The sequence below is a fragment of the Nicotiana tabacum genome, chromosome 11 (assembly GCF_000715075.1).
Source record: "Nicotiana tabacum cultivar K326 chromosome 11, ASM71507v2, whole genome shotgun sequence".
In the NCBI taxonomy this organism is placed as follows: Eukaryota; Viridiplantae; Streptophyta; class Magnoliopsida; order Solanales; family Solanaceae; genus Nicotiana; species Nicotiana tabacum.
Window position 1 is genome coordinate 156,789,718 of NC_134090.1, and position 71,568 is coordinate 156,861,285.

General features: G+C 36.8%; 5 protein-coding genes and 1 non-coding gene across 17 annotated transcripts; all 6 read right to left on the reverse strand.

Annotated features, from left to right (window-relative positions):
* Window positions 1-20,670: 20,670 nt before the first annotated feature.
* Window positions 20,671-20,742, reverse strand: TRNAC-GCA (transfer RNA cysteine (anticodon GCA)). The gene has a single exon. It is a non-coding gene; the product is annotated as a tRNA-Cys (tRNA).
* A 4,134-nt stretch (window positions 20,743-24,876) lies between these two features.
* LOC142166407 (uncharacterized) lies at window positions 24,877-36,711 on the reverse strand. 3 transcript variants are annotated; one of them, XR_012696821.1, is made up of 5 exons: window positions 35,996-36,711; window positions 33,336-33,467; window positions 33,041-33,253; window positions 25,387-25,586; window positions 24,877-25,301 (listed from the first exon to the last, which is right to left on the reverse strand). XR_012696821.1 is itself a non-coding variant. In XM_075225612.1 (5 exons), exons 4-5 carry the CDS (start codon window positions 32,634-32,636, stop codon window positions 31,566-31,568), a joined length of 996 nt encoding a protein of 331 aa, XP_075081713.1. In that variant the 5' UTR covers window positions 32,637-33,253; window positions 33,336-33,467; window positions 33,556-35,260; window positions 35,996-36,704; the 3' UTR covers window positions 31,289-31,565. The 3 variants fall into 3 exon arrangements, 2 of the variants coding, with proteins under 2 accessions (XP_075081713.1, XP_075081712.1); XM_075225612.1 differs by lacking the exons at window positions 24,877-25,301; window positions 25,387-25,586 and adding exons at window positions 31,289-32,390; window positions 33,556-35,260 and having other exon boundaries at window positions 32,466-33,253; window positions 35,996-36,704; XM_075225611.1 differs by lacking the exons at window positions 24,877-25,301; window positions 25,387-25,586 and adding an exon at window positions 31,289-32,390 and having other exon boundaries at window positions 32,466-33,253; window positions 35,996-36,704.
* A 3,150-nt stretch (window positions 36,712-39,861) lies between these two features.
* LOC107822647 (elongator complex protein 1) lies at window positions 39,862-50,947 on the reverse strand. Of its 10 annotated transcripts, none has more exons than XR_012696824.1 (6): window positions 50,628-50,947; window positions 48,755-49,076; window positions 41,720-44,777; window positions 41,340-41,534; window positions 40,932-41,250; window positions 39,862-40,186 (listed from the first exon to the last, which is right to left on the reverse strand). XR_012696824.1 is itself a non-coding variant. In XM_075225613.1 (6 exons), the coding sequence occupies exons 1-5, from the start codon at window positions 50,784-50,786 to the stop codon at window positions 40,941-40,943; spliced, it is 3,948 nt and encodes a 1,315-aa protein (XP_075081714.1). In that variant the 5' UTR covers window positions 50,787-50,947; the 3' UTR covers window positions 39,862-40,182; window positions 40,932-40,940. The 10 variants fall into 10 exon arrangements, 7 of the variants coding, with proteins under 7 accessions (XP_075081714.1, XP_016504681.1, XP_075081715.1 ...); XR_012696823.1 differs by having other exon boundaries at window positions 39,862-40,182; window positions 48,755-49,079; window positions 50,628-50,939; XR_012696822.1 differs by having other exon boundaries at window positions 48,755-49,079; window positions 50,628-50,939.
* A 1,127-nt stretch (window positions 50,948-52,074) lies between these two features.
* On the reverse strand, window positions 52,075-56,511 carry LOC107822649 (ACT domain-containing protein ACR9). The gene is made up of 6 exons (XM_016649203.2): window positions 55,987-56,511; window positions 54,842-55,060; window positions 54,649-54,754; window positions 53,235-53,583; window positions 52,684-52,968; window positions 52,075-52,564 (listed from the first exon to the last, which is right to left on the reverse strand). The coding sequence occupies exons 1-6, from the start codon at window positions 56,138-56,140 to the stop codon at window positions 52,418-52,420; spliced, it is 1,260 nt and encodes a 419-aa protein (XP_016504689.1). The 5' UTR covers window positions 56,141-56,511; the 3' UTR covers window positions 52,075-52,417.
* A 9,860-nt stretch (window positions 56,512-66,371) lies between these two features.
* On the reverse strand, window positions 66,372-66,866 carry LOC107818857 (histone H4-like). Its single transcript, XM_016644908.2, has one exon. It carries the CDS (start codon window positions 66,787-66,789, stop codon window positions 66,478-66,480), a length of 312 nt encoding a protein of 103 aa, XP_016500394.1. The 5' UTR covers window positions 66,790-66,866; the 3' UTR covers window positions 66,372-66,477.
* A 1,769-nt stretch (window positions 66,867-68,635) lies between these two features.
* LOC107818856 (histone H4-like) lies at window positions 68,636-68,947 on the reverse strand. The gene has a single exon (XM_016644907.2). It carries the CDS (start codon window positions 68,945-68,947, stop codon window positions 68,636-68,638), a length of 312 nt encoding a protein of 103 aa, XP_016500393.1.
* Window positions 68,948-71,568: the final 2,621 nt, after the last annotated feature.

A 71,568-nucleotide genomic window follows, 5' to 3' on the forward strand; every position in this document is an offset into this window, starting at 1 on the left:
GATGATTCAAAACTGTATTATATTTGGCTAGATTTAACAGCCATTTGCCCCTACCTATTCAAGCATGCTAAAAAAAATGAATCTAAGTTTAACAATTGTATAAGTAGTATCACATTCCATGGACTGTATTTACATCCTGTATGCTACTAGACGAATCAAATATTGCAGTTTCAGATTAACATAAACTTTACTTAAGTACAGACTTACTAATGTATTCTCTATTAGCTATAAACTGAAATTTACACAACTTTACAACATTTATGAAAAGGCAGTCAGTAAATAACAGGCGATTGTAACTCCTTCAAATCTTTCTATTCATGCTTTTCAATGTTACAATCAGCTACACCAATGTGAGACTTGAGATGTGTACCTGGAAATACTGAAAAATGCAAAGGAGAAGAGGAAGAAGATGGGGGAATCAGCAGCAGCAAGAAACAGAATTAACAGTAGCAGCAGGACAGGATAGCAGCAAACAAAGCAACACAGCAAGAACAGGCTCGAGTGCAGAAATGCAACTATGGCCGATATAAAGAAGTAGCCAAATGACAGCAACACCCAGTGGAGTAGAATCAGAACTCCAGGCAGACCAAACCAGTAGTAAACCAATGAAAACACTCGACTAGTAGACACAACTGGAACTTCAAAGAATCAGAATTGATTGAACAAGTTGAACAACTGAAACCCAAATAATAATAGGAAGAAACAGTTTCTGATTGTTGATTTTATACTTTCTATCTCTTAACCTCTCTCTATCTGTGTTTTCCTAAAATCAGTTCTATCCTTTTTCAATCCTCTCAGTCTAGGTATCCCTCTATGTCTGTATGTCCCTATTATCAGATCTCCCTTTTCTTTTTCTTCCTCCTTTTCCTCACAGTGTGTGTATTCCCCTCCTCTAATTTTTTTTCTCTTCTTTTTTTTATCAGATGTCCCCTCCTTTATAAGCCTTAATACTACCCCTTTTAACAGCCTGTTTTAGAATATCACAGTACCCTCCCATGTGCCTTCACATTTTCAGATTCCAATTAGTTATTTAAGTATTAACCCCCATCAACATTCCCTGGCAGACTTAACTTTTAAAAGGTTTAATACTTTTAAACTAAAGCAAGGTATGGGCAGTAGAATATATCTGACAGCATATGCTGTCAAAACATTTTTAACTCAAAAACCCTTTTATGCAGGAAACAGGCTGTGCACAAGTGCACATGCTATCAACTCAGATTTCAATTACAGATCAAGCCTTAGGTTTCTGAAATCATATTAACAACTATAAGTAACTGAACTTGGTTCCTAATTGATTCAGGAAAATGTTCAACAGAAGCAAATCGATTTATTTTGTTCAGGCAGTTGAAACTAATTGACGACACATGTCGACTCGACTATATTAGCATTAACATACACAATCGTAGCCAAAAATCAGACATTTAAACAGTATCGATACATTATTCGAATTATACTGACTAAGCAGAAATGTACTCGAGGAGTCAACTAGTCAGTCCAAATTTGAAAATCAGCTACTTGCCCAACACTTACATACACACTATCAGAATAGGAGGGGGATTCAGACAAACACAGAGGTTCAGGTAAAGTGGACAAACAAATGTTGATAAAATTAAAACAAACATGAACCGACTTTTAAAACAAATCCCACGGACTAAAACAAGTAAAGGAAAGAAAGCAAACTCACCTTAAAACTCGAAAAATCAAAAGTTTGAACTCGGATTTGGACAGACTTTTCTTAAAGCTGAACGGACTTTAATCGAAGTGTTTCTCAGATGAGAAACACTTTGATTAAGGTCCATTAGACCTTAATCCTTCGGTTTGAACAAAACAACGGACCAGTGACGAGGAACCCTAAGGTTCGAAAACCAGATCCGGGATTCATGCTTCCCTGGTCAGATTCGGACCAAACCAAGTATGGTTTGGTCACAAGGGGGGTCTAGGGAGTGTCTGGTATGAATTTAAGGCAGATCGGTGTAGATTAGGTTCCGACTTGAATCTTCAAATGAAGATTCGAGAAGGTGGGATAAGATTCGAGGTGTGTGGTTGGTAGATTTGGGTTCAGGATGGCACGGGGGTTCTATGGTGTTAAGGGCGAGGTCACCGGCGTCCGTGCCGCTGGCTTTCATGGTGAAGGGTACAGGGGCGGCTAGGGTTTGAAGGGGACGGGTTTGGTGAAGACGAAGGCAGGGGTGTTGGATAGGGTGGCAGGGTATGGTAAAGGGTTTATATAGTTAGTGGGTGGGCGGATCTCAACCGTTAGATCAATCTAGATATACGGTCTGGATCTGAGGGCTTAAGTGGAACGGTGTCGTTTTGAGGGTAAAGGGTTTGGGTTGGTCCGGGTGAAAACGGGTCGGGGCCATTAGTGGGTTATGGGAAATGTGATCTTGGTCGTTGATCAATCTGAGATCAACGGCCCAGATCAACCTGTATCAATACGACGTCGTTTGGACTCTCTGGGCATCAGCTGGACTGGACCGGGCAGGCCTGGTTTGGGTATTGTTTGTTTGGGCCAATTTTAATAAATTGGCCCAATCCGGAAGAAGAAGGGACCTTTTCTTATTTTTTTTATTTTATTTTTATTTCTTTTCCTTATTTATTTTAAAAACAAAACTAAGCAAAAATCAAATTAAAATTAAATACACACTCAATACAATTATTTGCACACACACTAAAAATATTTCAAAACAGGTAAAATCAAACAAAACAAAATCACGGACAAAGATGCCTGTTTTATGCCTTTCTATTTAACAACCATGTTACGGTTCAGATTATACATGACACGTACCTTTTTTTGTATTTTGTTTTAATAAAGTAAAAATGGGCCAAAGTCATAAATAATTAACGAAGTGCCATAAAAAATCCGAAAATTGTACAACAGGATCAATTGTCGTTATTTTTTATTTCTTTTGGAGCGATTGTCCCATGAAACAAAAATCACGTCCTCACAGTAACAACCAGCGTTCTGCAGCGCTGTAGCAGTGCAAAACCACACCATACCCTTTCGTTCATCGTTGGCTTGAAGCAGCCATCCATGGCTCGTCGTCGAACGAAATAACAGACCTCCCCTTCCCCACGAGTTTATCTTCTCCATTGGAGCTAAAAAAACGAAGAAGGAGCTGGGGGAAAGCAGCGAAGCTACGCAAGGAACGACCCCACCCCCCAGACATCGTCTTCTTCATGCAACCCCTCTCACGTCTTCTTCTTCGAACCCCTCCTCCCTCAGCTCACCAGAAAACGAACTGAAACCACCACCATAGCAGCCCCTCCCCCCGTCGACGCACATAACCATACACACATGCAGAAACGAGAAATGGAGAGAACGAGAGCAGGAGGGAGGCAGCGAGTTTCAGTCCAAAAATCGAGTGAACGTTAGCTCCGAGCTTGAGTGCCGAGTTTCTCGGTATCGTTTTGAGGTTCCGTTGAGGTCATTGTTCGAGTTGAGGTTTGCGGTTAAGGTTCCGACCCATGCATCGTGAATTTTGAAACAGTCAGTGTTATCTATTTAAAGGTCCATTTCCCTTTCTCTTGAGCTTTAGATCTTTATTTTATATCTGGTTTGCACTAGATCATGACTGTGTTCGAATTAAATGTGAGTTTTGATTACTATATGTGTGGTATATTGATTTGTCCTTGTTTTAAAGCACTGCATCGTTAGATTTTCAGAAAAACCACGAAACGTTTCTCCCAGTTTGTTTGCCTTTTTGTTTCATAAGCCTCATCTTTATTTGGAAGCTCAGTTAGTTTGAAAATTAGAAACTGAGAATTTATGTATTACTACTCGCTTTACAAATTGTTTTGGTTTAAAAACATTGAGACCGTTGAAGTGGGTAATCGCTGTGTGATTGATGAAATGGCGGAAATGGCAGATGAATATGTGTGTTCGGTTGAAATGGGTGACGAAACTATTAAGAGGAGGAAGAAAAGGTTGTTGGAAGAAACAAGGAAAAGTGTATCCGAATTGCATTTGATAAGACTTTTGAGGAGTTTTTTTTTTCAATACCAACAAAAATGAATAATTGGAGTTTCCTGTTAACTAAGTTGGTGAGCAATCGTTATCATTTCTATGAATGACGATAAATCAATGTTTTTATTCCTTGTTGATAAATTAACTCGTTGTGTACATGTGATGATCAATTACGAAAATTGAAGGGTGGATGCTTTGTTGAATTAAGTGATAGAAGCTGGTGGATAAGAAATTTTCGGGTGTGCATTTATGTTACCCAAATACAAATCTCGATGAAGTCGAAATGTGTTGACAATCACAGACGCATTGATTGCGACGGGGTTTGAAACGCGTTTTCGCACCATCGTAATTCTTATAAAATAAATAACGATAGAAAAGAGGTTCACAAATTGAGACGGGCCTCACCGCACAAAAATAAATAAATGTGAGCCCCTTAGTAAATAATTATCGAGAATAATTAGAATTTGGGATGGCCGTTTAGCGAACTTCATGGCTTTTCCCCAAAGTAACACTACGTTAGTATCTTTAGGCACGATTTAATTAAATAACCTTCTTAAAAATCGGGTGCGCATTGATGCGACTCAAATCCAAATCTCGACGAAGTCGAAATGTGTTGATAACTACGAGTGCATTGATTGCGACATGGTTCGAAACACGTTTTCATGACGTCGCAATTCTTAACAAAATAACTATAATAAAAGCGGTATAAAATTAATAAAAGGCACATAAGCTAGCATGTATTAAAATCAGATAAAATCAAATACAACAGTTAAGCGACCGTGCTAGAACCATGGAACCCGGGAATGCCTAACACCTTCTCCCGGGTTAACAGAATTCCTTACTCGGATTTCTGATTCGCGGACTGTTAACGGAGTCATAAATTTCCTCGGTTCGGGATTCAATCGGTGACTTGGGACACCATTAATCTCTCAAGTGGCGACTCTGAATAATTAATAATTAAATCCCGTTCCGATTGTCCTTTAATTGGAAAAACTCCTTTACGCCCTTTTGCGGGGTGTAGGTAGTGTAAAAGGAGGTGTGACAATGAAAAATCGAAAATTTCCAAAAATTATCTTTTTCTTTTTCACACTTATGTGGCAGAACTACGCCCGGTCTGATTCATGCGGGGACATGATACGTAGGCAATCCACATAAGATTTGACCACCACTAAAAAGATAAAAAGAGGGATAAAGAAAGTTCAGAGGCACAAACAAAGTAAGCCGGAATGACGCATGCAGTCGAAGCTAAGACATGTTAGAAATGGTTAAACTACTTAGGAACATTGCATCCCCGACATGAAATTGCAATATGTGTTAAACTCTAACGCTAACAAGTTTGTTGTTTATCCAGAGAAAGATTTCAAAACAGTTAGCTCGTTAGAACGTTCTGGCAGATTACCATTACCACACAAGATCTAAAGGGCCCATTCCAAAAAGCATGTCTCGTTCGGACAAAAGTGTTGAGGAGGAAAAGACGGAGATGCAAATGATGAAGGAGGAAGTAGACAGGTTGAGACAAGAGATAGGTGGGATGCACCTAGCCTGGGCTAGGGGACAAACATCATCAATCCTTCCCCCTACTCCTACCCTTTCACCGGCTCGGACTCTGGAACACCCTCCCACTGGTCCATCAACGAGGTTCCCCATTGCCCAATACTATTAGGGGGAAACTTCCTATAATCCCCAAGCTCCCCCACCCAAACAAAACCCTCCCCCACCAAATGTTCCTATTTTCGTGGCACCTCCACCCACCACATTGCAAAAATCATCCGATGAACCAGTGTTTCGGGTTCACGACAACCAATACTACCCTCCTGAACTCACCTTCAAAGCACCCGAGCCATACACTTACACCCCTCACCTTCATCTACCGGCAGAAACTAAGAGGTCGGCTAAGAATACGGAGCAGGACGAAGTGCTTCGTAAAGTGAAAAGCCTGGAGCAGTCCTTTAGGAATATCCATGGTTTAGGCAACCAAGTCAGTGTGGCCTACAAAGATCTGTGCCCATTTCCCAATGTTCAATTACCGGCAGGTTTTAAGATGTCAAAGTTCGATCTATATGAGGGAAATGGTGATCACATGGCACATCTGCGAGGTTTCTGTAGTAAGATGAGAGGGGAAGGTGGGAAGGATGAGCTGCTGATAGCTTATTTTGGTCAAAGTTTAAGCGGGTCCGCACTGGAATGGTACACGAGGTAGGATCCTAGCAGGTGGTATACCTGGGACGATCTAGCACAAGCATTTGCAGGTCACTTCCAGTATAACCTTGAGATCGTCCCTGACCGTCTCACATTGCTGAAACTTGAGAAGAAGCCGGGGGAAAGCTTCCGAGAATTTGGTTTCCGCTGGAGAGAACAGGCAGCAAGGGTTGATCCTCCGATGAGAGAGGGGGAAATGGTGGACTACTTTCTACAAACTCTAGAGCCAACTTACTTTGGTCACCTGGTGACGTCAGTTGGCAAATCTTTCAACGAAGTAGTAAAAATGGGCGGTATGATTGAGGAGGGACTTAAGTCCGACAAAATTCTGAGCTATTCGGCGATTAAAGCAACCACTCAGGCCATCCAGAGCGGCACGGGAGGTGCTCTCGGAAAGAAGAAAAAGGAAGATGTCGCAACAGTCGAGGCATGTACTTGGTCCAGATCCAAAGGTCCCCCCCACTACCAACCTAAACCCCATCACTCAAATTACCCACACATTCCATATGGCCTTCCACAGCCCTACTACCCACCACAAGAGCCACATTTCTCTGTCCATCACGCCCAAACTTACACCCAGCCTCCGGCTCGCCCGCAATGGCGTCCCCTGGCTCCCCAAAATACATACCAACCTCCACAAAACACATACCCACATCCACAAAACACACATCCACCTCTGAGGGCCTATAGAAATCCTCCAGGGTCAGGTTTCCGTGGGAATCAAGCTTTCAAGAATGAGAGGAAGCAGAAGTATACTCCGCTGGGAGAATCATATACTACTTTATTCCACAAATTGAGGCAGTTAGGCCTGTTGAATCCTATTGAGCCCAAATTGCCAAATCTCCTTCCTGGAAATCTTGACCTTTCAGCGAGCTGTGAATATTGTTCGGGGGCTCCGGGACACGATACTGAGAAATGTTGGAAGTTGAAGAATGCCGTGCAAGAGCTTATTGATACGAATAGGATCGAGGTTCAGGCTCCAGAAGCACCAAACATTAATCAGAATCCGCTACCAGCATACCATGAGACCCACATGATCGAACTAGTGCACAAGGGAGGGGAGCTTAAGAAGCCCTCACAAACGGTAATGACGATCCGTGCCAGTGAAAATAGTTCGAAAGAAAAACCGACAAGTGGAAAAGCAGTGGTGTAGTGTGTAGATGACAAGCCAGTTATGGTGATGGGGGAAGGGTCCAGCAAGGCGAATGTACAGTTTATGGGGCTGAAAGCAAAAATCAACAATAGAATGGCTACTCCTCTTCCTATCCGAAAGGGAGTTTTAGTAGTGGGCTATGATTTTCTTTCTTGTTGTCTGGATTATTCCAGGGTTGTAATCCAGATTTCTTTTTGTGCTCGCCAAAGTGTGAAACCTTGCTATCCCGTATTTTAATAAAGTGAAAGTTTTTTTTCTTTTTTTTCTCTTCATTCCTTATTTTGTTTTAATTTTTCTTCTTCTCTTTCTCTTCTGAACAATTCTCTTTATACCGGTTCTAATGACATGGCATGCACGGCGGATCTTCAACCTAGTCTAAAAAAATCAATCTAATTTTGAACTTATAGTACAAGATTGTGATGATGAGTCGGAATACGATGAGGATGAAGCCTTCGAAGAAATTAACAGAGAGTTGAGCCAATTTGAAAAAAAAAAAACAAGCCCAACTCAAATTACACGGAAGCCGTCAATCTAGGGGATGCGGATGATATCAGGGAAGCTAAGATAAGCGTCCACATTGAACCAAACATCAGGGAAGAACTAATCAAAGCACTTATTGAATTCAAAGACGTTTTGCATGGTCATACGACAACATGTCGGGTTTAAGCACCAATCTAGTGGTTCACAAATTGCCCACTGACCCGGTATTTCCTCCCGTCAAGCAAAATTGAGGAAGTTCAAAACCGACATGAGTGTGAAGATTAAGGAAGAAGTAACCAAACAGATGAATGCTAAGGTTATTCGGGTCGCTCCATATCCTGATTGGTTGGCTAATGTGGTGCCAGTGCCAAAAAAGATGGAAAAATCAGGGTGTGTGTTGATTATCGCAATCTGAACAGAGCAAGCCCAATGACGCTTTATGTTTAACCGATATCGAAGGGAAATGCGTCGACATGGCTATCAATTCTAACGCAGTTAAGAGATATTATGTATGGTTTCTTGTAATTGTAATTGTTGTTTGTTTGTACTTGGCATTTATCGGAGAATGAAATGACGGAGGCAATTCTTTCTTCTATCCAAACACGTTAACCTTTGCTTCCCCTTTTGAGCCTTATTTATTCTTTCATACCCCTCTTTTGGAATCAGTAATGAAAATGAAAGAAAAAGAGAAGAGAAAAAATAATGATAATAAAGACAATAGAAAAATCACAAGAAAAAAAAAAACAAAGGAATTGGGAACTACGTTTGACCTGATTCCTCAAAGAAGGATACGTAGGCGCCTCACGGCTCGGTCATAGTGTAACAAAAAATAAAAATCCCCAAGCAAGAAAAACTGGGGCACAAGTTGTGTTTGTAATTTTGGAAAAAAAAGTTTGATTCCAAGAGTTGTACTGTTTTACCCATCAAAATTATTTTGAACTTTTGATACCCCTTTTCCTTTTGGCCACACAAAAAACCCATATTGATGTCCAAAAAAGACCTCCCGATCAGTATCCGAGAAGTGCCAAGTCATGAATAACACTCTGATCCCCAGCAGAGAAGAGGATCATAAACTGGAAATGAATTGATAACCGAAAAGAATCCCCAGCAGAGAGAGTCATATCGGCAGCACTCTAATTCCCAGCTGAAAAATAAAATAAAATGAGAGAGTCTTATCGGTGAAAACCTTCACAGGCACCATAAGGCGACGAAAGATGAGAGAAATAAAACGAGAGAGTCTTATCGGTGAAAACCTTCACAGGCACCATAAGACGACGGGAGTTGAAAGAAACGAGAGTCTTATTAGTGAAAATCCCTCAAAGGGCACTATGAGGCGACACGACAAGATTGGCGGAAAGGATCCGCATTTGGCAAAGAGTTGAGTGCCTGTTTATCCCCAGCAACCTGAGGCCGTCCGAAGGGTTGATTGATACAAATAGACTGGGTTGATTAATCCGGAATGCGCGACATGATTGTTAGGATCGGTTATATCATTCAGATAAGTTCTTTTCTTTCCTTTTCCCCAGCATTTGTTCAGAAAGACTTCTTTTTTTTTCTATTTTTTGAAATCATCACTTTTTTATTTCTTGGTTTAAAAACTTTACCTCCCCAGCAGTTTGTTTTTGAAAAGGATTTTCAGAGCTTACTACCAGTTGCCAAAATGGTGCAAAGCAAAATGCGAATAGGACAGGCCAAAGATAAGGCGATAAAGCGAAAAGAACTTGGTCGCAAGACCAAATGATGAATGGGTCTAGATCCCAAGAGGACCAAATTTCCAGGGGAAGTTGGATAAAAACGGAAAAACAACAGTTAAAAGGTTATGGGGATCCCCAGCAGATTTGCGAGATACAGGAACAACTCCTACAGATTCTCGACCAAGTTCCGCAATGGTCGGACAACAAAGAGCGGGGAAGGAAGAGAAAAGAAAAATCATCCATAGCAGAAGTATCATCCTCAGCAAATAATATCATCCCCAGCAAGTTTTGTAGCAAAGCAGGGAAAGGAAAAAGGGAAAAACCATCCCCAGCAGAAGTGGCACGACCACTCACCACGTTTTAAACTAACAAATTTCTCTTTGATTTGAAACAGGGAAATGAGATATTATTGACAGCGGGAAGACATGGCCACAAAGAAGATTATCAAACTGGGGCAGAAAATTTTCTTGAAATCAGATACCCACTTGGGGAAGATGGAAGATAACACAAGTTTTGAAGGAAGTGGAATCCCCCGCAGTTTACGGGAGAAAGAGTACAAGTTTTAAAGAAAGCAATTTTGGAAGAAGCAAGATAACCCAAGTTTTAAGGGTAGTGGTTTTTGAGTCAGTATCATCCCCACCATTGTTAAAGAGAGGAAAGTAACTAGTCTTAAAGAAGGAAGATAATTCACCAGCAGTGTTATTCCAGCAGGTTTCAGAGAAGTGAAAACACCAGTCGGAGGGAAGTAATTCCAGTGGAAGGAAAGCAACAGCTTTAAAGGAAGTAGTCTTTGAAAAAGGAAAATAACATAGTTGTGAATAAAATACCGGAGTTGTCCCCAACAGTTTTTGGAGGATAAGACACCAGTTTTGAGGGAAGCAGTTGAAAAAAGATGATTCAAGTTAAAGGAGTCAGGAGCCCGCCTATAGAATGGAGGTTGTTATATTTCAAGTTTTGAAGTTGAGAGCCCGCCCATATAACAGAGGAATACATTTCAGTCTTTACATTTCAAGTCTTGAAGTTGGGAGCCCGCCCATATAACAGAGGAATACATTTCAGTTGTTATATTTCAAGTTTTGAAGTTGGGAGCCCGTCCATATAACAGAGGAATACATTTCAGTCTTTACATTTCAAGTTTTGAAGTTGGGAGCCCGCCCATATAACAGAGGAATACATTTCAGTCTTTATATTTCAAGTCCAGAAGTTGGGAGCCCGCCCATATAACAGAGGAATACATTTCAGTCTTTACATTTCAAGTTTTGAAGTTGGGAGCCCGCCCATATAACAGAGGAATACATTGCAGTCTTTAAATTTCAAGTCCGAAAGTTGGGATCCCGCCCATATAACAGAGGAATGGCGATTTATTTTTCGAAGTTTTTGAAGAAGTTGGGAGCCCGCCCATATAACAGAGGAATACATTTCAGTCTTTACATTTCAAGTTTTGAAGTTGGGAGCCCGCCCATATAACAGAGGAATACATTTTAGTCTTTACATTTCAAGTCCGGAAGTTGGGAGCCCGCCCATACAACAGAGGAATACATTTCAGTCTTTAAATTTCAAGTTTTGAAGTTGGGAGCCCGCCCATATAACAGAGGAATACATTGAAGTTTGAAGTCAGTAAAGCAGAGGGTTACAACAAAAATCCCCAGCAGAAATCAGAAGGAAGACCACAAGTCGAGCCAGAAGTAAAGAAACATCAGAGGAAACACAAGGCAACAAGACAGCGAGGCAACAAGGCAACAACAGTCCCATGACCAAGTTTAAGGATAAATCTTTGTAAAGCATAGATTATAGCTTAGTCTAGCTTCTTCATTTTTTTCATGGTGTAATAAGGAGGTCAGTAGGTAGTATCAGCAGCAGCAGCAGTAACAGCAAAACCGCAGCTTCATGGTAGTCCCAGCTACCAAAAAATTCTGAACTACACGCGACCTGATTTCCTTATAACCAGGGATATGTAGGTTGTCCAAAACCAGGACTCGGTTGCGCCTTTCCTTTTTTGTTTTCTTCCTCTTTTGAATAACGATATGATTAAAAATTAGTCGCATTGTTCACTTTATCTTTTCCCGAAAGCTCTTCGTGTTTTCGAGCAAAGAGGGCCAGATGTGAACACCTAATTTTTGACAACATTTAATTTTTTATCACTCTTTTATGTAAATATTTTAGGGGGTTTTAACCTACTATTATTTTAGCTTTATTACACTTTTTATTATAGGATAAAAATACCAAAAAAAAAATTAAAAGGTGAATTATCACTATTAATATTTTTTTTATTTTTTGTTTTTTTTTATATAAAAAAAATCCGAAAATATTTATTTTTTTTAAAAAAAATGAAATAATTTCGGGAATGATTCAAAAAATAAGAAAAAGGGAAGTATTGAATAAAAAAATATAAAAGTAAAAATAGGTGGAATTCTCTTTTTTTTAAAAAGTAAAAGAATGTAGAAAATTAAAAAAAATATAAAGTTTTGTGGAAATTTTAAAAAATTAAAAAGTAAAAGAAGGTTGAAATTAAAAAATAAATATAAAGGTATCTGAAAATTTAAAAAATTTAAAGTAGTTGAAAGTAGCATTTTTAAAAGAAAAAGAAAAAGAAAGTGGTTTGTTTTTTTAAAGAAAAGTTAAATAAAGTGAGATTCTCTTTTAGAAAAATAAAAAGTGGGATTATAAATAAGATAAAAGTAATTAAAGTTAGAATTTTAAAAATAAAAGTAAATAAAGGTGGGATTTATTTTTTAAAAAAAATAAAAGCAATTTGTAAGTGGGATTTCTTTTAATTAAAAAATAAACAAATAATAAAAAAACAAATCTGAAAATTTCGAAAATTTTGCTATAAATATAAGAGAAAATTTAGGAAGAAGGGGGTTCAAAAAAGAGGAAAAAATAGATAGAGAGAAGAAACAAAAGAGGGGGCGGAGAGAGCGGTATACACTCGATATATACTCTGGATACCTTGGATATACAGGGACAGAATTCATTTTTGAGAGAGTAAAAAAGATAGAACCAAATTTTCTGAAATATTGAGAGCGGAAGAACACCAGAGAGAGTTCAAATCTAGAAAGAGAAAACAAAGAGAGATTTTCGGACTATTTTTCTTCTCCATTTTTACTAGTTTTCTCCGTGTTGCTGGGATTTCTGGATTGAGGTGTTGAAGCTACCGTGTTGGGCTTTCTGCTGCTGTATTTTGCTGTGTTACTACTATTGCTGACTGCTCCTTCATCTTCTTGTATTTTCATTATCCAGGTACATGTTCTACAGCTCTCAAATTTAAAGGAAGGGAAGTAAAGAGTTGTTGGAATGAATTTATGAAAATAACTATTTCTTTGTGTTTAATTTGATGTATAAGCAGTAGTTCACTTGATATTTCATAGTATGTATTGGAATGATTTTGAAATGCATAAACTGGACTGATTGAATCTATTTCTACAAACATGGAACGTCAATTGTAATTAATCTTAGTTGGTGATTACTAGTTATGAAATATACTGTATTTAGTTCTTTTATTCAGTAGTCGTGAAACAGTTTCAAAAAGTTTATGTCACAAAACAGGTTCAAATAGTTTATGGAAATCAGCATGTTGGTTAAATAGGTCTAATTCTGAAATCACGAGTTCACTTGAGTAAATAACATCATTTTAAATAGCAATGTAAATAATGTTAGTAACTAATGTTACTTCTCGAATGTTAGCGATTAATGTTAGCTTGATGTCAGTTTTAAGCATTGATGCATTTTTCAACAAAACCGTAAAAGAAAAAAAATGGCTTTGTATTCCACATAGATTAACTCCAATAATCCAATTCATATAATAAAGCTAAAGTTGAACTAGATCGAAATAGTAGCTGGTTTGTTAATATTTACAACGGCAGGCGGCGGATCTTAAGTTAGGTAGCGGGTTCAAACCAGAAGGTGTTTCCTTTTTGTTTGGACCCGGATTTGAATTTGAAGCCCGAACTATTAATGCTAATTGATTATGATTTTTCTTTATTCTTAGAGACCAATAAATAGGAAATCATAGTCGCTTTAGGATATCCTTGAATAAAAAATGAGATGAGCCTCGCTGAATAAAAAATACAAAATTGCGGGGCCCTCAATAAATATTTTTTTTAAAATACTTAAACTTAGGGACGGGCCGTTTAGCCAATTTCACGGCCTTCCCCAAAAGATAACAACGCGCAAATCACTTCCGGCGCGCTTTAAATAATTTACTCTCTTAAAATCGGGTGCACATTTATGTGACCCAAATCCAAATCTCAACGAAGTCGAAATGTGTCGCTAATCACGGGTACATTGATTGTGACGTGGTTCCAGATGCATTTCCACGACGTTGCAAATTCCTTTTAAAAAATAATGAATGAGACGAGCCTCGACAAACAAAAATACACAAGCTGCGGGGCCCTCTATACGTGTTGGTAAAATTACTTAGACTTCGGGATGGACCGTTTAGCAAAATTCCACGGCCTTACCCAAAATAATGATATGCTAGTCGCTTTAGGCGCGTATTTAATAATGTTATATTCTTAAACTCGGGTGCACATTTATATGACCCAAATTCAAATCTCAACAGAGTTGAAATGTGTCAATAACCACGGGTGCATTGATGTGACGTGGTTCGAGATGTATTTTCACGATGTTGCAATTCTCGGTAAAAATAATAATAATAAAAGCGGTACACAGTTAAAATTTGCACATAGATTCAACATGTATTAAAAATCAGATAAATAAGCCGAATATGACAGTTGAGCGACCGTGCTAGAACCACGGAACTCGGGAATGCCTAACACCTTCTCCCGGGTTAACAGAATTCCTTATCCGAATTTCTGGTGCGCAGACTGTTAAACAGAGTCATTCTTTTCCTCGATTCGGGATTCAACCGGTGACTTGGGACACCACAAATCTCCCAAGTGGTGACTCTAAATCTTTAAATAAAATCCCGTTTCGATTGTCCTTTAATTGGAAAAACTCCATTTACGTCCCTATCTTTTCCGGGGTGTAGGTGAAAAAGGAGGTGTGACAATCGCTATATTAGAATTTTTCTTTGAATTGTTAAAATTTTACTAACGATTTTAGATGCTAGGCAAAAATCCTAACTCGTGTCAAATGATGAGTCACGGCCTGCACAGCAAAATGGAATATTCTAAAATTCCCAGCCCAGGATTACAAATTAATCTGATGGAAATATACACGGGTTAGGCAGTCTTCATCTCTAATCGCACCTCCGAGTCCCGTATGTTTTTCTGTTTCAGGAAAAGGACCAAAATTGGGAGAAATAAACAACTGCTCGAGGCTTCATACTTCACCGCTCAAACACTTGGGGGACTACATATACACAGATACGTGCAAAAAAAAACAGATACGAAAATCGAATAAGATTGAGCAAGATTTAAGAGAAAAATCAAGCTACAAAGTGGCAAGTGTTGAGCAAAAGTTATGGAGTTTCCAGCATTCATCATAGTGTTCTTTCCCATTAGAACAAAGGGAGATTTATATCATCATAGTGTTTTTTCCCATGAGAATAACAGAGTCACCTCTCAAACTCATGAAAACAACGGAGTCACCTCTCAAACCCTTCTTAATACATGAAGATAGGGTCATGACTATGTACTGAAACGGGTTATGAGGAAAAACCTTGTTTATTTTATATTTATTTTGTAAAAATCTGTTACAAGAAAAACAATTACGAGAAAGTTATAGATGTATTTTAATACATGTAATATTCAAAAGCTTGTCCAAGTCCATGAATAAAAACTTGTCAAAGTTGTTTCAAACAAAACATGTGTAATCCTATTTATTTCATCGTATTGTAACGCCATTATGAAGTTGAGACGTCTTCTTCATTAAGTGTCGATATATATAAAAGGGCCCTCTTTTATAAACCGCATGTTAATAAGTCATGAGAAGAATCATAAAGCATTTTCAAAGGATAAAAATGCTAAACTATTCTATAAGTCCTAAATAGATAAGGAAAAGGCAAGAATAGAACACATTGAAGTACTAACAAACTTCTTGATATAATTAAAAAGACTAAGTAGAAACTTAGTCAACAAAAAGTTTATACAAGTGCCCCATTATGATAACTGGGGACTTTCACCAAAAAAATCCCTTAAAAAATAACTAAGGGATAAAACCATCATCCAACAAAGAAAGTAAAAACAAAGTCTGGAAATTTAACTGGTCACTGAAGGGGTTGGCACATCAGAAGTTGCAATATTAATTTCACTTTCAGAAACAGCCACAGGCACGGTGGCAACTTCTGAAGAAGCAGCAACATGAGCGGTTTCAGCTGGGCTTGAAGTGTTAGGTTCAACGAGGGGAGCAAGAGTCGTGGAATTTCAACTTCCATAGACTCAGTCGTAGAAATTTCACCCTCGGGAGCTGGAATTGCAACATCTTCAACTTCAACTGCCACAACAACGGCTTCGTCATTTACAGGTTCTTTAGCCACGGGAGCTTCAATTGCCGGAGAAGGAAAGTCAAGTGGTTGTTGGGTTCTTTCAATGGTTTCTAAAACTTTGGCCAACTCTGAGTTTAAGTCAAAGTTTTCTTGACTGGCCTCCATTAAAGCATCACGACGAGAGTTTAAGAAAGCCCAACTCACCTCTAAATCAAACTTCTCCTCAAGAAGTTCATACTCCCTTTCCCACATAGCAAGATCATTCTTTAACACTTGATGTTCAGCTAAATGAGAATCAAGGGAAGCTTCAAGGGAGGCATGGGAACTCTCTAAGGCACGTACTTTGTCAGAGGAGATCCTTAAATCAGCTTGAACTTGAGTCAAGTTCTGCACTAATTCTCCTGCATATTCTTCTTTTTTGTCCAAAAGTGCCTTAAGTTCTCTGATTTCTTCACTTGACTTTGATAACTGTTCTGAAAAGCAACATTCAAGGCGCTCCTTATTTTTTTCAAATTGACTTGAAGAAGCTTTGGCAACTGCTAACTCAGAAGTCAGACCTCGCTTTTGCTGCTCCAGGTGATTTCTACTCTCTTGCAATTCTTCTATAGTTCCCTGAGCATTCTCAAACTACTCTTTCCAATTAGTTGCTTCTAGCTGGGCTCCCTTGGCTATTTTCTCAGCCTCATGGATAGTCTTTTCAAACTCACGAGTTTTCTTTTCCAGAACGGAAATTCTTCCCATCAATTATGTACCAATGAGGTTAGCCTACAGTGACAACTCATAGAAATAAGAATTTAGAGATAGAAAAAACTTGTTAGTAAGTAAAGAAAAAATACCTTCAAAGTAGAATGAACTATGTCATTCATCAGAGTTAAGCAACTGTTACTGCTCATCTTCTTCTTCTCAATATCTCCAATCAAAGGCCCAAGCCAAGCATCTGCTCCACCAGACTTCCTTAAAAGACTGTTATTAGCAGGAACTTCAAGTGTAATGCTCCTCATAGCCAAGCTTCTGCTACTGGAACCCTCCTCTGCATGTTGAACAGAGGAAGGGGGAGCTATAGAAGGAGGAGTGGTAGAAGAAGTGAAAATAACAGGAGTCAAAGGACTCGAAATAGATAAGGAAGCAGGAACAAATAGAATGGGCAAGGAAGCACTTGAAACCAACGGAGGAATAAAAGGAATGGGAACAGAGGAAGAAAAATGAATTTCATCTAAAACTGGACCTAGTTCTCCACTTTCAAAACCACCAACGAAGAGACATTGAATAGACTCACTGGTGTCCCTCGGAGTGGTTTCATCATCAGAAGGAATGTGGACAGGTTCGGTAAGAGAGGCACGGACATGGGTAACTTCAGCTTCATCCTCGGAAACGATGCGTCTCCTAACTTTTGGTCTAGCTATCAAAGAGGTGTCTTCATCTTCATCATCCTCAGAATCCTCTTCTACAAATTTCCTCTTTGATAGCGTAGCTTGAGTTCTCTCCAAAGAGAGTGAAGTACCAGAAGAGGCTCGAAGGGCAATAGCTACTTCAGCTGTCATTCCTCGAATAGCAAATCCTGACAAAAAGAAGGATAAAAAAAGTTAGAAACAAGAAAGAACTTAACATACGAAAAAGCATAAAGAGATGCATACCGTGAGTTTTCACTTTCCAACCATGTAAATTGGAAATGGATTTCCAAGTTCTCGCCTCCAGAGGCACGGCTTTCAAGATTGAATCTACCCAATCACGGAAATTAGGAACGGGTTCCACATCTCTCATAGTTGCTACAGAAAAGCAAAAAGAGACGAAATTAGAAAAGAAATTGAAATTCTTAAAGATAGGTACGGTAAGTAAAAAATAAACTTACGTGCAAAGTACCACTTCTCAGGGAAGGGGATATTTGTTTCATCTACCAAATCAACTGTGCGTACAGCAACATAACGAGTGTACCACCCACGATCCTTGTCATCTTAAGGGCTTACCAAGACCCTTTTACTTCTTGCAGTTAAAGTAAAAACCCCATGGCAGAATAATTTAGGGTGGTAAAGATGAATAAGGTGGGGAAAGGTAAAGCTAACATTGGCTTTTACGGATAAATACCTCAAACAAGCCACTGCTCTCCATACAAGGGGGCTAATTTGTCCGAAACAAATTTTGAAAAAGCGACAGAAATCAAGTATAACTGGGTCAATAGCAGGAATAAATCCCAAAGTGAAGGGGTAAGTATAAACAAAAGAAAATCCAATCCTAAAAAAAGATATTCTCTGGTTTGGATTAGGGATCACTATACGAAGATCACTTCTCCGGTTGCAATCTTTTCGAACAATAGAAACCAAAGGTTCAGTGATTAGAGAAGGAAAAGTGTCAGCTTTTTCTAAATTAACAACTTGTTCACGAAGAGATTTTCTATCATTCTCAAAGGATAAGTCATTGGGTACTATTTCCTCAACTAAAGGCTCTTGAAGAGGTTCAGAAAGTTCTTTACCTTTAGAAGAGGATTTCTTAGTGATAGAACCTCTAGAAATAGTGCCAAAAGTAGAAGAAGGAGTGATGGAATCAGAGGAACCACCACGAACGGATCCTAGGCTACGAAGACTGCCACCTCTACCCCTTCTATGTCTTACAGGGACGTTGGGGAAGCTATCAAGAATTGGGATTCTCTTAGGGTTAGGATTCGGAGACGTCATTGCAGAGAAAGGATGAACTAAAGGAAAAAAGGTTAAATATGTATATAATAGCAACCGTCAAACAAAGAAGTGTAATGATGGAAAGCCTATAATAAAGGCAATTACCACTTCGTGAATATAGGGGATGAAGAAGCCTTGAAAAAAGGCTGCAGAATTACAAAGCCAATCAGAAGGTGACACGTGTGCATAGCATTAAATAGAAAAGACAACTGAAGCGTCAGTATTATCATAGCATTGATTACGGCCAAAAATTCCTTTTTTGTAAAGATCCATTTCCCAAATATTTAATTGATAAATAAATGGAACGTGGGGGGACTATCTGCATTGGGAAAAAACTGAGTCTGAATATTGAAGATGACATGTCATGACACGTGGACTGGTCAAAAGGTCAAAATGCAATAAATAGTCAAGAGGCACGGGCGACAACAGATATGGGGAGAAGAAAGCAACATAGGTGTGGACCGTTACTCAAATGGCACGAGTCTCGTACCTATTCGAGTCATTTAAAGACCGAAGATCGGAAGAAGTTGAAGATACGAATCTGATGACGTAAAAGAGTCTAAATACAACATTAAATATCAAATACGTTAGAGAATTTGAATTAAATAGAAATGATTATGTAACGTTTCTTTTAATGTCATTTATTGCTCATAATTGCCTCATTAAGACAAAGGCATTACACCTTCTCCTAGAATCAACTATAAAAGGAGAATGACTGAACATATGTAGGGACATGAAATATTATTGAGATTACACTGAAATACAAAACTACTTATTACTTTATTATTCTCAGAAGTCTTCTATTATTTTCGTCTCCAAATTATCAGTAACCCGAATTTCTCTTTATTTCTAGCTTTGACTAAAGACTCAGATTTTTGGTTAAACAAGTATATCATCCCGCTGCAACTTCTAGCCGTTAATCTTTTAGAATTCATTCAAACTTAAAAAAAAATGAAAATCATAAAATTAGAAGATTTATATCGACATATCAATTAGTCGGGACTAACGCTTGATCCAGACTCCAGAGTTGTACGTCTACATTAGGTTAAGTGTTAAATAAAAGTTTCTTTAATTTGTTAAAAAATGTGTGTATTGATTTTCAGAAATTACCGAAAATCTTGAAGTGCTTAATTTATTGAATATTAGCTTAAAGTGAGTCCAAATTGAGTTAATGGATACTGAATACTCATATAGCTTACTGCAACTACTTAAAATTGAAGAATAGTTCTTTTTCGTTGTTATTGCTGCATAGTTTTTACCTTTTATTTCTTGCAAAGTAGCAGTGAATGGGGATTAACATTTGACATATAGAAACTTATGCTTTTTCCTTGTATTAACATTCACTAGTTCACCGAAAAATCTTATAAAGTGGTTATTATTTTTATTCAAAAGTTAGTAAAAAAATATTCCAAAATGACAATCCCTATAATATTATTATTGAACTAGTAGCAATTCCCACATTGTTATTCATAGTATAAACAATTACTACATCATAACAATAACTAATGCGTCAACTAAACTATCCCATTTAATAAGCCAAACACATATCATAGTATTATTGCTAATTCATTCGCCGATAAAAAATAAATTTTGAACTCGTGACTTGCGCCTTGTCAAGTATCTAGTACTATTTTTGTTGTTGTACAAAAGTTATGATGCCTTGGGGAAAGTCTAGTATAGCATTTGGCTGATTTAGTTCTTTACTTGCATGCTAGAATTTATACTTTCTTCCAACAAAAATAATTATTAGTGAAAAGTGGAAAGGAATTAAATTTTATGATACCTTAAGGTATTTGGTGACTCTAGAATTCTGTTTAAAATAAGGTAAAAGAAAAAATGAATAATTTTTATGTGTGATATTTTTATCTGTTGGAAGGAAAATTACAAGAGATCCAATATTATTCTTTCAAATTCTTTTAATCTTCATCATCAATCCGACCAAAAATAGAAGGAAAAAAAACTATAAGTAACAATCTCAAATCAATGCTCAGATATTAAGTACTCTCTATCATGTCTTGGCAAGAGAAAAATATTCAAATAAATAAAAACATAAAGAAGAAGCTTCGCAAATCAATTTAATGGAGGGAAAAAGCAAAAGTAAATACAGAATTTAAAAAACTAGGGCCCAACCGGGTTCGAACCGGTGACCTCTTGATCTGCAGTCAAATGCTCTACCACTGAGCTATGAACCCTTTGTTGTTTATATTGGATTAATTAATTATTCAAAGATTATGAGAATAGTACAAAAATTACGTCTATTAAAAGTTCAGTCTCAGCAAACTACAATACTCTCATCAGCAAGTGCCATTATACATGCATTTGTTGTCAATGACGATCCATCGATTAGATCTTATTACCATCTCGTATTGTTGTTGTTATTATTGGAAAGCAATAAAAAATTGGATAGCAGACCGAACAGGAAGTACCATTTATACTAAAAAAGATCTGAATGCAAAAATGCCTTAAATTAGCTATTCAACCACAACATAGACCATTTTATTTCTTTAGACATTAATGTAGATGGTAGATTTCTTTTCCTTTATATGTATTCGTGCCGTAATACCATTCTATTCTACCAAGAACTATGCTCAATTGTTTGAATTTGGATCACTAAACACATGAGTACGCATACAGGTTCAACCACTTTATACCACTTCGTCTTTTACTTTTCAACTGATCTCTACATTCATATTGAAATAGAAGATGGCAAATCATCGTTAGAATAAAAACATATTGTAGGACTTTGGTATGATGTCCTATGAATGTGGATTCACGTAGAACATTCGCACTACCATACAAACACGATATATATGATAAATAGGAGACCGAAATTGACAAGTGTTGCACCTCTGAAATGTGAGCATGCACAAAGAAATTTTGTATTAGTTTGATTAGTTTCAAGATGAAATTTCATCTCGAAGTTGATTAAGAACATACACACACAGAGTAAATTCAGTAGCATTTTGCACAATATACTTCACGTCAACCAGAGAAACTCAGTCTTTAATAGATATTCATAAAACTTGTATTTTTGTTATTAACCAATATGGATATATCTGCTTTTGCAATCTAGAAGTAGACGTTCTTTTATACCTGCAAGCAATCATATTGGACTCAAATAATAGCGTAGCCACATTTTACTTCACATTATATGTCCAACTACTATTATCTGTTTTTTATATAACATTTTACTGGTTTTTTGCATTTGGGTTTTTTTTTTTTTTTTGGGTTAAAGTCATTCAAGAGGATTAGGACTTCTTAATCTAGTAGGCGAGTTTTAAAATAACTAGTTTTAGTGTAAGTGCGTTGCACGTGTCAATCACGCTAATCAGTATAAAGGTATATAAGAAGAACAAATTATTGGAATGCAAACACTTGATACTAATCTAAATTCGATATTTGTTTAAATGATGAAAGTGAGTATTATTGCGTTGACACAATAATTGAATCTAGTATCCTTTGAATATGTAAAGATGATTAAGTGAATTAATTGTATAATATTTGTGGTTAATAGATATCTTAATATATAAATACAAATATATTATGTTGTTGCATTTCACCTAACATCTCTTTTAAAATACTGTATTCATAATATTATAATACAAGAAAATCAATTCTTTATTGAATAAAAAAGAGTGCACTCTTTCAGTTGATCTAACATAGAGTATAAAAACTTTATGTGAATTATAGTGTAAGGAATTAATCACTTTTTTATTTTTCTGGAGAATATAAAATAAATTTTAATTTTAATTTATCGAGATTCTAAAATAAATATTATGTGTGTAAAAAATGAAATTAAGCTACTTTTATAGCAAAAGAGATAAAAGTTTAAAAACGTACCTTTATTTGGTTCTTTAGTCGTGTATTAACACTTTTTCTTCGATATTTATCTCTGTTTTTAGCATATTGGTAATGGAATTTGTTCTCTGTACCCTAATTACATAGATTCTTTATTTAATTCAAAGTTATAGGTAAGTTAAGTGGACCTCTTCTTATGAATTTTTTTTATCTGTATTCTTAATACTACCCTAAAGTACTCATTTCCAAAGAACTCTACCAATTACGACTTTGAAATTTCTATGCTGCGGATAATATTTTTTTTTTTTAGTTATTTAAAGTTCAAAATATATTAGTTTACCAAATAATATATTTTTACAAAGTATGGTTGTAGCTCAATTTATTTTCTAAATTAACATTACCATTTCAGGTTAAACTTCTAAAAATGTATACATAAAATTAGAATAAATCAAAGCGAAAAAATGGACATGTATTGCTAATGTTCAATGATTTTTAGGTAATCAGTTATCGGTAATACTTGGAGAAAGAGTCCAAGAACAAGGAAAACTTTAAGTGCTACGTACTAAACTCCAAAGTATTTTTTAAGTCCATGGATAAGGATGTAAAAGTTGGTCAAATAAGGAGAAGATTTATATAAACTAAAATTTTAATTAAATTAAGTCCTAAATATTAGAACTATTAACATAATTTAAAGAGGGAAAAAAGCGTACTAAATATTATGAAAGTAACTAAATTACATTTTGTCTAATGTGAAGTTTAATTTTAAATTGTAAAAATGCGAACGACATTTCATTAAGGATTTTCGTGCTTTTAATATAATATAAATAGATAGATAGATAGATATACAAGTTATTCTGTATTATAAAAATTAATCAATTTAGTAGTGTACTTGATTAATTTTCTCCTTTGATTTTCTTAGTGTTTTAGTTTGACATCCTAAAAATGATATGATGTTTTAATTTGAAATCCTACAAATGATATGGAGTTTAGCCGTGGTAAAAAGCTATTGTTTTTCCTTTTGAAACACAAGTCTTTATTGTATTAAAATCACGCCTTCCTCCTGCAAAAAAAATTGTAATACAATCTAATAAGGAAAGATTAACAAATAAAATTCTAGTTGTAAAGTTCTAACATTAGGAAATTAGCATAAATGGTAATTGAATGTTTATTCCTAAATTTTAGGAATGACAACTTAAATTACAATTTTATCTAGTGTGAAGTCGATTTTTTAAGGGTAAAAAAGGCAAACGATATTTCGCTAAAGGCCTTCGTGCTTTTAATATAGTATAGATTAACTAAACTCTCACAAGCATTCAGGAAAGGAATTTTTACATTCTTATGCCATATAGTAAACTATATTGCCCATCATGCTTAACTTTTAATATAATTACCTTCTATATACCTAATGTTATACCCCATTTCAACACGGGTCAAATCAGAGTATTAACATATTGGTAATTCTGAGGTTTAATTAATTAAAGAGAGTCACCACCTAATTAATTTAATGGTGAAATAGGACACCAATTTTAGCTAAGTAATGCTTAAAATTAACTCTTTTTGTGGTCTGCTTAACGTTAAAAATTCTAGGTAAGGGTTCTAGTTAATCCTATAGGGAAGGTTATGAAGGCACCCTGTATGTTCCGTTAATACGGTTAACAGGCCAAACTTAGGTTGCTTGTTAAAAATGACTATAAGTCTTGAGTACTACGTTGCTCGATTAGTTAACAAAGATAATCTTAGAAAAGAAATATTGGACAAACTTAATAAAAATCGTCCTTTTAAATGGTAAGTAACCTCCTAATATTTCTATATATTTTTTAAAAGCTTGGTTAAGAAAAGCTCTCAAGAATCGGTCACAAATGTATTTGGTCAAAATGCTATTGTTATTTGTATTCAAAACTGTTTGAACTAGAAATCTGATATTATCAAATCTATCTTTGAAAAGACTAATCGTTTTGAAAATAACAAATCAAAACTTATCTTCTTAAAATATAAAAAAACTGATTTAAAAACACTTTGATAGGTTTAATATAGATAAATGTAACTAAATGTGAATCTATAACTCCATGTTCTATATTAATAGATTGAGATTTTACTACTACTACTACTTAAATTAGGGTCTACTACCCCAATGAAGGCTTAGCTGCGATAAAGCAAATAATCACAAAGATAAAATGTTAGCCAGCAAAACAAAAATAAGACAAAACGACAAGTAATCTTCTATCCAATTCCAACAATTCGAGGAGGCTACAAGAGAGTAGTCTCGCCTGAAGAAAAAGGGAAATAAAAGAATTAGCGGAACAGATTAATGTCCTAAGATTAAGCATTTTCTATTGAACTAATTTCCAAAGTTTAAGGATCTAGCAATAAATATTAGGGTTCATTAAGCTACCCGATAATCTATCACAAACTTTAAAGAATTAGAAAAAAAATGCACCAGCATACATGTTCCTTCGTGAAGGAAGAACAATAAATTCCTATGGTCATGGTTTCTTAAGAGTTAATGCAGCAAGCAAGTCGGAAGCACATTTCTGTCAATGCAATTTATTTCAAGCGAGATGTTTAAAATCCTATAAGCATGACTTCTAAGCCTTTCGAATATCATTCTTTTACGGCATTTTAGCAAAGTACTTCTTCTATATGACATTTAAGTAAGTAAATAGTGGCTAATCCATAAAAGTTCATGGCCTACAAACATGATTCTTAAATAACTGAAAACGGCATATTAACTAAGGATCTAATAATCAGGATGTTGTTACTGAATCCCGTGTTGATCAACAAGAGCAATCTGAGCATTTTGAAGGAGTTACAACTGAAGCTTTACAAAAGCTAATTGATGCACAGGTCGGCAAAGCTCTTCAGGCACTTGTTAGTCGATTGCCTGCTGCACCACCCACACCAACTCCTAATAATAATAATACATTGGAGAATCCCCGTTCTGGTCTTGATAATTCTGGAAACGGAGTAACCCCCAGTGAACCACAGGAAGGGGGACCAGGTAATTCAAATAATTCATATTTGCAAAATTTAGTACTAACCTTGCAGAAACAGATTAAGGAACAAAATGAGCGTATTGAACAAATCCCTGGAGTTCCGCCTATAATAAAAGGAGTAGACATGGACAAATACTCACAACAACCATGGAAGCCAAGTGCTGCTCCCCTTCCAATTCCGAAAAAGTACAAAATGCCTGACATCCTGAAATATGATGGTACTACAGACCCACGTGACCACGTGACTGCATTTACAACAGGCGTAAAAAGCAACGACTTGACCAAACAAGAAATTGAATAAGTATTGGTCAAGAAATTTGGAGAAACACTCACCAAGGGTGCATTAACCTGGTATTCTCTTTTATCTGAAAATTCTATTAATTCTTTTGCTGAGCTTGCAGATTCTTTTATTAAAGCACATTCGGGAGCACAAAAGGTTGAGAAAAGAATGGAAGATATTTTCAAAATCAAACAAGGGGATTCGGAGCTGCTTAGAAACTTTGTTGATAGATTCCAGCATGAAAGAATGACTCTACCTCGTGTGCCTAACAATTGGGCTGCAATAGCCTTTGGAAGTAATTTAAATGACAAAAGTTCTGAAGCCACGAGACGACTCAAAGAAAGCCTTCGAGAATTTCCCGCAAACACGTGGAATGATGTTTACAACAGGTATAGTACGAAGCTGCGAATTGAAGAAGATACCGTACCTAAATTTCATCATGAAGAAAGGGGCGGTCCCCGAAGATCAGAAACCGAAAAAAGATCAGGTAAAAATAGGTACGATCCATATATGGGACCTGCAGGAAAAGACCCACGGTCGAAACAAGATAGCCAGCAATATGATCAAAAATTGAGGAACCGGGATTCTGGCTCTTCTTCAAAGTTCAGGAATGATCGGAATAGACAAGAATCACGAGAAGATGACAGAGGTTTAAAGGCACGATTCGGTGGATATAATTTTAATGTCTCTACCTCCGAGCTCGTAGCTGTTTTAAGAAGCATGGGAGATAAGGTACGGTGGCCAAAAGAGATGCGGTCAAATCCAAATAGACGCAATCCAGATCATTGGTGCGAATTCCACAACGATCACGGGCACAAAACTTCAGAATGTAGATTCATGCAGAGTGAAGTGGATCATCTATTGAAGCAAGGGTACCTCACTGAGTTATTTAGTGAGAAAGGAAAACAAGCTTATATGAAAAACAGGCAAGAGCCACCACAACTTCCTTCACCCAAGAGGACAGTGAATGTCATAAGCGGGGGAGAAGATATTCACGGCATAACCTACACAGCCTCCGACAAGGTTTCTAAGGTAACAATTACACACGGGAAACGGGTGCGGCAGGTCCTTGAAAATGAAAGTATTTCGTTCGATGATGCAGATACCGAAGGAGTGACAACTCCACATAATGACGCATTGGTAATATCTTTACTTGTACATGATACTAATGTAAAATGAGTTTTGATTGATCCAGGGAGCTCTTAAATATTATATTACTAAGGGTACTACGGGAAATGCAAGCTGAAGACAAAATGATACCCAAGGCGCACACCTTGTCAGGCTTCGACAATTCAAGTGTAGTAACAAAGGTGAGGTAATTCTAACAACTTTTGCTATGGGTGTTGTGAAGGAAACTAAATTTCAGGTAGTTGATATGGAAATGGCCTACAATATGATCATGGGGAGACCATGGATATACGATATGGATGTTGTCCCATCAACTCTACATCAGGTTATGAAATTCCCATCACCATGGGGAATTTGCCAAATTCGTGGGGATCAACAGATGGCTAGAAGTGTCAACGCTGTAACGAGTACGAGCGCTGTAAATAAAGGAAAATAGCAATTACAGGAAACAGTTGAAGGTAAAAAAGGTCAAACTTCAACTGAACAAGAGAAGACAGATTTGGACTCAAGGCCTGACACAATTCAGGAACCTGAAGAAAATGAAAGCATCAAAACGACAATTAAAGAGCTTGAGGCAGTGATGTTATTTGATCAATGGCCTGAACGGAAGGTTTATGTCGGGGCCAATCTAAGCTTAAACATGCGAAGTATGATAATCGAATTTTTAAAAAATAACTTAGACTGCTTTGCTTGGTCCCACACTGATATGACAGGGATACCACCGAATGTGATGACTCACAAACTCAATGAGGACCCTTCTTTCACACCAATAAAGCAAAAGAAACGAAAGCAAGGTGCTTTCAAGAACCAGGTGATTCAGGATGAAGTCCAAAAATTGTTAAAAATCGGATCAATCCGTGAGGTAAAGTATCCTACTTGGTTAGCTAACACGGTGGTCGTACCCAAGAAAAATGGTAAGTGGCGTGTTTGTGTGGATTATACCGATTTAAATAAAGCTTGTCCAAAAGATTCCTTTCCCTTACCGCATATAGACCAACTAATTGATGCAACCGCAGGTCATGAACTTTTAAGTTTTTAGATGCATACTCGGGGTATAATCAAATTAAAATGGATCCTGGTGATGAAGAAAAAACTTCTTTCATCACAGACAGGGGGACTTACTGTTATAAAGTAATGCCCTTTGGTCTCAAAAATGCTGGGGCAACCTATCAAAGGTTGGTCACCAAAATGTTCCAAGAACATTTAGGGAAAACAATGGAGGTATATATAGACGATATGCTCGTCAAAACCCAGCAATCTCATGATCATATTTCTCATCTATCTGTTACTTTTGAAATTTTGCGAAAATTTAATATGAAACTCAACCCAGAAAAATGTGCATTTGGAGTTGCATCAGGTAAGTTTTTGGGTTTTCTTGTTTCTAATCGTGGTATTGAAGTGAATCTTTCTAAGATCAAAGCAATAGAAGAAATGCCTGATATCCTTACTAATAAAAAGGAAGTACAAAGATTAACGGGAAGAATTGCAGCTTTGGGAGATTTATTTCCAAATCCTCAGAAAGGTGTTTTAAGTTTTTCTCTGCACTTAAAAAGCAAGATCATTTTGAATGGAATGAAGATTGTCAACAAGCCCTTAAAAGTTTGAAAGCTTATTTGTCAAAACCACCGTTGTTGGCAAAACCAAAGGTGGGGGAAAAACTTCTCATTTATCTGGCCGTATCTGAAGTCGCAGTGAGTGTTGTTTTAGTCTGCGAGGACCAAGGTAAACAATCTCCTATTTATTATGTAAGTAAGTCCTTATTGGAAGCTGAGACACGATACCCACAGCTAGAAAAATTAGCATTAGCTTTGATCATGGCATCTAGAAAATTAAGACCTTATTTTCAATGTCATCCCATTAATGTAGTTACTGCTTTTCCGCTTCGAAATATTTTGCATAAACACGAACTTTCAGGAAGATTAGCAAAATGGGCTATAGAACTAAGTGAATATGAAATTGTTTATCAACCCAAGACCGCTATAAAGTCTCAAGTACTAGCTGATTTCGTGGCTGATTTTAGCCAGGGGATGCATTTAGAAGTAGAAAAAGAATTACTAGTTTTTAATGGTGCGAACCCGGGGACTTGGGTTTTATTCACTGACGGTTCATCTAATGTAAAAGGGGCAGGCCTAGGAATAGTCCTCGTACCACCTGCGGGTGAGACTATTAGACAGGCTATAAAATGTCATTCTATAACTAACAATGAAGCAGAGTATGAGGCTGTAATTGCAGGTTTAGAATTGGCACGAGAACTCGGCATAACACAGATTATAATCAAGAGTGATTCTCAACTCGTGGTTAATCAAATGCTGGGGACTTATACAGCCAGAGAGTCACGAATGCAAGAATACCTCGCAAATGTATGGGAGTTAATAAAGCAATTCCAAACTTGGAAAGTAGTGCAGATCCCAAGAGATGAGAATGTAGAGGCAGATGCTTTAGCAAATCTTGCATCCGCAGCAGACGTAGCAAACAATACAAATGCTTCAGTCATACATCTATTTCATTCTGTTCTCGAATCTGATAAAAATGAGGTAAATTTTAATCATCTAACATGGGATTGGAGAAACGAAATTGTTGCCTTTTTACAGCACGGTACCGTGCCTAATAACAAAGGAAAGGCTCACGCGCTTCGCAAAAAAGCTGCACGATATTGTTTATATCAAGGAAATCTTTATCGGAAGATGTTCGATGGACCACTAGCAAGGTGTCTCGGACCCTCTCAAACAGAATATGTGATGAGAGAAGTACATGAAGGACATTGTGGGAATCACGCAGGGGGACGATCACTGGTAAGAACATTAATTCGCACAGGATATTATTGGCCTAAGATGGAAGAAGAGGCAACCAGTTTCGTGTCCAAATGTGATAAATGTCAAAGGTACGACAATAATATGCACAGACCAGCTGAGTTATTACATTCTGTTATAGCCCCGTGGCCCTTTATGAAATGGGGAATGGATATCGTAGGTCCACTTCCACAAGCAAAAGGTCAGGTAAAGTTTATACTTGTACTTACAGATTATTTCACTAAATGGGTAGAAGCAGGTGCATTTAAACAGGTACGAGAGAAAGAAGTTAAAGACTTCATATGGAAAAATATAATATGCCGCTTTGGAGAACCAAAGGAGATCGTGTGTGACAATGGACCACAATTCATTGGAGCTCAAATCACAGAATTTCTTCGAAGTTGGCAGATCAAAAGAATAACTTCTACGCCATACCATCCAGTAGGTAATGGACAAGTAGAATCTACTAACAACGTCATTATCAACAACTTGAAGAAGAGGTTACAGGATTCAAAAGGTAATTGGCCTGAGGTGTTACCTGGAGTATTATGGGCTTATCGTACAACGACCAAAACAGGCACTGGAGAGACACCATTTTCAATGGTTTATGGTGCGGAAGCCTTAATTCCAGTTGAAATAGGTGAGCCAAGCACACGGTACGATCAGGCAACGGAGGAATCTAATGATGAAGAGATGCGGGTTAGCCTAGATTTACTTGAAGGGAGAAGAGAAGCTGCATTGATAAGGATGGCAGCACAAAAGCAAGTAATAGAACGAAATTACAATAGGAAAGCACGCCTCAGATTTTTCAAAATTGGGGACTTCGTGCTTAAAAAGGTGTTCCAATCTGCAAAGGCTGCTAACTCAGGAAAGCTAAGTCCAACATGGGAAGGACCGTACAAAGTCCGTGGCATTGCGGGAAAAGGAGCATGCCAGTTGGAGACAATGGACGGTAAAGTTTTACCCTCACATTGGAATGCCGTCCACTTAAAAAGATATTACTTTTGAGAAAGTACCTACGGTCAGGTATCATCATGTTAAAATTTCTCCCTTGGATTATTAATATTTTACTAATGATTTTAGATGCTAGGCAAAATACCCTAACTCGTGCCAAATGATGAGTCACAACCTGCAAAGCAAAATGGAGTATTCTTTAATTCCTAGCCCAGGGTTACAATTAATCTGATGGAAATACACACGAGTTAGGCAGTCTTCATCTATAATCGCACCTTCGAGTCCCGTATATCTTTCTGTTTCAGGAAAAAGGGCCAAAGTAAAAGAAATAAACAAGTGCTCGAGGCTTCATACTTCACCGCTCAAACACTTGGGGGACTACAATACATGTACACAGATACGTGTAGAAATGCAGATACGAATATCGAACAACAGAGTCAAGTGTTGAAGTAAAAGTTACGAAGTCTTCAGCGGTTATGAGAATAACAGAGTCATCTCTCAAAACTCATAAGCAAAGTCATCTCTCAAACCCTTCTTAATATATAAAGATAGGGTCATGACTATGTACTGAAACAGGTTATGAAGAAAAACCTTGTTTATTCTATATTATGTACAAATCTGTTACAAGAAAAATAGTTACGAGAAAGTTGTAGATGTATTGTAATACATGTAATAGTCAAACACTTGTTAAAGTTTATGAATAAAAACTTGCGAAAGTTGTTTCAAACAAAACGTGTGTATTCCTATTTCTTTCATCGTATTATAACACCATTATAAAGTTGAGACGTCTTCTTCATTAAGTGTCGATAAAATAAAAGGGCCCTCTTTTATAAGCCTCATGTTGATAATTCATGAGAAGAATCATAAAGCATTTTAAAAGGATAAAAATGCTAAGCTATTCCATAAGTCCTAGATAAATAGGCAAGAATAGAATATACAGAAGTACCGATAAAACTTCTTAATATAAAAAAAAACTAAGTACAAACCTAGTCAACAAAATATTTGTTTTATACAAATGCCCCATTATGATAACTGGGGACTTCATCAAAAGATCCCTTACAGCAATTTCATTTTCAGCTAGTCACTGAAGGGTTTGGAACATCAGAAGTTTCACCCTCGGGAGCAGCAATTGCAACCCCAATTGCTGCAGTAGCCACTTCTTCATTTAAAAGTTCTTCCGTTCCAGGAGCTTCAAGTACAGGAGAAGGAGTATCAGTAGATTGTTGACTTTTCTCGATGGTATCTACAACTTTGGCCAGTTCAGACTGCAAGTCAAAACCTTCCTGAGTAGCTTCCATCAAAGCATCACGACGAGATTTCAGGAAAGCCCAACTCACCTCTATATTGAAGTTCTCCTCCAGAAGTCCATATTCCTTTTCCCACATAGCAAGATCATTTTTTAAGATTTGGTGCTCAGCTAAATGGGAATCAAGAGAAGCTTCAAGAGAGGCATGAGAACTCTTCAAGGCATGAATCTCGTCAGAGGAGGTCTGTAAGTCAGCCTGAGCTTGAGTCAAGCTTTGCACTAACTCTCCTGCATACTCTTCTTTCTTAGCCAAAAGTGCCTTAAGCTCCCTAAATTCTTCACTACCCTTGGATAATTGTTCTGACAAAGAGCATTCCAAAAGCTCTTTGTCTCTTTTAAATTGGCTTGAAGAAGCCTTGGCAGTTGCCAGTTCAGAAGTCAAACCACGGTTTTGCTGCTCCAGGAGGTTTTTATTTTCTTGCAACTCCTCTATGGTCCCTTGAGCATTCTCAAATTGTTCTTTCCAATTGGCTGCTTCAAGCTGGGCTCCCCTGGCTATTTCTTCGGCCTCGTGGACAGTCTTTTCAGACTCACGGGCTTTTCTTTCCAGAAGGGAAATTCTTCCCATTAATTCTGTACCAATGAGGTTAGCCTACAGAGACAACTCATAGAAATGAGGGATTAAAGATAAATAAAAAAAACTTGTTGGTAAGAAGAGGAAAAATACCTTTAAAGTATAATGAACTATGTCATTCATCAGAGTCAAGCAGCTATGGCTCTCCATCTTCTTCTTCTCAATATCTCCAATTAGGGGCTCGAGCCAAACATCGGCTCTACTAGTCTTTCTCAAGAGGCTATGATTGGCAAGAACTTCCAGAGTAACACTTCTCATAGCCATACTTCCACTGCTAGAACCCGTCTTTGTACGATGAACAGAGGAAAGAGGAGCAATGGAAGGAATGGAAGGAGAAAATGTAGAAACAGGAATGGAAGGAGAAGATGTAGAAACCAACGCAGGAGCGGAAGCAGGTGCAGTAGAAACTGCCAAGGGAACGGATATAGGAGCAGTAGAAACTGGCAAAAGAACGGAAGTCGTCAAAACTGGTAAAGAAATACTTACGGTTGGCAGAGGAATAGAGGAAATAGGAACGAATGAGGAAAGATGAGCTTCATCAAAAACAGGGTCGAGCTCACCACTCCCGAAACCACTATCAAAAAGATGCTGAATTGACTCATTATTATCTCTTGGTTAGGTGTCTTCGTCAGAATGAATCAAAACAGGCTCGGTGGTGGAGGTCCTACCGGGAGTGTCTTCAATTTCATCATCAATGATTATTCGCCTCCTGACCCTTGGCCTGGTAATTAGGGAGGTACCCTCCTCTTCTTCTTCAGAACTTTCCTTTATAGCTTTCCTTTTTGGCAGCAAGGCTCGAGCCTTATCCAAATCAAGAGCAGCATTCGCAGACATGCGAATGGCCATAGCTACTTCAGCCGTCATTCCTCTAACGCCAAATCCTGATTAAAGGATGGATATACATGATCAAAGTTGAGTAAAAAATGCTTAACATATAAAAAAAACATATAAAAAGGGGCATACCATGTGTTTTGACCTTCCAGCCATGTAAGGAAGAAATTGATTTCCAAGTTCTTTGCTCCCTAGAAGCAATCTTCAAAAGTGAGTCTACCCAACCGCGGAAGTTGGGAATAGGTTACACATCTCCCATGGTTGCTACAAAAAACCAAGAAGAGACGAGGTTAAAAACAAAATTTCTTTTGAAATTCTCAAAAGTAGGTACGGTAAATAAAAGGAAACCTACGTTCAAAATTCCACTTCTCAGGGAAGGGAATATTTGTTTCGCCAATCAAGTCCATCGTACGAATAGCAACGTAACGGATATACCATCCACGATCTTTGTCATCTTCAGGATTTACCAGAACTTTTTTGCTCTTTGCAGTTAAGGTAAAACCCCCATGGCGTATTAAGTTAGGGTGGTACAGATGAATGAGGTCAGAGAAGGTGAAATTGACATTGGCTTTGGAGGATAAATATCTCAAACAAGCCACTGTTCTCCACACTAGTGGACCGATTTGGGCCAAACAAATTGTAAAGATACGGCAAAAATCAAGAATAACTGGGTCAATCGGAGGATTAAAACCTAAAGTGAAGGGGTAAGTATAAACAAAAGAATACCCACTTCTAAAGGAGGAAATTCTTTGATTTGGGGAAGGAATTGACATTCGAAGACTATCCTTCCAGTTACAATCTTTTCTTATGGTGGGGATTGTAAGCTCGGTTACTATTGTAGGGTAAGTATCGGCTTTTTCTTAATTTGCAATTTGTTTTTGAAGAGACGTTTTGTCACTTTCAAAAGACAAATCGTTGGGAACTATCTCATCAACTGAGGGTTCTTGAGAAGAATCAAGAATTTCTCTACTTTTAGAAGAGGGGGCCTTTGGGATAGAACTCCTTGAAGAAGAACCAGAGGAGCCACCTCGAGTAAATTCTAACCCTGTTCGAAGCCTACCTCCTCCGCCTCTTCTGTGTCTAACAGGGGCGTTGGGGAATTGGTCTAGAATTGGAACTTTTTTACGGTTAGGGTTTGAAGAAGACATTGCTAGGAAGGATAAGTCGAAAGAAAGTAAAAATAAAGAAGAAAGTATTTGCTGAAGATTTGTGAAGAAGACAAAGGAAGAAAAAGTTATGTATATAATGAGAACCGTCAACCTTAGAAGTGTAATGATGGAAAGCCTATAATAAAGGCAGCTATCACTTCGTGAATAGTGAGAATGAAGAAGTCTCGAAAAAGGGTGTAAATAGCAGAATCAATCAGAAAATGACACATGGGCAGAACATTAAATGGAAAAGACTGTTGAGGCGTTAATACTGTCATAAGCATTAATTGTGGCAAAAATTCCTTTTTTATGAAGATCCACTTCTCAATTATTTAATTGATAAATAAATGGAAAGTGGGGGGACTATCTGTATTGGGAAAAAACTGAGTTTATATTAAAGATGATGTGGCATGACACGTGGTTTAGTTAAATGGTCAAAGCGCAACAATTGACTAAGAGGCACGGTTGGAGACAGCCACGGGAAAAAGAATTTAAATAGGCACGAGACGAAGAATAGATACGAGTCTCGTACCAATTTAAATTATTTACGGCCAACGGATTAGAAGACATTAAAGACAAAGATCTGATGACAGAAAGGAGTCCAAATTCATTATTAAATACTTGATACGTTAGAAAATTGGTATTTAATAGGAATGATTGTATAACGGCTTATTTAATGTCATTTACTACTCATAATTATATCATTAAAGCTGAGACTTCATTCCTTTACCTAGAATTATCTATAAAAGGAAGAAGTATCATCATTTGTAAGGACACGGAATACTATTGAGAGTTCATTGAAATACAAAACTATTTGCTGTTTTATCATCATTCTCAAAAGTATTTTATTTTTGTCTCTTGATTATCCAATTCCAACAATTCGAGGAGGCTACAAGAGAGTAGTCTCGCCTGAAGAAAAAGGGAAATAAAAGAATTAGCGGAACAGATTAATGTCCTAAGATTAAGCATTTTCTATTGAACTAATTTCCAAAGTTTAAGGATCTAGCAATAAATATTAGGGTCATACAAAGTCATTAAGCTACCCGATAATCTATCACAAACTTTAAAGAATTAGAAAAAAATGCACCAGCATCCATGTTCCTTCATGAAGGAAGAACAATAAATTCCTATGGTCATGGTTTCTTAAGAGTTAATGCAGCAAGAAAGTCGGAAGCACATTTCTGTCAATGCAATTTATTTCAAGCGAGATGTTTAAAATCCTATAAGCATGACTTCTAAGCCTTTCGAACATCATTCTTTTACGGCATTTTAGCAAAGTACTTCTTCTATATGACATTTAAGTAAGTAAATAGTGGCTAATCCATAAAAGTTCATGGCCTACAAACATGATTCTTAAATAACTGAAAACGGCATATTAACTAAGGATTTAATAATCAGGATGTACTATCAACAAATTTCATAGGCAGGTTCATATGAGAATTTAGTCAAACACATGCCATTCTTATTTGAACTCTCTATTGCCAGAATACGCAATGAACCACAAATCATGGTTTCTCAACAAACTAATTCCTAAATCATGATTTCTACATAGAAAACAAGTCACATTCTTAAGCAACCATTTATTATGGTACTCAAAATAGAAAAATAAGAAAAACAGGGAGAAGGAAATTTAAAGCTACGGACCTGCTTGGGGGCAGTGAACCGAGGGCGACAATCTTAGATGCACTCTCGAACTCCGACCTCGAAACTCCTACTGCGAACAACTTTGTTGGAGAGTTTGGAAAAGAAATACGAAGTATTTAAGGAAAGGCTAAGCTTTTGGGAAGTCTTTTGAAGAATAAAACGTGAATAGAATAAAGAGAGAAGACGACTCAAAGTAGCGATTTTAGGTTTGAGAAGCGGTTAAAACTTTTTGTTTAAAGAGAAAGGCAGCGACTTCAAAAAAAAAAGAGTTTAGGAGTGGGAGGCAGCTAACAACCATCAAATTTGGGGTAAAAGTGCGGCTAAAAACCATGTCCAGATGGACTCCAAGTGCTGGTTTTTATAGGTGAAAATCTAGGGTTCTTGACTTGGGTGGGATTTTGAAATTCAGATCTTTAATTTCGGTCAACATATCCATTTGAATTTGGACGTTGGGGATTTGAACGGTAAAATAGTCGTTCATCATTTAATGAGCGAGATTTGAGCAAATTTGTTTCGGATTTGCATGAGAATTTGAGCATATTTGTTTCAAATTAATACCCAAAATGGTTGGGATGTGCTCTTGTACACAGGGATTTGAAAGTCAAGAATTGGCCAAAAAATGGAAGAAAAGTCAAGATGAAAGGAAAAGGAGGTAAGGATTGAAAAGGATGGAAAGGGAAGGGGAAGCTTATTTTCTTGGTGAAAGAAACATCTTTTGACTTTTTGTGAAAAAATGGAGAAGAGGACAAAGGTGTAGGTATGATATTAAATAGATGTTGATATAAAAAGCAAAGTAATAACAATATTAGTTACGGTACTACTAATAGAAGTAAACGTAGTAATAATATACAATATTAGTTACGGTACTACTAATAGAAGTAAACGTAGTAATAATAATTATAATAATAATAATAATAACAACAACAACAACAACAACAACAACAACAACAACAACAACAACAACAACAACAACAACAACAATAATAATTAGTAGTAGTAGCAACAATAGTATTAGTATAATGAAATTGTAACACTAATAATTTCATGATAAAATAATAATACTTGTAGACACCGGATTTTTGGTCGTAGTCGTAGTAATAATAGTAACACTAATACTAATATCGAATTAATATTAATACTAATAATAATAGTACTTAGCAGTAGTCATAATGTATTAATACTAGTACTAATTTCAATGATAGTAGTAGTGGTGGTAGTAGTAGTAATATTAATAATACTAGTAATAGTGATATTATGTAAATAATAATTAGGTCTAGTTTGTGTTAAAAATGGTAAAATAACTATTCTTACATTATTAGTGATATTAGAAGCTCAAGTAAACAATTTGGAAGAAAAGAGGGAGAAAATTGGATGTCAACACATAATTACCATTTATGTACCATTTTAGGATTTTAATGGTATTAATTAATCTCCTAATTTTACTCAACCGTATATTCTCACTCCCCCAAGTTTCTCTCTTCAAATCCCACCACATCACTCACGTATCAAACCACACCCCACGATTTCCTCTTCTAAAACCAGCAAAAATCTGTAACTCCATCATTGACAACCATTAAAAAGCTTTGAAGCTTTGAATTCGAATTTGGGTTTTCAAAAGACATTTGTTTGTTTGGATTGGATGTTATTGCAAAGAATTGAGAATTATCTCTACGTCTCTCTCTATCTCTCAATCCCAAATTTCAGTAATATAAAGCAAAGGAAAAGAGAGCAGCAATTCCACAATTGACAACCATTAAAAAGCGTTGAAGCTTGAATTCGAATTTGGATTTTCAAAAATCATTATTTGTTTGGATTGGGTGTTGTTGAAAATAATTGGGAATATGGTTTTTAGTTTATATCTCAATTTTAAGGGGATTTGGTGAAGATTAGACTTGGTTTTGGCTGAATTTCAAATTGAAACTCAAAGAAGAAGAAGAAGAAGAAGACATGACATACATTATATTGCAGAAATTGTAGAAAAATTGTAGACTGTTGTTTATTTATTTTTCTTTTATTCATTTAACTATTGTATGAAAGTTGAACAACGTTGTATAAAAATTATATTTAAGTGGTATTTAAATTTGTATTTAACTTGTATGTTATTGTAGTTGTATTTAACTGGGTGGAAATAATGTGTGAAAGTTGTAGAAAATTGTAGATAAGTTGTATAATATATAATTAGTTGTATGAAATTTGTTTTTTACTATGTATAATTAGTTGTATGAAATTTGCTTGTCTTGGTATACTTGTCCTACTTCAATAAAACTTGGTGTACTATCTGTTATTATTATACTTCCATATTCCTCTATAACGGGAGATGTTGGCATATCAAGTAACTTTAGTGTTCCAGACGAACCTGCATGAAAATAAAGATAAATTCTGTTATGAACAGTTTGTAGAAATTTTGTAGATAATTTATAGAAACATTGAAATTCTGTATTTCATATTAATTTTTCAAATGATATGTAGTTTTATTGTAGAATAAATGGAGAAATTTTGTAGATATTGTGAAAATTCATACTGATATATATATATTTTACTCTGACATGTTATTTATTTTGTAGATAAAATATAGATAAAATGTGGGACATTGATATACAACCAGAATTTGATAGAATTTACTTGTGCGGCAACAAATTTCAACGTTTACTTAACTCAAAATGTTTCTTTTTGTCCCGAATGTCATAAAATAATTTGTTGGTGCTCTAGTGGTGGGCTTTGATTGGAAGAGATGATAAGAGGAAAATGGTGATAAAAGAAATTAAAATTGATAATAAGGTTACACTTTGAGATTTAAAAAATTTTAATAAAGAAAGAAAAAACTAATTGGAATTTGGAAATACAGTTGAACGACATACAATGCATTCCTTACCATTGATGTTGGTCTCTTGGTATGGTATTAACTTCAGTTCAAAATAATTATTGGTGTCATAGAATATCCACAAAATTTAGGTATGCAACTGAAAAAATTGGACTAGTATATGAAGAAAATATGTATTATGCTAGAGAAGAAGTAAGAAATGGGAAGAGATGTTACGATTGTCATTAAACCACTTAAATACAATATAATATCACTTAAATACAACTTTTATACAATGTTGTTCAACTTTCATATAATAGTTAAATGAATAAAAGAAAAATAAATAAACAACAGTCTACAATTTATGCAATATAATGTATGTCATGTCTTCTTCTTCTTTTTCTTCGAGTTTCAATCTGAAATTCAGCCAAAACCAAATCTAATCTTCACCAAAACACCTCAAAATTGAGATATAAACTCCAAACCATATTCCCAATTATTTTCAACAACACCCAATCCAAACAAATAATGATTTTTGAAAATCCAAATTCGAATTCAAAGCTTTTTAGCTTTTTAATGGTTGTCAATGGTGGAATTGCCGCTCTCTTTCTTTTGCTTTATATTACTGAAATTTGGGATTGAGAGATAGAGAGAGACATAGAGAGAATTCTCAATTCTTTGCAACAACATCCAATCCAAACAAACAACGTATGAAAATTCTGTTTCTTGTAAAAACAAATTCCACTCAAACAACATATGAAAATTCCAATCCAATCAAACAACGTATGAAAATATACAGAGAAATGAAATATTAATGCGTGATTTGCGTTGTAAAATATCTGAAAAAATATTTAATTCCCCAATATTAGCGCACCTAAATAAGAAAGCCTACAGCTACAATGATTCCTTATTTAATGAATTGTCTATATTTTGTAGAAATATTTTTAGCATGGTGGGTAATATACAAACTATGAACATATTTGGTAATATAGTTTCCTATATGGTATAGGAACAAAAATTTCCCTTCAGGAAAATACAAGGTAAATCTTTCCGGTGACACAGCATAAGACGAATCCTTTACATTGAAATGGCTTATATTCTTCACAAATATAGTTGGCATGTCGAAAACCGATAATCATTTAAATTTGTTAAAAAGAGCCATCACTCTGCTGAAAAATGCAAGTACACAAGATACATAACTAAAAAAGCTTAAACCTACAATGTCAATAAGAAAGTAAATTCATTGGGAGCAAGACCAAAATTTAGAACTCCTCGGTGATCAACGAGAACCAGAAGAAATTTTGAGTTTCTTCCATCGCCCATTTACAGTAGTGTGCCCGACTACATCAGCCGTAGGATGACATTTCAGATTATACACGGCATATGCCTACCTGAGCAAGTTAACAGATATAACAAGTTATCTGAGCAAAGGCAGATATAACACGGCATCAGCCGTAGAGAAGACAGATATAACAAGTTAACAGCAAAGGCATGATGAATCATACAACAAATGCTACCTGAGCAAAACTTAAGCCAACAAATAGAAGATTCGATTAGTGATTTATTAAGAGTGGAAGACTTCTACTAGTATCTCTAGAAATTAAGCAGTAAATAAAATCATCTAGGCTACTCAATACCTTAAATATGAGACAAAAGCAGCCATCAGGCCTGTGAAATTAACAAAAGAAATTGACAATAGAATTTTCAGGTGATCAATCCATCTTAAGTTAACTCTTCCAAGCACAGGAACATGATAATGCCCATTCCTTTTTTCTTTAAAGATGTATGCTATTATTCAGGTATCTCTATGTAAGAAAATAATGCATCTTGTATGCATATAATGCAGGTATCTCTATGTAAGTATAGCTGGGCAGATTTGTGGATTGATATTCCCTACATCTCCAATTATCAAGGTGGTAACAATTGTTCAGGATTTCAGCACTCGTCAAATAGCTCATTAACTTCTTTCTTAGCATTACTAGTTGCTGAAACAGTAAAGTTTGTCACTAAAATGTACCATGACCATTATAAACTACAGGCTAACGCTGAGCTCAAACCAGAACATCTCTCACCCACATTATCGGAGAAGAGCAAAGAATAAGAGTAACATAAATGAGAGAGAACCAAATGGCATACCTTTGCATTTCAAATCAATACTTTTGACTGCCAGGAGAAAAGCTCTGAATGCTGCATTTCTTCCTTTATTTTGGGGATGTAATTCTCCAGAACATAGAAATGCTCATTGATTCTATCATTTGACATGGTCTCGTCAGCTAATTTTACAGCAGCCATTTGGGACAGTTGAAAATTTGTAGCAACATGTTGCAACTTCCTAGCAATATCTTCCTTCCCCAGCATCACAAGGCATATCAAGAGAGATTTAAGCTCGCGCTTAGCTCCAGCAGTCAGAGACATCCCCTTTAAATGCTCTACCAAAGCAATCTCCTCACCAGGACTGAGTTGCAATGTACCATGAAGACAAGGATCAGGAAGTAAAATAATATGAGCATCAAAAAGAAATATGAGATTTGCATAATAACATACCTGCCAGCACGTATTTTCCCTCTATTTCGTTGACGTCTCATGTCTCTCGCTTTTGTACTAGCACTGGATTTGATAGATGCAGCTGATCCCTTTCTTGTCCTGCTTATGAAAGAGGGTAGTTAGGAAGCTGGACTTTAAAAACATACTTCCATTGAAATGGAATAAATTAGCTCCTACACAGTGGACAACAGGCAGCTGCAAGGAACATGTCAGAGGGTTATCAGTGCATATATGAGAGTATACATCCACAAAAGGATGAAAAAGAGAGAAGCAATATTTGGAAAAGGAAGGTTAACAGCATGACATATGATATGACAAGAATCAATTATTTAGAATAAACAATAAGACAAACCAAGATTGCTCATTACAAAATCACATACCCCAAGGTGTATGCACTCATTCCACTGAAATTGCTACTAGTTTCAGAAGCAGTATCATCATCAACTTCATTTATTGATCGCTCATCTGACTGTAGCTTGGCAGCAAGTAATAATCTCCGTTGTCGAACTGCCAAATAGCGAGTCAAGTACTTCCCCACTTTCTCCAACCCTTCCTCATATTCACCAACCAATGAGCTGGCACACTCAAGTGATGCAGTCCTTACTTCCTCGACCAAGTCATCTCTCCTGTGAAGAAATGCAGTCCTCAGAGCTTCTTCCCATTCCCTTGCACTGACCAAGAAACTAGTACCGGCATTAACATCTGCGCAATAATCCAAAGCTATTTTTGCAGCATCCCCTGGTTTACCTAGTGCTTGGAGTTCCTCACAAAGCTCATGTGCTAGTTGCAACACTTCCTCCTTCCCAAGTTTAATGAGACCAGCTACTGTCAGAACCCCACCCCAATTACCACACTCACGATAAGCCTTCAAAGCTTTATCCAAACAAGAACAACACAAATAAGTAGTAGCAGCATCCTCAAAGCATTTTCTGGAACTAAGATGATCTCCCCAGGCTTCAAGTACTTGGTTTTTCTTGACAGAGTCGGTAACTAATTGGAGTCCCAAGGGGAAAAGATGGGGATTTTTCTTCATGAGGATCATACAATCCTCAAAGTAAGCACCTCCTGCAGAAACAATGTGTTGAAGTGCAGTCTCGAACCTCTGCAATCTAAGGTCTATATTGTATTGCATCAACACTATTGGCATGTTTTCTAGTTCTTGTAGATAGGGAAGGAATTCTTTAGGATCCTTCTGCGAATTCAAGGCAACGATAGCTGCAAGGTTCAAATCATAAAGTCCTAACGCAGTTTCAAAAACTGCCTCTGAGTCGGACAACCACAAAAGATGTTTTAAAGCTTCCTCAGCAGAAGGGTAGAGTTCCCTTCTCAGGTCATCTGAACCCGATAATTCCTTTTCTCGGATAATTTTTATTCTCTCTAAAGCTTTTTCAAGAGCTGGAGGGTCACTTCGAGCTAAAGTGGTCAGAATGCAGAGTTCTCTAGCAGGACTTTCCGCTACATGCTCCTCCAGAGCCTTCCTTATGGCCAGTAGGACAGAATGGATCTTGCTATTACCATGAGAACTCTCGAGGTCTCCATGTTCTACAGCTTTAGCTTCATTGTCGTGAGGTAGGGATCTATAATTTTTGTACAGTGTCTCCATGATATTTTCATTCTTTATTGAACAGACAAATTCAGTTATATAACTTAGATTGCTCACCTGCTTGACAAACTCAGCAGCTGACTGAACAAAGTTTTGCCAACCACAGTGGTCAATTATAACATTGAAATCAATTCTGTGCCTTCTTACCATGAGCAATGCATCTTTGTAACGCCCCTGGATCAAAGCATTAATTATTGAAGCGAGGACCAATTTTCTGGGGTAGATGCACTCAAGATTCCCTCGAACTGTTTGAAGTATGATAGCAGATTCGTCCCCATGAAGAACACCTACAATTTTGGCACCTCTTTCCCATATTTGAATATAGTTTCTTTCATCTTCTCCTTTTTTGTGCTTGAAAACTGCCAGGAAGTTCCCATACTTGACCTCCAGTTCTCCTTTCAGGATATCACTAATATCAATAATAAACAGTAAATCCTGCTTAGTTGCAAGAATCAAATGGGTGACAGTGTGGTCGGCAGAATTCGAGTAGAAAGAAAAACTGCTGCAATTGTTGCACAATGTCCTTTCACCAGCGAGCAATCTACCACTGTCATCGAGACCAAAAAGCAAAGCTTTCTGCGGCAAACAGCCTCCAATTTGCACAAGATCTATCCAGGGGCAAGATGAAGAAAAACTCATATCATCACGTTTCTGATGAAGCCCTCTGGCATCAGCCACCTTCAAAGCATACTCAAACACTTTCCCACCGTCAAACTGAACATACGCTGAGCAGCCATTTCCCTGGTCAGGAACTATACCAATTACTGTACCTTCAAGAGATAATCTATTCAAAACTTTAGCATGCCAACCAGAGCATGTCACTGAACTAGAAATACGATCTTCAGAACATACAAGCTCAATTTCATGGAGGCAATATATAGAAAGCTCATCCTTAGAGGAGTCTTTTATTGCTGAGTTGCTAATTTGACTATGGCTAACACCAAGAAGCTTATGCGAATCCAACCATGCTAGGTGAATGAAAGATTTATATCCTGAATCAAAAGAAGCAGCCTCAACATCAAATTCTTTACCTTCTAGCTCCTCCCAACAATCAATAGCAGGAAGCTCTACAACACATAATCTGCCATCTGACAATGATGCAGCCAGGTGATTCATAGAACTTTTAGAGCAAAATGTCATACTCTGAATGGCAGAGGGAAAATTCAAACAAAAGAGGTACATAGGTGGTGGGATGAGAGATAAAGAAAGAGGGGTTATTAGTATCTTGGAGTCATCAATTACAAGTGCCACTGAGTTATTCATGACAGCTGTAATCCAGACGAAGTTGTAGGTTGTGATATGCCCACCAACAGTCCAAGAAATTAACTCTTGAGGCTTTATCGGATCCCACATGAATCTGACTCTATCATCCTTCATGTATCTGATTTCTTGCTTTAAGTACCAGTGATTGTTACTTAAGAACCAGATCCTCAGAGAGTCGTACTTTTCACCTCTGACCACAGCAGCTAGAAGGTCTGAGTTACAATTCCACTTCACAAATTCTACAGTAGCATCAACTTCTACGTTGAGGCAAAATGAGCTTCTTTCTAATCCATTCCTCTCAAAGAAAACTATAGATGGGCATTTTCTATCTTCCTTTCGGTCATAAACTGCAGCAATTTTGGCTCCACTGGGCATCCAATCCAAAGTTGACCCCATGAAAGGCTTTGATTCTGAAACAGAATGGAGTGCCCCTGAGTCCCGTTCCCAGATTTTAAGCTTTTTATGGGAGAGATGAGAATTATTCACCCTGCTTAACGTTGCAAAGTATTTGCCATCACCTCTCCACGAAACTGAGCTCTCCGACGAATAATTGGAAGAGTAAGTATGTTCATCTGAATCAACAGCACAATTATTTTCAGTCATTTTCTTAACAGAAGCATAATTCAAAACCAAATGTGTGCAGCCAAATATGTCAAACGTACATTGAAGTTAAATTCTTGAAAGAAGAAATATTCTGCAACAGTCCGAGAAAAGGTAAGAGTAAAGACAACAATAACTGTTTTGTATACTCAATGTAGACAGGTTATCATATTACCTTCTCAAGAGGGCAATACAAATGAAGGACTTATTCACATACTTGCAAACTGAAAATCAAGAGTTAATATAATGACCTTCTGCATGCTTCAACGCTCCAGTAGAGTTGAAGCAAAGTGCTAAGCTTTAATACCACAAGAATTGATGTTTTCACATGCAAAAACCAGTGCCATTTTGATAAGAGAACAAGCATATGGCTGCAGCAATGAATGAAGACAGTGTTTGAGAACATGTGGCTGCAGCAAGATGGGTTATCATTAACCAGTGCCTCTGATCACAAGCCATTACTACTGGAGTATGGTGAGTGGGAAGCAACAATATCCTACTTTAAGTTTGAGAACATGTGGCTGCACCAAGATGGGTTCATTGATATGCTAAAGGAGCGGTGGCAGAACTACATGATTGGTGGCTCGCCTGATTTTATCATCGTTCAAAAACTGAGGAACCTGAAAAAGGATATAAGCAAATGGAACAGAGAGTTTTATGACAGAGCGGATGATAGAAGAGGCAAAGCACTTGATAAACTTTCAGTCCTAGAGCAGGTTATAGAAAACAGAGTCCCTACACAATTTGAAAATCAAAGGATTCTGAGTTTGAAATTGGAGCTACAGAACTTGGCCAAAGCTGAGGAGATCTCATGGAGACAAAAGTCTAGATGCCGGTGGCTAGGAGGCAGGAACACTAAATACTTCCAAAAATTGGTATTCAAATAGAAGACACAACACTATAGACAAGCTAGCTTAAGGTGGGTAGTGAAGTAATTTAGGAAGAAATCCTAAATTACTACCCGAACTTATATACTGAAAATGAAGTTTGGAGACCTACAGCCAATTTTGAGGAGGTGGCCAGAATCTGAGTAGTTGACAGAGAAATGTTAGAAGCATTTTACAGTGAAGAAGAAGCCCATGCTGTTATCCAGTCTTATGCCCCAGATAAAGCTCCAGGTCCAGACGGGTTTGCCATGGCTTTCTTTCAAAAGGCATGGGATTTTATCAAGTCAGAAGTAATGGGGGCTCTCGCTCTCAACCACTTCCACCAACAGTGTCATATGGTTAAATCATGCAATGCTTCATTTATTGCACTAATTCCTAAGAAGAAAGGAGCCATGGAGTTAAGAGACTATAGGCCAATAAGTCTCATAGGAAGTGTGTACTAAATTATCTCGAAGCTTCTAGCAAAGAGATTGAAGAAGATTATTGGCAAGCTAGTCTCAACCCATCAGAATGACTTCATAAAACACCACAGGCAAATCACTGATTGCCAATGAAATTCTTGACTGGAGGATTAGAAGTCGGGAACCTGGTGTGATATGCAAGCTTGACATAGAAAAGACATTTGACCAACTCAACTGGTCCTATCTCATCTCTATACTTAGGAAAATGGGATTTGGAGACAGATGGATAAGATGGATCAGATTCAACATCTCAACTGTGAAATAGTCAGAGATAGTCAATAGGGGTCCGGTGGGTTTCTTCTCTCCTCAAAAAGGGATCAGACAAGGAGATCCCCTCTCCCCATTTTTGTTCATTATAGCAATGGAAGGTCTGAGCAAAATGTTGGATAAGGCCAAACAGTTGCAGTAGATTCAGGGATTCAATGTGGGTACTAATCCTAGGAACTCAGTCACAGCGTCAGACTTGCTATATGCTGATGATACACTCATCTTTTGTGAGGCTCTAACACCACAATTGTTGTATTTGAATTTAACACTTCTCCTCTTCGAAGCACTATCAAATTCACATATCAACATGATGATAAGTATCATGTACCCGGTCAATGATGTGCCTAATTTAGAGGAATTGTCTACCATTATGGGTTGTTCAATTGGGTCACTCCCCACCACCTATCTAGGTCTCCCCCTTGGAGCCAAATACAAGAATATTGAAATCTGGAATGGGATCATTGGGAACTTTGGAAAGAGACTAGCAGCTTGGAAGATGTCGTATCTTTCCATGGGAGGGAGATGAACTCTCACCAATAGTGTCCTTGATAGCATCCCCACTTACTACATGTCATTATTTCCCATCCCTAACAATGTACTTAAGAAGCTAGACAAGATCAGGAGGGACTTTCTTTGGGAAGATAACAGCAGCTCCCACAAATACCATCTCGTCAAGTGGTCCAATGTCACACAATCAAAAAGCAATGGAGGACTGGGTATTAGAGACTTGGCCTTACACAACAAAAGTCTGCTCATAAAATGGCTATGGAGGTTCGGTACAGATGAGACGGCCTTTGGAAAGAAATAACTGTTGCTAAACATTGTAGAAGGGATAACTGAAGAACAAAAACATCTACGACATCTCATGGGGTTGGTCCTTGGCAGCACATCAGCAAGCTGGGAAATGAATTCTCTGAGCAAGTATCTTTCGAAGTTGAGAATGGTTTGAACATTAGTTTATGGAAGGATAAATCGTTATACAATATCCAAATTGCCCAAGATAAGAATTCCTCTATTGCTCAAAACAGATATGAGAAAAATTGGAATGTATTATTCAGAGTTTATGTTCTGGATGGGGAGATAGATAGCGTGTTGGAATTACTAGCTAGTGTGGAGAGGTGCACCATCGATGAAACCAAAGCTGACAGACTGATTTGGGGAGACAACAGCCTTCTCATTGTGAAGGAATGCTACCTGCTATTAAGTTCTCAAAATCAGATAATTGACTTCTGGCCTTGGAAGCTAATTTGGAAGACCAAACTGCCTACTAAGAACATTTGCTCCAGCTTGTTCTTAAGGAAGCATGCTTAACACAAGACAATCTCAACAGAAGGGGATTTAAATTGGTCAATATACTATATGTGTCAAAGCAGTTCAGAGTCCGCCACCTGTTCTTGCATTGTAGAGTGGCTAAGGATCTATGGAATATGTTCTATTTTTCTTTGGCATTCACTGGGTCATGCCACAGCACGTTGGTGAAGCATATGCAAGCTGGAGCCTATGGAGAGTTGATAAGACCATCAAGAAGATCTGGGCGATGATCCCTGCAGTTAATTTTTGGTGCCCGTGGAATGAAAGAAATCATAGATGTTTTGATGGGATCTCAACCTTAACTCTCTCTCTTAAAGCTAGTTGTCTGCTTAACCTTTTTTGCTGGACTAACTTAACTCCTGTAATTAACTTTGATAATGTTTTTGATTTTGTTAGTTGCCTGATGTTTAGACTGACACAATGTAAAGGGGCTAACAAACTAGTATTTGTGCTTTTTGTTCTTTTGTAACTTTGCATCTTCTTGATGCCTTTTAGTAATGAAACACCTTCATCTAAGAAAAAGAGAACAAGCCTCTATACATTGAAGGACAAGACTACCTATCACAAACCAGCAGACATTCTTGTTACTACAACTACTGCACAAGTTTATCATATTAAACAAAATCGTACACTGTCTGGAAAGTACACATAAGTTTCAGCTTTGAAATAATTATGAACACCTACCTAAACCAAACTAGAATTAGCATTTTCCGCAGTTCAACTTTCTGTGAAATAAGAAAATGCTTATTCGGTTAAATACAATCCTCTAAATATTATGCCTTGTACCTGGAAAAGGCGATAGTAAAATGATCTCAGTAGAGGAAAATATGCTAGTTCATCATCATTCATGGGTATACAGCAAGCAAAAATGATGACATGCTTGTGATTTCAAAGAATTTCATCTACAAAAACTATTCAAGAAATGTACACATAATCACCAAAAGAGCATTTTAAGGATGATAGAACTTCATTTGAAGAAGAAAAAGTATTTATTAGTTCAAATATATGGAAAGAAGTCCTTACGTACGTCAATATCTTCAGGCAGATCATCCAGTGCCATCTCATATAAAACATCCCAGTCTGGTGTCATCATGAGAATTTGTCGAAAACCGGTAATTACACCAAGAAGATCTCCATCTGGACTAGGTGATACACACTTTACTCCACCCTCCACTCGGCCAACAATTTCTGTCGTATTATCATCCGCAGTATATAGCAATAGAAGACCATATGAAGTCCCAATAATCACTGCTTCTTTTTCCATTAGATAATCCATGGAAGTAATGAAATCCCCAGGCTCTAAGTCAATAAGGTTATCTGATATGGAATTCCAAGCTCCTGCATTCTGCTACAGCACCAAGCTAGTCAGAGAAAGATTTTTCAGTGAGGAAGAGGAAAATTGACATATAAGCCCAGGCCATAGAATAGAACGATAAAGATCTCTATGGACCCCATGCAGAAACTTATAAACTATTGGAAGTTTCTCCTTCATTAAGCCACATGAGACAAGGGAAGGAAGAAGAACGGAAGGCAATAAACCTTTTTCGCCTCTAGGCACACCTCGCAGGCAACTTTTAAATCTTTTAAATGAGCTTCTGCAATATCATGAGCATTTAGCCTGCATCATAACTTGATGTGCACATTATCTTCATTTCCTCCAATTTTTATTAGGAGAAGCCACTTTCACACCTAAATTTACTTGACCACATTTAAATGTTCTAAGAGAAGAGAAAATCAACTTTCAGACCTTTTTTATTTTTACAAATAAAGTTTTGCGGGGTTGACAATTTTCCCACTATCACCCTTGTACTGTTCCCTGAAATAAACATGCTAGACATATACAAGCAAACACAACCTGAAACATAGAACACTGCTGTTTATGTATAAATTTAGAACTCCCTGTACTCCAAACGAATGACAAAATTTGGAGAATGCCGAATCCAAGCTGAATTACGCCAATTTCTTTTTTTAATCTTTTACAGATCAATTTTTATAACTAAGAAAGATCTGAAAAGCACAACTAATCAAGCCTTAACTTCTTTTAATGGTCTTCTCCAAGGGAAATTTATTTATTTTTCAATTTTTCTTATCCAAAAAAAAGGGAAAATATTCCACTGCCCACATAATAATTGTATCAAATAAAATTGGACAGTGTACTTATCATCTCCTAAGATATCACAAGTTTCCTTGGATACAACTCCAACTCAACCCTGACTATCTAATCAGCAATTGTATGTATTTCAGTTCCATAATCAATCCTTGCTTCTTCCATTTGCATTTCTTAATATTAGAATAAATAATCATCCACTGTGATAGTTATAGTAATAAGCAAGAGATTAGACGATTGCTTTAGTTAGGTACATCTGTTTCTACTGTTGCCGCATTGTAACAAAAGGTGCTGATAAGTAAATTCATATGTGTTTAATATGACTGGAAAATACTCTTAGGAAATTAGAAAATTCTTATAAGGCGTTTGGTTGAAAATTCGTTGAATTCTTTTATTTATTTATCATTTTTTTGCAAAAAGAAAGTATCAGTTATTAAGACTCTGTTTGTTTTGTTGTTTAAAGAAAATAAACTTTTTTTGCAAACAACACTAGGTTATTTCTTCCCATCTTACCAAGTCATGGTGGGCAGAGTTACCGATACCTTTGTTGATGGGTTTAGTCATGGTAGGCGCAAGCTGACCCCGACACCAAGGTATTAAAAAAAAGGAAAACAATTTTTTCCCCAAAACTTTGGATTTAAAAGTTTAGGGATCACATTATGGTATTTTTAACACCACGAGTTTCAAAAGTCTATATTTCTTTCTTAAACTCGATACCCAATCGGTTCACATAAAATGAAACGAGTAATTAATATAAGAAAAAGTAAAACAATTTGGTAAAAAACTTACATGAGGAGAAGGCAGAAGTAAACTGTATATGAAGTTAGAAGAAGAAGCTAAGAAGAGGCGATTTCGCTCCACGTCAAATGCTGCGAAGCTGATAGCTTCATCCTCGGAATTTAACTGAATCTTCGACAATTGCTCCTTCAATATCTTCAAATTCTTCATCTTCTATTGCTATGTGCAGCAATGGAATCGAAGAATCGGAAAGCAAATTGATTGAGAGAAGATGAGGATGATGGAAGTGAGTTCTGAGTTTAGCGGTTGCTGAACCCTAGAATTTAGAGTGAGGGTTTTTTAGGGTTTTAGAGTAATTAACCTACGTTTGACGCATAAATTGTTTTCTCATTTTTGTTTAAAGGACAAGTGCTTGTTTTTTTCTTTATTCTTTTTGAAAATTGACACTGTATAGTCGTTTTTGAAATAATAGTCAAAAAAATAATTTTTATATATAATTTTATATGTTATATACAACAAATATATATATTTTTGCGATTATCGAATTTAAATAGTTTCAACCACGCGGCTTAAAAATGATTTTTGCCCTTCTTTTTATATATAACTAGAAAAACCAAACAACTAAAAATAAATTTCTCAATTTTTTTCACAAACTACATGGCTCAAAGCTAATCCTTATTTGATACTTCGTAGTTATGTAATGAGGATGGAAGTAGATAGCTTAGCTCAATATCTTGATTTTCAGACAGTCATTTTTTTTATTATCTCTGAAATCTCTCTAAAAATAGCATTTTTAGTTTAAGTTTTGACACCGCCTAAATTTAATTTTATATGCACAACTGGGAGACCAAACTATTCAATTTAAAGGAGTTCCTACCTTGAGGCTTGAGTGCGTATGATCCTTTAAATTTACAAAAGGTGAGCACTATTCAACTGATTGAACTTTCGAATGTGTCATTTAAAACTAATAAAAATGTTGTATGTATTTCACATATGGAAGCTAGATATCAATTATGGTCCGGGCTTTTGTCCCCTATCGCGATTTATTTTCATTATATAGATAGATCTTTTTAAATTTATAGTAGTGATTTTCTAGTCTAGACTTCTCAGGTATTTGCGTAATTGGTGTTGAAATGGAAGAAATAAAAAATTGGGTTAGAATATCTTTATGGGGATCATCTTTACAGTGAAAAATGAAGCTAAGTTTATTCGGAAACTTCAAGTGTTTTTCAATTTGATACGGGTGATTTGAAGTCGGAAAAGGAACACTAAAATTTGGCTTTATTAGCGAAAATAAAGAATTTTGAACAAGAATAAACTAAATTGAACGTAAATATTACTTAAAACCAAGCATTTTGACTGGCAGAGTTCTGATCCGTGAGGTACGTCTAACTCACACATCAGGTGTTGTGCTTTTACCAATAGACCAAACCCCTCCTTCGTTTTCCAGCTTAACCTGCTACCAGCCAGGACAAAACCTGTATATCGTGATGAGGAATGGAGAAGCAACATTATATCTTCGAATAAACCAATGTACACTGCCCATAAACAACAGAATATGCAGAAAGGGAAAAGAAATGGATAACTAGAGGAGATTCTATTATGTCAAGAGAGTAGAGAAAAACATAAGATTTAAAACAGAGGTATCTCATAAAACTCATGCAGCTGTTAACCCATAGAAGCGTAGATAAGTCACAAACTGAACTTTGGACGCAATGGTTCTCCGATAGCCCAGGGTTCTCCTTACGCTTTAGTCTTGTTGCGGATATATATACATGGTGACAACACTTGAATGTTGCTGAGCTGAGTTAAAGAAATGGTGCCTTGGTAATTCTTGAATTTCACCACCCCATTAGTGTTCTTTTAACCTTCTCCAAGATTTCAGTTCGAGCTCGCTTGCTAGCTAACGGATACTCTGGGCTTTCATCCAAAAGGAACCTATAAACTTCCCACTGCCGCTCTGCTGTTGAATGCCTAGCAATTTCAGCCTGCAAACCAATTAGGAGTGTACACATTATGGAACTGGAGATAAGATACAATAAAACTTCCGTTACAGCTATGGAAGAAAAAACGTTTATGAAGGCAAATTTGAGCACCTGGCACTTACCGAGAAAATACATATCCCAAGCTTTTTTAAGGCAAATGTGACATCATAGAAGACACGCGGCCTTCCCTTTCCAGATAACTCAACAGGATTGGCAACCAATAGTTCTGTATCTGGGCCACGACTAGCAACAGTGACTCGCAGTGGATGAAGCATCTCTTCCTTCAAGCGAGAACACAAAGATGCTTGGTTTTCATCATCTAGAATCTTTTTCCCATCTGTTCTCTGGATAAATAGGTCTATGGTGCGATAGCCCTTGGCGGAAGACAAGATTCTTCCAAAAGCAATCTAGACGTTGAAATAACAAGCACATATGTTTAATGTCATAAAAGTAAGGCAATAGGAAAGACATTCCAAACTAGAAGCACCAATAAAGATTAAAGATATGAAGTATAGACAATCTCATTCTTTTATATGGTCCTAGTTTTTTTTCCTTTGTGGACAATGTAGACAGAAATTTGAATCCACCTCGACCATCGGAAGTGTTTTGCTTACAAAACAATTTGATTCGAGAGAACAGGAAATCACTACACAGTTACTAAAATATATGGTACCTGAATATCACAGTCCTTTGAAGTCCTCAAAATGTCATAGATGAGGCCCTTTTGATCAACACATTGTATTTGAAGCAAGGTATGGACTGGGCTCAATAAATTATCCACTGTGATGGTTGCCTTCTTTAATTTTGCCGTATCAGAAGAAGAGGACTTAGGAACTGCTTCCTTAGACAATTCACAACTAAACAGTTCTTCTGCAACTTCTTGTGGAAGAGAAGAGAATCCTTGCTGAACTTCGCATTCAGGCCCTGCCAACTGAAGTTCACAGCTAATGCAGTATTCTCCCAAAACATCACTTAGATGTTCACATGTCTCATCTCGTCTTTGTTTCGTGTGCAGCAAGTCCCTAATATGGCAACAGAACACCAAGCAGAAATGTAAAAGAAATTACCACATAACAGGCAATTATTGATAACCTTTAATGCTTAGTTTTACCTCATCTGATGGGGAGGAGATGAATACCAACCACATTAGCAATGGCCCAACAGTTAAATTATATGGTGGAAATGAAGTTTGAATTGCCAAAAGGATCAGCAAGAGACAAATCAGAGTATTCCACCAAAAAACACGGCAATATATTAGCGCATAACTTAGCGCAGGTTTTGTGGAACAGAAGTTACATCCATAATTTTTTTCCATAGTTAAATAATCTGGTTGCTGCGACAGTTTATATATATATTCTTTTAAATAATCTGGCTGCTGTAAGATACTATATTATGAAACTGATATCAAGCGGGCAGCACCATCAATCATTCAGTTACCAGTAACTGTTTGGTTTACTGGCCAAAAGAGGCTTGCAAAATTAATTAAGTAATTCTAATACTTAGAAATAAGATTTATTTAACTACATTGGCTTAAAAATTTGCATGACCCTGTGAATTTTGTTTCATGATAAACGCAAAGATCAACCAACCAATCAACTATACCTCAATCCCAAACTAGTTCAGATCGCCTATATGATTCCTCTATATCCAGTTTGCTCTACCCGAACCCATAGCATTCCCGAGAACAGGAAACAAATTATTGCTACCTTTTCATGGAAATTACTAAAGGACATCCATGTTTGTCTCCAATATCTGATATCTTACAGAGTTGGTTCAGTGTACAAGTGTAAGAGAGCACAATACTTGAAATTGAGTTTGACCTTGTAGTTTTTTAAACTCGTAGTTATACCTTAGTGGTGGTAGGTTTAATTAATAATGGTGTTAAAGAAGGGTTGTTCAGTCCAAATAGTCAAGTCACTGTGGTTCAACCATCAGATATGTATTAGCTAATGGGATTAGAAGACTAGCATCAATAACAATGCAGCAAGGCCACAAAATATAAAATCTTATATTAAGTAGAGAACCAAAAGCCAATTAGGTTGAAAATCAAAAGTGCCTTAAACATGTCAAGAACTTCAAGGACTTACATGTCATCTGTTAAGAAGAAGAGATCCAAAACTTTGTCATCTGGTGTTGTCATAACTTTTACTCTTTGAATGGTTAGCTCGAGCTCGCAAAGGACCTTGGTAACATCTAAATAGCACAAATAACCACATAAGAATTTTATGAAGCCACGTGCAAGTAAAAAAGGCACAAAAATTTAGATGCATTTATACTTACCATGTAGCAACCCTTTCCTGTCTAGGCAAAAAACCTTCAATAGGTAAACTGTAGGACGTGGAGAACAAGTGGACTGTTGGCTTAAGTAGTACGGAATCATGCATGATGGACATGCAGACATAAGCCGATTTTTCAAGCTTGCCCAATCAACTTTTAGCCCGCTTGGACGTGGGACAACCCATAGTACTATATAACACCATTTCCCATCGGTGGCAAAATCTGTATTAAATTATACATCAATGTCATACAACACATTGAGCGGCTGATGAGTGAAATCATAAAGGTGTAAGATTTAATGGAGCTGTCCAACATTTTGCCGTTGAAAAGCAAGAACGTGAAGCTATATGTATATTTTAGAACTTTTAAGTTCGATTAAAGATGCGTTCTGATATTTTATGGCAAGTAGTTCTATCATCGCGGGTTTATTTTCAAACTTTTGACACGGAAAAGGACGCAGAAAAATGTTAAAGATGTCAAGTACTTTCACAGATATAATTCAACTTGGAAGCAAGCAACACGACACATAATTAATATCTATTATGTTTTCTCCCCTCTCCCACAAACAGCTTTAACATGGAGTAACAAATATAGCTTGAGAAGCTAGAGAAGGAGCTTATCCATTATCAAATATTCCACTTTCTGCTGATGGGTCAGAAGATTAAACAACCTAACTCCAAACTCTACGCAAAAAGCTGAACCTTTTCGGCCGCCAAGCCAGCACTTAAATACTCCATTGTCCATTTTATATGGGACATTTTACTTTCTAGTCTGTCCCGAAAGAATGACACATTTCTATCTATATTTATCAGAATTTAACTTTAAACTTCTCATTTTACCTTTAATGTATAGGTGAATACCCAAACAAATATCTCTGGCTTTGTTTTAGACCATAAGTTTCAAGAGACTCTTTTTATTTTTAAACATAGGCTAAGTCAAACATCATCACATAAAATGGAACGAAACATAAAATGGAACGAATGGAGTAGTGAAAATGTAGCTTAGGTTTCATACAACCAAAGATACTAATTTGGGATAGAAAGCATATCTGATTGATATTAAACGAAATAAATGCTCAAATAACTCAAGCAAATCAGATTCTTATGGAAAATGAAATTACCACAAAAAAAAAAAAAAAAAAAAATGACCTCCGCGGTTTACATAGAGTCCGAATTCAAGAACGATACGACAGAGATCGCATCCAAGTCCAGCTTTATCGGGGCAATTCACGGTTATAACAGTCGGGTCACCCGATTTCACGCCGGGTTCCATCAAAACAACATCGTCCCATGCCATCCCCATTTTTCCGGCCAGAATTTTACCGGCACCGGCGGCTGAAATTGAGGAGTTCCACGGCCAGAATTCACCGGTACCGGCTGCTGAATTGAGAAATTATCCGGGCGAATTCATAAATCTAAGGAAGATTGAAGCCCTAAAAGATAAATCCACACCGCCCCCTATTTTGCAAACAATCGGTGGTTTATTTCAGCTGAAATTGTGGATGTGGTGTTGATGAAGAGGTTGTTGTTCGGTCAGAAATGGATCCCACAGCCACATCGTAACCACGTCAGACGTAGTTTGGCATTTTTCAGAGTAGTAATAAAATAATTCTAGGATTCGTTATATGTACAGAACTACAATATATGGAAAAATTCAAGAAAGATTTTGAAAATACGTTAATTATTAATAATGATACTTATTTGCCTTTAAATATTAGTAGATCCTTCCTTTTTGGACGTGTGATAAATTGGAACGATAAATCTGAGCGCAAGAATAATAAGCACAAATTGAGAATATTGAATTCGAATATTATTTTTTTAAACTCGTCCATCAAGAATATTCCAAAAAATTGAAACGATACAAAAAAAATATTATGATCGATTTTTATATAAGGATAACAGCTACAAGAATCTTAATTTTTCATTTTAAGGAAGATACGAATAACAATGCAATATGATTATTCTCTAATTTGTTATCGGTAATTTTATTTTGTGCTTAACAACAACAACAATAACCAGTAAAATCTCATTAGTGGGGTCTGGGGAGTATAGTGTGTACGCAGACCTTACACCTACCCCGAATAGTGGGGTCTGGAGATCAGCGGGGTCGCTTTCACTACTTATCAGTTTTCTGGAGCTGTCTTCACTTGGTGGGGGGCTTTTGAGAGGCATAGGCCTCTTGGTGTATCACCCCTTACTTGGCAACTGTTCTCCGTTCTCTTTCTGGAGAAGTATGTGCCGCAGTCCCGCAGAGAGGAGCTGCGTAGGGAGTTTGAGTGGTTGCGTCAGGGAAAGATGACTGTGACGCAGTACGAGATGAGGTTCTCCGAATTAGCTCGTCATGTTATTTTGATTGTTCCGACAGATAGAGAGAGGATTAGGAGGTTTGTTGATGGCATCACTTATCAGCTTCATATTCTCATGACCATGGAGAGGGTGATTAGTGCTACTTTCGAGGAGGTTGTGGATATTGCCCGTGAGATTGAGTCTGTTCGTCGCCATGAGCGAGAGGAGAGGGAGGCCAAGAGGCCTCGAGGATCTGGTAGTTACAGTGGTACTCTTTCGAGGGGTCAGTTTCAGCACGGCAGAGGCCGTCCATTCAGGCATGCTCAACTAGCTCACCCAGGTTATCGTGGGGCGTCATCGGGTCATGGTTCTCACAGTTCTCATCAGGGCCAGTCATCACTTAGTGCCCTTCCACCTCAGAGTTCGTCCTGTGCTCCATCAGTTCGGGGCACTTCAATGCCGAGTGCATCTGCTAGCCACTCCAGTGCGAGGGGTTCCCTTCAGTCCCCTTCTCCAGCACCAGGGAGTTATTATGAGTTCTTGGTGATGTCTCTTGGGCTGACCAATGCCCCAGCAGCGTTCATGCATTTGATGAACAGTGTGTTCCGGCTTTATCTTGACTCGCTTGTCATAGTCTTCATTGATGATATTCTGGTATATTCGCGTAGTCAGGGGGAGCACACGGAGCATTTGAGAGTTGTGTTGCAGAGATTGAGGGAGGAGAAGCTTTATGCAAAATTCTCCAAGTGTGAGTTTTGGCTCAATTCAATGGCTTTCTTGGGGCACGTGGTGTCCAGCGAGGGTATTCAGGTTGATCCGAAGAAGATAGAGGCGGTTCAGAGTTGGCTCAGACCATCCTCAGCCACAGAGATTCGCAGTTTTCTTGGTTTGGCGGGTTATTATCGCCGATTTGTTCAGGGATTCTCATCCATCGCATCGCCCTTGACCAAGTTGACTCAGAAGGGTTCTTCGTTTGTATGGTCGGACGAGTGTAAGGAGAGCTTTCAAAAGCTCAAGACAGCTTTGACCACAACTCTAGTATTAGTTTTGACATCAGCTTCAGGTTCATATACCGTGTATTGTGATGCTTCAAAGTTGGCATTGGGGGTGTATTGATGCAGGAGGGTAGAGTTATTGCTTATGCTTCTCGTCAGTTGAAGCCCCATGAGAAGAACTACCCCGTTCATGATTTGGAATTGGCTGTCATAGTTCACGCGTTAAAGATTTGGAGGCATTATTTGTATGGTGTGTCTTGTGAGGTGTTTATTGATCATCGTAGCCTCCAGCACTTGTTCAAACAGAAAAATATCAATTTGAGGCAGCGGAGGTGGTTGGAGTTGCTTAAGGATTGTGATATTACTATATTGTATCATCTGGAAAAGGCCAATGTGGTGGCCGATGCTTTGAGCCGAAAGGCAGTGAGTATGGGGAGTTTGGCATATGTTCCAGTTGGGAAGAGACCTCTTGCAGTTGATGTTCATGCCTTGGCCAATCGGTCCGTGAGGTTAGATATTTCGGAGCTCAGTCGGGTATTGGCTTGTGTGGTTTCTCGATTTTCCTTATATGATCGCATCAGAGAGTGCAGTATGATGATCCGCACTTGCTTGTCCTTAAGGACAGAGTTCAGCATGATGATGCTAGAGATGTGACCATTGAAGATGATAGGGTGTTGAGGATGCAGGGCCGGATTTGTGTGCCCAATGTGGATGGGCTTCGGGAGTTGATTCTGGAGGAGGCCCATAGCTCGCGGTATTTCATTCATCCGGGTGTCGCGAAGATGTATCAGGATTTGAGACAGTATTATTGGTGGATAAGAATGAAGAAAGACATTGTGGGATTTGTAGCTTGCTGTCTCAATTGTCAGCAGGTGAAGTATGAGCATGAGAGCCCGGCGAGGCTAGGCTATTAGGGACATACTTGGTGTAGGATGCCTTAGAAAGGGTGAAGGTGATTCAGGAGAGGCTTCGTACAGTGCAGTCGAGGCAAAAGAGTTATGCTCACAGGAAAGTTCGAGATGTGTCCTACATGGTTTGTGAGAAGGTTCTGTTGAAGGTTTCGCCCATGAAGGGTGTTATGAGATTTGGGAAGAAAGGGAAATTGAGTCTGCGGTTCATTGGGCCTTTTGAGGTGCTTCGGAGGATTGGGGAGGTGGCTTATGAGCTTGCTTTGCCACCTAGCTTGTCAAGTGTACATCCGGTATTTCATGTTTCTATGCTCCGAAAGTATATTGGGGATCCGTCTCATGTTTTGGATTTCAGCACGGTTCAGTTAGATGATGATTTGACTTATGATGTGGAGCCAGTAGCTATTTTGGGTCGCCAGGTTCAAAAGTTGAGGTCAAAGGATATAGCTTCGGTGAAAGTGAAATGGAGAGGTCGGCCCGTGGAGGAGGCTACCTGGGAGACCGAACGGGAGTTGCAGAGAAGATATCCTCACCTGTTTGAGGATTCAGGTGTGTTTCTTGATTCGTTCGCGGACGAACGTTGGTTTAAGTTAAGGAGGATGTGACGACCCGGCCAGTCGTCTCATAAGTTACCACTCTGTTTTCCCCATTTCTGCTTCTTTATGCTTTGTTTATCCGTGTTATGTGGTATAAGTTTGGTTGGTATCAGAGCCTAGGTTATATAGGTCTCACGAGTCGTGAGCAGGTTTAGTAGAGTCTCGCGGATCGGTACGTAGACGTCTGTATTTATCCTCGAGAGGCTGCAGAACCTTTAGGAAAAACTTCATATTCTTGAAATTCTTGTCGTGCGAATTTGTTGATCCGAGTACTAAACTTTTATTATTCTATTCTCTCACAAATGGCAAGGAAACGCGCTACCGGTCAGGATGGACCACCACCAGTACCACCAGCCATGGCCACTAGAGGACGCGGTCATGGTCGTGGTATGGGCAGAGCAGCTACGGCAGCACCTGCATATCCTTTTGATTGAGGATTTGAAGGACCATTTGAAGTCAGATTTTAGAACTTTTGATATGTATGAACTCGTGGGGAGATAAGGAATCTATTGATGTAAAAATTATCGAATTCTGAGACGTGGGCCCGGGGTCGGGTTTTGGTAATTTCGGGATTTATGTTGTAAATTGATTATTTTCGCTTGGGCTTCGTTCCCTTAGCATATTTTGACGTCCTCATTCTGATTTTGGATAAATTCGACGCGCGTGGAGGCCGATTCGAAGGGCAAAAGTGTCGCGAGCTAGAGATTTGACCGGTCCGAGGTGAGTAATGATTGTAAATGATGTTCTGAGGGTTTGAAACCCCGGATTGCATATCGTAGTGCTATATTGAGGTGAGGCACACGCTTGATGACGAGCGTGGGGTCGTGCACTATTAGGGATTGTGACTTAGTCCATCCCGGATGACTATTTTAGTGCGTATTTGAGTGAAATCTATTTTTTATCATCCTGATTTGGGTTGAACGCCATATTTGGGCTTCGTGCCAACTATTTGAACCCTTCGAGGATTTTTACTGGTATTTCCTCACTGTTTTGACTTTATACTTGAATTCAGTCATGTTATATTTTACTGTTTTCGTACTCAGCCATGTTTACTTTATTTTAACACTTAAATGGTCTTTTAAATGATATTTTGGGCTGAGAAACATGTCTTACTATTGCCCGAGTGGCTTGTGAGGATTTTGACTGAGTAAGGCCGAAGTCTTATGTTGTGAGGAAACATTTGATACTGATTATGAGGCCGAAGGCCTAGTGATGATGTCACAAGGTGGCTTGATATTGCGCTTGGGCCGTAAGGGGCCCCTCTAGGAGTCTGTACACTCCCAATGAGTGCGGGTACCCATTATGATGTGAGATTGAGCCTAAGGGGATAGTATTATTCTATGTGATTGCCCAGGGGGCTGGTACTATTCTGAGATATTGCCCGAGTGGCGGATTTGTTGATACTGTGCCTGAGGGGCGAGCCTTCATGTGTTTACTTTTCATAGTTGACTGTCATTTACTTGCTTAATCATTGAAAAAGTCTTTTCGTGAAACTACATCTGAGATAAAGAATTTTACCTATCTTTCACTGATTTACTGATTTTACTTGGTTTTACTGCTTCACTATAGAATGTTTTGTGCCTTACGTGATTTTTTGCTTTCAGACTTTATTTACATTTGTTACTCACTAAGTTGGAGTACTCACTTTAATCCATGCACCCCTGTGTGCAGATTCAGGCGTTGTTGATCCTGCCAATGCGAGTTGAAAGCTCGCGGCGGACATTCAGAGTTCACGAGGTAGCTGCTTGACGTCCGCAGACGTGTGTTTCTCCCTCTTTATCATTTCTATCTCATATCGGACATTTGTAATAGTTGTAGACCTTTCAGACTTGTATTAGGTTTTATAGATGCTCATGACTAGTGACACCCCGATTTCGGGTTGTGTTGGGTTGTTCTTCCGCTTATTTATGATATTATCTGCTACTTTGGATTATTTTGTCATGTTTCGATTGTTTCTTAATACTTAATTGTTAATAAATTGGAAAATGGGAAGTGTCGGCTGGCCTTGTCTTCACGAGAGGCGCCAACACGACCGGGTCCGGGTTTAGAGTCGTGATACCTTACCCCTACCCCGAAGGAGTAGAGAGGTTGTTTCCGAAAGACCATCGGCTCAAGAAGACAAAAGGAGACAGTATCAGTAACAGCACAGAAATAGTATGGAAAATAGGAACAACATGCAATCAAGAAGAAGGATACAAAGCAAATGCGAAATAGTTTACCTATCGAACTAGTCTCACAAAGTCACCATAAGGCAAGACTCAACTACCTCCTACCCTACAACCCTAAAACTCGACCTTCACATGTTCCTATCAAGTGTCATGTCCTCGGAAATCTGAAGTCTCGCCATATCGTGCCTAATCACCTCCCCCCAATACTTCTTACGCCGCCTTCTACCTCTTCTCGTGCCCACAACCAGCCGTTCACACCTCCTTACCGGAGCATCTGGGCTTCTCCTCGGAACATGCCCGAACCATCTGAGCTTCACTTCTTGCATCTTGTCATCAATGGGAGTCACGCACACCTTCTCCCGAATATCACCATTCCTAATCTTATCCATCATAGTATACCCGCACATCCACTTCAACATCCTCATTTCTGCTACCTTCATTTTCTGGATATGTGATTTCTTAACCGGTCAACACTCAGCCCTATACATCATGGCCGGTCTAACCATCGCTTTGTAGAACTTACCTTTGAGTATCAGTGGCACTCTCTTATATTTGTGCTTGTTACTCAAATATATAGTTACTCTCATGCATGTTTCATGCAACCTAGTTCGATACGCGAGATTCCTAAATTTTGCAGAAACAAAATTGGATAATTATCAACGATATTTAAGAATGTTACCCTTTAAAATGCGTATTTATTTTTGCTAGAAAATTCTTTTGAGATTATAATTTATGGACACTAACTATAGTTCAATGCACTTTTGAAAGAATCTACTTCAAAGTCGAGGGTCCTTTAAAAACAGCCTCTTCGTAATTTTTGAAGGTATGAATACAATTGCGTATATACTATCCTCCCCAAACCTCACTTGTGGGGATTACTCTAGGTCTACTTCAATTTATTCATGTTGTTAATTTGTGTTGGGAGGTCCATGACTTTAAGATATTATTTTTAAATCCGTGGATAATCTTTTCTTTTTCCTCTTTTTGTACATGGTCAATATTTTATATTCAACTTTTCCTTATCGAAGACGCAGACCTGATTTTTCTAATAAGTGAAGGAGGCATATGCAATTTTTAATTAACGGATGTTTCATTAATTCAACAACTAAGCAATCACAAAGTTGGAGGTAGGTGCTCTACAAAAATCATTATAATTCTAATAATTGGGGCATTAATAATTTTTATCTTCTACTTTTTCACATGTTTTAATAGACATACTTAGAAATTCCTTATCATTTTTAAATAACTAAAAAAGAGTATTTGTTTAATCCAATCCAAACTAATTAAAACTTCTCTATACACATATATGTATGCCGTAAGATATGGCCTAAATTTGTCCATAGCAAATTTGGAGTCAAAGTATTCAAACTTGGAGCCAAAGAATAAAAGTATTTTCTTTTATTCTTTTTTCTTTATTTGGGGACCAAGAACTTTGCCCTATAAATATAGGTCATCTTACTTCATTTGAATCATCCCATATTTTGATTAGAAACTCATTTTGAGTATTCTTGTAAAAGAGAGTTTTATTATATTCCATAGAGTCAGTGTTGGGAAACACTTTGAGTGAACCTCTTCTTTGTGAGTGATTGTAGTGAGGTTATTCTCTTGGGATATATTTTGGGATAATTAGAGTTTCATCTCTAATCCTGTATTCTTTTTTGTGTGCCGATTATTATAGTGAAATAGTTCCTCTCCGCTTGGGGACGTTGGTCACCTTGACCGAACCACATTAAATTTGTGTCTCCTTTATATGCTTTAATTGCCGTTATTATCAACTTGTGTTGTATTTGTTATTGTCATTATAACGTTGTTTGACTAAATTCCGCACTACCCAGATTCCCGATCCTAACATATCATCATCATCATCATCATCATCATCATCATCATAATAATAATAATAATAATAATAATAATAATAATAATAATAATAATAATAATAATAATAATAATAATAATAATAATAATAACAATAATAATAATATAAAATCACTAATGGCATTAAGCCTTATTACATCGAAGTCTAATCTAACATATAAATGTATTGCAAGTACATTATTTCCTACAAAATGTGAATATGAAAAACAATTTCGCCAATAAAAACGTGAAGGAAAATATTTTTTGCAGATTTAACCTAAAATTTTCGTAAAATTGAGATAGTTAAATTTGCACGGAATATTAATGGTACGGGAAATATTGAGTTTTTAAATTATTATTTTTTTATGGTGCAAAAAAATAAGCTAATGTATTAAGTATTAGATTAATTCCCAGAACTCTAGCAAGTGGTTGTTATTTGCTATTACCATTTTATTCGATGATTGAAGTTGACTTGCCCTTTGCCCATTTACCATTAGGAAGGGAATGGTGCAATGAATTTGCAACTTGTCTTTGTTTGAAGATAATTAAAACATATAGTTAGGCAGCTGCTAATTAGTGAACAATTCCAATATGATACTCAAGAAGATCTTAGACAAATCCAAGAGCCACCAAAACTCTATTGGAGTCCTTAATATGGTAATTACGTCACAAAGTTGTTTAATTATACTGTCTAAATTTGGTTTTCAGATTTAAGTCCAAACTTGTCGGTTTTCAAAATTAAGAAATTTATAAAGGTGCCTTGAGAAAGCGTGCCTTTTTTTATTATCTCATGCGTCTCGACAAATTTTTAGCAATTTTTTTAAAAAGAAATAGGATTCTTAATAAGTTATTTGGAAAAGTTATTATTAACACAATTTCTGATGTGTGCTTCCAAAAGTTTTAAAGAAAGTTTCTAAGGCGCAGAAAAAGAAAAATGGTTTCCTATGGCCATTATTTAATTCTAATTTGATTTTCATTTTAACGTCTAAAAATATGGAGTTATATTCTATTCAGGGAAATTCTGCCTTTGTTTTTGGGTCACAGAGTAATTTGTAAAATATTTAAATCTCTAAATTCTATTAAATAAATTGATACAAGCCTTATCTTTGATTAGAGACTTCACATGAACCTTATCCTGGGATTGATTGTTGTAACCATGGCTAAGGGTGTGCATTAGTCCACGACGATTTGAGTAGAAAGCCTACCTAAAATTAAAAAAAAAAAAGAGAGAGATAATGAAGTATGACATGAATCGAGTGGATCAAAATGCAACGTCAAAAAGATAATGCTGATGCAAGGATAAGCTGAAATTCAAGTATGTGTTGTTGGCTTCTTCCAAAATAAGCTACAACTCTTAGCAATGGCTTTCCTGCGGACATTATGTTTTTTTTTTTAAAAAAAAAACAAATAAAACAAGAACAAAGGAGTCTTTAATTGGAAAACAAGTTATCCAAGATAAATTATCTCGTGCTTGGTTATTGGAGATTCTTATTCAACCCTCCCATATAGATAAACATAACAGTACAATCGCGGAATAACTAATCTTTAGATTAATTATATCGCGATTTTATCTCAACCAAACATGAGATAAACTCATCTCAAAATTAATCCCGTAATTAATTTCTTATCCCTCATACCAAACGAATTACAAGTGTATTGGGAGAATCAAGTTAATAAATCGAATTAATTATGTGATGACATGTCATGACACGTGGATCGATAAAGGAATGACAGTTGGCAAAAAATAGTTGAAAAGGCACGGGCAAATATCCAAGAAAGTCAGAAGGAATAGGTGCTCGAAACTCTTGATATTTTGAAGAAGCGTCGGAAGATTGAACCTAAATAGCAAAAGGGTATAGCTATGTATTATTGGTAATTAATAGGCATTAATTACGGAAAACGTTATGGAATCTGTATGGAAACAGTTACGATTGTCAATTATAACGTTACATTAAATGTCATTAATTGTCCATAATGACTCCATTATGAAAGGAGAGAAACGTATTTCTTAGAAATAGCTATAAAAAGTGAGGAATGAATATTTGTGAGGATACGAAATACTACTGGAATTTACTGATTTACTTTGCTTTCTATTTAGCTATTATTCATCAATTATTCTTATTTCTGTTTGATTATCAGTAACCCGGATTCTTCTAAAAACAAATTTTGACCGAAATCCCTATTTTTGGTTAACAAATTGGTTCCGTTACACGAGATTTGATAATCATCTGCTTTCCAAATTGATTCTTTTATCAAAAATAATCATGTCGAATGACAACGACAATAACCAATACAATTTACCACTCCAAGATACATAACATTTGAGTTTTTTTAATTAATGTTAACACACATTTTGGAAAGCCTCGAAGTGTTTTTATTTATACAAATTCCCCGTAGTATTACCAAAACAAATTCTAGTAATACGATAATCCTACGGCCTAGCCAACTGAAAATTCCATGCTTTCCTATAAACTGTAAGCTCGTATATTTGCTGGAGATGCATAACTACAGAGAAAAAACAATATTAAGATGAAAATGAAAAGCCAAGAATCACTGCCAGTGGAGAAAAAATGATATAAAGAAATCGAAAAAATTCTTATATGCTTGAAATTTTAAGATACACTACGTAAGCTCACAAAAAAAAGGCAGAGAAAGTCACGAATGGATCAAAATAGAAGTCGCATTCAATAAAAAAACTCTTTGATTCAAATCGAAGGGACAGAAGAATGAGAATAATACCAACCGATTTCATTTCATTAATACGAAAATCTAGTCAATTACACTAACAATAACACCAAACCAAACACAAAAGTTAACAACGATTTCACAATTTTTAACCACCAAAACCATAAAGAGTCCTGCCTTGTCTCTTCAATGAGTAAACAACATCCATAGCAGTTACAGTCTTTCTCCTAGCATGCTCAGTGTAAGTGACAGCATCACGAATCACATTCTCCAAAAATATCTTCAAAACTCCTCTCGTCTCTTCATAAATCAGACCACTGATTCTCTTCACTCCACCTCTTCTCGCCAATCTCCGAATTGCTGGCTTAGTGATTCCCTGAATGTTATCACGGAGTACCTTACGGTGTCGTTTAGCTCCTCCTTTTCCCAGACCTTTGCCTCCCTTTCCACGGCCTGACATTTTCTGATAGAGAAATTGGATTGAGAAGAATTGATTTCTAGGGTTTTGCTGGAAATGAAGACTTGGTGATTGTAATGTGGAGGGGCGGGAGTTTATATAGTGGAAAATGGAGGTGCTTTTGAATTTTTGGGGTGGTAGATTTTGGCGGTCGATTGAATTTATGAAAATATGGATTGACGGTTTGAGATTGCGATCCGCGTGACTTGTTTTAACTCATTGTTGACCGTCGATAACATGGAAATCGACGGACAGTTTTTTATTAATATTCTAAGTGGATTGATGACATAGCCTGTTGTTTGTAATCTTTGCCCCTAAAATTTTGCTTCCCGCCCATTTGAATTACCACTCAAATTTAACTTGTGAGGTATGTAGAACATATATTATTAAAATTAAGAAAATGTTATGCTTAGGGATTGGATAATCATAATACTAAACAGCTTTTGAAGAAAAAAAGGAAAATTTTCATAAACACTATCTTTTAGTAGTAATTAGTCATCTATAGATACTATTTGCTATATTACGGATTATAAATACCTTCTCTGTGGTTATAAGATGTATTTGATATATCTAAGCTATTGTATTCGTGAATACAATATCAAAAATATGCGTAAATCAGGGAAGTCCAGCTAATCAGTTGTTATATTCGAGTGTATTCGACTGTATTCATGGAGTGAAACATGGGATTACAGCTGGACAGATTATTGTATTCGACTGTATTCACGGCGTGAAATAGGGGATTACACTGTTTTTAAAACGGAAAGTGAATCAATTAACATAATAGACTCCTAATATAACTCAAACTCGATTATAACACACAAAAATTGTATTTTCAGTTATAAAAAAGATTCTCAATCAAAAAATACATTAGGAGAGGGAACACTACAATACTTATAGGATTTGAACCCTCACATTTACCGTGGAAGGTAGGGAGCTCTCCAAGTGAGTTAGCCGGTATGAGGCGGGTAAACGTGGGTGAAAATGCTATGCGGGGCGGGGGCGGATTGAAATCCTTGTGGTTTGGGTAGGTTTGTCCCGTAACCACATCATTTGACATCCCTAGTTAGCCCCTCAAGACCGATTGCATTCAAAGTTGCATTTTGACTTTTAATTTATCTCATTTATTTATTTTTAAAAAAAAGTTTTAAGTCACTTTTAAATAACTCAATGGGTCAAGGGATCCAAATTTTGACGAATTGCATCAATCATTGACAAAGGAATATCCTTTGTCCATGTCTAAAAATGAGATCACTTAGGGTGTGTTTCGCATAAAAGAGAATGTATTTTAGAAAATAAGTCTTGGCAACTAAACACCAAAAAAATTCATCAAGAGTAGATATAACCACTTTCTTCACTTACATTTTATTCTAGACCATTTGAATTGGTTTTAAAATTTTAAAGCGTTAGGATTGTGGGAACTAATTTTGAAAAGGGAAAAGGTCAAAAATTGCCGCTCTACTATGGTATATTGTTTATTTATGTCACCCATTATACTTTTCGTTCAAATCTATCCTTACCGTTAATAAAGTTTGTAAAATTACCTCTAATCCTAACGTTTTGACATTGTGGCACTCGGGCCCTCAAATAAATTGACACGTCAACATTGGAAGTAATTTAATCCTCAAATAAATTATATCTCTTTATCAAAATTAGAAAAAGATAAAATAGTAAGACTAAAAATATTGAGCAATTTGTAGAAGATAAGAAGTATGAATTGTATCTGAAATACTAATGAGATCCATTTCGTTAATTCAAAGAACCCAATTACAATGACCTCATAACCTTCATTCTCAAATATTAAAATTAAACACCAACTAAACTCCATTTAAAACAAATAAAAATACACAAATCAACCACCAAAACCATAAAGGGTCCTGCCTTGTCTCTTCAGTGAATAAACAACATCCATTGCAGTAACAGTCTTTCTTCTAGCATGCTCAGTGTAAGTGACAGCATCACGAATCACATTCTCCAAAAATATCTTCAAAACTCCTCTTGTTTCTTCATAAATCAGCCCGCTGATTCTCTTCACTCCACCTCTTCTCGCCAACCTCCGAATGGCTGGCTTTGTTATTCCTTGAATGTTATCTCGGAGTACTTTACGGTGTCGTTTTGCTCCTCCCTTTCCCAAACCCTTGCCTCCCTTTCCACGGCCTGACATTTTTTGTTAGAGTAATTGAATTGAACTGAACTGAGAAGAATATGGATTTTGATTTGAGATGGAGAAGAATGGGGGTTAGGGTTAGGTTTTATAAGGACTTGATTTGGGGATTTTGGTTTTGGCGGTAGGATTTGAATTTTTGTTTTCAGATTTGGGTATGGAGTTTTTACTTTTCCTGGGAGCCGTTGATGGAAGTGTGTATCTACGGTGGAAAATCATTATTGCTTTAAACGTGGATCGACGCTAAGACCTCTAAGTACGCGGATCGATGACGTGGAGTGTGTGGACCCGTATATTTAGGTGGCATTAAAGAAGCATATGTTTTAAAATTTGTACATTACTCAACTTCTATAGAAAATGATAACCTTATTCAAGAAACAATTAAGTTAATTACAATATTTAATTAGTTCTATTTTAAGCCAAAATATAAATATTTTGATATATTTGTGAAAAGATAATAGGACCTTTTGTATACTAGTTAAATCACAAGATGATTTATTTTAATTTTAAAAGATAATATTTCCTTTGTCCCAACTTATATGTCATACCTTTTGTTTAGTTTATCCCAAAAAGTGTGCCATACTTACTTAGTAGTAGTATTTAGGAGTTAATTTCCCAAATGGCCATACAGTTTGATAAATTTACTTAGCAAAATGCATGACAAACTTGCTATATTTTTTTACATTAAGTTATTTATATGTAAAATATTAATTCAACATTATTTATTCTTTAAATTTTATATTACCACAATCAATTTTGTATGACAATTTTCTCAAAGACCAACAGAATAAAATTTTAATTTATTTAATTTGATAAATTTTTATAGAATTGTGATAAAAGTATTTTTGCGTTTTATTTTCAATATTAGGTCACAAAGATAATAATATTTTTCATAAAATATTCTAACATAAGTCCTCAGAAATCACAGTAAGACATTTGAAAATTTCATGGATAGATTTCTTCATTTATTGATTTAGCAAAATAAAAACAACATTATCATTTTCTAGATTTATAATTTATTTTTATTATAATTTTATATAACTAAAACAAATTATCTAATAATTTTATGCGACTTTTTAATATTGTGTATTTAGTGATATGGGTAAAATTGTATTTTTCTAGAAAAAAATGGCTTTTACAGCAGTTATGACATTTTGAGAAACAAGTGAATAGTTTAGTGACTTTTTTGTCCTAAAACAAAGGAAAGTAATTTTAGTAGGTAAATTCATCAAGTTGAGAGACCATTTAGGAAATTAACTCGTTATTTAGAAATAATTTAGCTTTAAATTTTTAATTTTATCCTTAATAAGATTATTTATTGTGAGCACATGATTTTTGCCCTATGTGAAATACTCCTACAAATTAAAGAAATAAATTTTTTCTAATTATTTGCAATTTTGTAGGATATTAGAAGGAAATCGTGTTAATTGTTTGCATTTTTTTGTGCATGTTTATTTTATTATAATCACAAAAAAAAGTATAAAAAATGTCATGCATTGCATTTAGAGTTGGTTTCCTTGTTTTTAGGATTAATTAGCTAATTATTTGTTCTATCAAAATTAAAATTACAAAAATAGTCCATTGTTGCATTTTTAGCTTAATTTTAGAATAATAGTTTCTCTTTGATTTAGGATTAAGGAATTTTTATATTTTTTTATGAATTGGTTAGTGTTATAATCTAAATTAATTTAGGATTTTATTTTAGGTTTTTCATTGAAAAAAAAGGAAAGAAAAAGAAAAGCAAAAACGAATAGAAAATAAATGGGGCTAATTGCACAAGGGTTGATTTAATTGGGCTAAGCCATGGTGAAGCCTAAATTTCCCCTTTACCCGTTCCAATCCCCCAAGCCCAAATCCCAGCTACCCAGCCCCAGGCCTCATTGCAGCCAAACGATCCTGTTTCCCTTGTCCCTAATCTCGACCGTTGAATCTTTGAGATCCAACGGCCTGAAACTTATCGAACCCCGAGTATAAAAGTGTCCAAACCAAGCCCTACCCCCAATCAACCCCCTCATTCCATCTCCTCACCTCCCCGTCTCTCAAAACCTTAGAGACTGCCGCCTTGAAACCCTCTGTCGGTGGCAACTCCATAAACACCCCTAAATCACTCCAAAATTACACCAAACATTCCTCACCTCCTCTTCTTTATAAATTACCAAGCCAATCCTTTCGATTCTTCCCCAAATTGCTTCAATTTCGGATCTGAGAGCATGCTAAGCCTAGGTCACAAATTGGTTTTTTTTCCAAAGAAGATTTAAGCTAGAAAATGGGTGTTATCCGTCTGTTCCCGACGAGAACAGTCGCCTAACACCTATTACGACTTAAATCAGAGGCGTCCAGTTCCCTTTAAGCCATTTGATTCACGTTCCGATATAGGTACATTCCTCCTGTCTTTTTTTTTTCTTTTCTTCTCTTATGTTATCATTCTCTTGTTTATCTTCTTCTTTTTCTTTTTCTGTTTGTTTTGTTCATCTTGTTTCCTAGTTCGTCATTTCAATGACTAAACTAAGTAGTTCAGGAGGTCATATTCTTTGGGCCGTTAGGGTTTTATTTGTTTTTTTTCATGTCAACCAACCTAGTTCTCTAGTGCATGTCAAGCTTCTCTTTAGTTTTAGTTATCA

Excerpts from the sequence above, each read along its gene's own strand:
- LOC107822647 (XM_016649194.2), bottom strand. The coding sequence starts at position 50,786 with ATGAAGAATTTGAAGATATTGAAGGAGCAATTGTCGAAGATTCAGTTA. Across the intron at positions 41,439-41,719 it reads ATGAGTGCATACACCTTGGG|GACAAGAAAGGGATCAGCTG; the intron begins GTATGTGATTTT and ends TTTCATAAGCAG. Across the intron at positions 41,251-41,339 it reads GGGAAAATACGTGCTGGCAG|TCCTGGTGAGGAGATTGCTT; the intron begins GTATGTTATTAT and ends ATTGCAACTCAG.
- LOC107818856 (XM_016644907.2), bottom strand. The coding sequence starts at position 68,947 with ATGTCAGGCCGTGGAAAGGGAGGCAAGGGTTTGGGAAAGGGAGGAGCA.
- LOC107818857 (XM_016644908.2), bottom strand. The coding sequence starts at position 66,789 with ATGTCAGGCCGTGGAAAGGGAGGCAAAGGTCTGGGAAAAGGAGGAGCT.
- LOC107822649 (XM_016649203.2), bottom strand. The coding sequence starts at position 56,140 with ATGGGGATGGCATGGGACGATGTTGTTTTGATGGAACCCGGCGTGAAA. Across the intron at positions 53,584-54,648 it reads TTCTTCTTAACAGATGACAT|GGACTTGCTGCACACGAAAC; the intron begins GTAAGTCCTTGA and ends TTGCCATATTAG. Across the intron at positions 52,969-53,234 it reads CAAAGGACTGTGATATTCAG|ATTGCTTTTGGAAGAATCTT; the intron begins GTACCATATATT and ends TTCAACGTCTAG.
- LOC142166407 (XM_075225611.1), bottom strand. The coding sequence starts at position 32,636 with ATGGCTATGAGAAGTGTTACTCTGGAAGTTCTTGCCAATCATAGCCTC. Across the intron at positions 32,391-32,465 it reads TAGTTCATTATACTTTAAAG|GCTAACCTCATTGGTACAGA; the intron begins GTATTTTTCCTC and ends TTGTCTCTGTAG.